The sequence below is a fragment of the Malania oleifera genome, unplaced genomic scaffold, assembly GCF_029873635.1.
Source record: "Malania oleifera isolate guangnan ecotype guangnan unplaced genomic scaffold, ASM2987363v1 ctg136, whole genome shotgun sequence".
Classification (NCBI taxonomy): Eukaryota; Viridiplantae; Streptophyta; class Magnoliopsida; order Santalales; family Ximeniaceae; genus Malania; species Malania oleifera.
The window spans coordinates 1-70,366 of record NW_026651715.1 but is presented as its reverse complement, the minus strand read 5'-3'; the positions used below and the strand labels follow the sequence as shown (position 1 = coordinate 70,366).

The window sequence follows — 70,366 nt, the reverse complement described above, 5'->3', positions numbered from 1 at the left end:
GCTTAATCATTGGCGACCTAAGACAGAAACTAATTGCAACACACACACCCGTCATAACTCATCCCACACTCACTTTGCACATTTGGCGAAACTCATTACACAACTCCTCATGAGTGCTTCAAAAATAGATAATCGTCCACATAACAATTTGACAAGAAGCATCTCCAGCATTCTTGGGACTTGATGAAAATGTAGTGCAAATCTTTCCACGTGTAAACCCATTATTCTCTAGTAGAAAACCAATAACCCTCTTATTACCAGCTCTACACGACTTGTTCCACTCCAGAAAAACTTTAAATAACCAATTAACAAGTCGGATTTTATGATCTCAAAATCGGGTAGTTGTTCTACTTCCCCTCCAGTTGTAGCCATTTAGAAAGCGCTTTTAACATCCATATGAATTTGAACATCAATTTATATTTTAAAGTGGCAAAGGCAAGTAACTAACGAATGACTTTTAATCGAGAAACGGAACATATGTTTCACCATCAAATCCTAATCCCTTCCCCGTGTGGTTAGTACCCTTGGCAACTAGTTTAGCTTTATTCCTAGTTACTATCCCATTCTCCTCTTTCTTATTTCTGTATACCCATTTAGTTCCAATGATGGTGTGCTCATTAGGCCTAGGAACTAAGGTCCACACTTTACTACTTTCAAATTGATTAAGCTCTTCTTACATGGACATTACCCAAGATTCATCTTCTATGGCTTCTTTAATATTTTTAGGTTCTTCAAGGGTAAGAAAGCGGAGTGGTTTACTATATTTCTCAATGATGATCTTGTGGCTACTCCACGGGATGGTTCGCCTATGATTTGATCTATAAGATGACTTCTAATATATTTCCAATCTCTAGGAAACTCCTCATTTCTATTTTCATTATCTTCAAGTGATTTTTCATTTGCTTCTTGATTTTAACTTGCATTGTTTTCAATTGACATTTTCTCTAAGCATTTTCTAATATCAATATCATCTTCATCATCTTTATTAGAAAATGGATTAGACTCATCAAACGTAACATGAATAGATTCAATCACAGTTAAAGTTCTTTTATTGAAAACCCTATATGTTTTACTATTAAGGGCATAGCTTAGGAATGCCTTCATCAGATTTAGAGTCAAATTTTCTTAGATGTTCATTATCTCTAAGCACAAAACATTTAAAACCAAACACATGAAATAGGAAATATTAGGTTTATGGTTGTTCCACAATTCATAAGGGGTTTTATTAATTGATGGTCTACTCAACACCCTATTCATAACATATCATGCAGTATTAATAGTCTTAGCCCAAAAATATTTAGGTAAGTTATGCTCATTCAACATAGTTCTTCCCATTTCTTGCAGTGACCTATTCTTTCTTTCTACTACACCATTTTGTTGAGGTGTCCTAGGTACAGAGAAGTTATGTGATATGCCCTCTAAGTCACAGTATTTTTCTATGCTTTCATTTTTGAATTCTGTCCCTCTATCACTTCTTATGTGAGTGATTTTGTATCCTTTTTCATTTTGAATTTTCCTACAAAGTTTGGTGAATTGTTCACATGATTCATTTTTATGTGCAAGAAGCAACACCCATATGAATCTAGAAAAGTCATCCACAATTACAAAAGTATAAGATTTACCACCAAGACTTTGCACAGAATTAGGTCCAAATATATCTAGGGGAAGCAACTCCAAGGGTCTAGTAGTTGATATGAATTTCTTTTTCTTAAAACTCGATTTTGTTTGCTTACCCATTTGACATGTATCACAAATTTTATCCTTTACAAAAGACATTTTAGGCAAACCTTTAACCAATTCTTTTCTAACAAGTTTAGATAATAAATCCATGCTAGCATGTCCTAAACGCCTATGCCACAACCAACTAGCTTCATTTATAGTAGAGAAACATGTCACTTGTTGTGAAGCTAGATTATCAAGAGAGGTAGTATAGACATTTTCATGTCTATCAGTAGTAAAAAGCACTTTGTGGTCCGTTTTATTTTCTACTATGCATTTGTCATTTTCAAATGATACTTTATATCATATATCACACAATTGACTTATGCTAAGCAAATTATGTTTCAGTCCATCAACCAACAGAACATTATCAATAGTAGGAGAGGAATCCTTACCAACCTTACCTACCCCGATGATGCGTCCTTTGGCATTGTCACCAAATGTCACATAGCCTCCATCCTTGGGAACAATTGTAGTGAATTTTCCCTTGTCGCCGGTCATGTGTCGTGAGCATCCACTATCTAAGTACCATCGATCCTTGGAGGAGGATGATCTTAGGCATACCTAAAAAATAAGATAAGTGACTGATGCTGGTCCCCAAATTTTGTTGGGTCCATGGGGGTTAGTAGCAGGATCTCCTTTAACTACCCATACATTCCTAATTCTAACATGCTTATTCCTAAGTGGACAATCAAATTGAATGTGACCAATCTGTTTACATTTAAAACATTTCAATCTACACATAGGTTCTTTATGAGGAATATTAGATTTTGACTCACGTGTAAAGTGTCCTAAGTAAAGATTAGGTCGTCTAACATTTTCAATACTATTAAAGCCAAGACCCTCTTTACTTAAAGAGTTTCTTTGGGCACCAAGTAATTTTTCAAAATTTTCTTTGCCCTTGGTGAATTTAAAAATGATTTTGGAGCTATCCTTGAATTTCCTCTCAAGCTCAACAATAATAATATCCTTTTCTTTTAAAATAGAAGCGTGAGAGGTTTTTGCCATATTAAACAATTTTGACCAATTTTCACATTTCTTTTTCAAATCTTTATTCTCTTTGGTCATTTTGCCTAACAATTTTGAAACATGAATATATTCAAACTGTAATTCTCTAAATGTAGGCATGCTGTCAGAATCACAATCATCAGATGAATAATAAAAAGATGATGAACAAAAAGACAATACCTCATCCTCGTGTGACATCAAGCACAGATTAGCAACCTTCGTGTCACTATGTTCTGAATCTGAGTCGCTGCTGCTGAATTGGTCCCATGAAGTTCTAGCCTTCATGACTTTCTTCTTTTTCTTAGCCTCCTTTTTCAGCAGTGGGCAGTCAAGTTTGATATGCCCCACCTTGTTGCAGTTGTAGCATGTAGGAGCATTAGATTTTTCTTTTTTTTTGCTAGACTCTCCCTTCTCATTAGTGGAGTCTCTATATTTTTTAAATGACTTCCTATTCTTCCTGAAAAATCTGCTAAACTTTCTAGTTAGCATAGCGATTTCATCATCAGTATCAGACTCACTACACTCACTAGATGTGTTATTAGATGCTTTTAGTGCAGTCACCTTCTTAGCCCTGTTATGCTCATTTAATCTTTCATTTATGGACAATTCATAAGTAATCAAGGATCCTATCAATTCATCTAAGCTCATGGCCTTAAGGTCTCTACCCTCAGCAATGGTCGTAGCCTTGGCTTCCCAAAAAGGAGGTAAGCCTCTAAGGATCTTCCTGATCATCTCATATATGGGATAGATCTTTCCTAATGCATACAGTGAGTTTATGATGTGTGTGAATCTAGTGTACATGCTCTGAATGGACTCACCAACATTCATTCTAAAGGCCTCATACTCACTGGTCAACAAATCTATCCTACTGTCTTTCACATCTCTAGTACCCTTATATGTGACCTCTAACTTATCCCATATTTCTTTTGTAGTAGAGCATGCCATAATCCTGTTAAATTCATTTACATCAAGACTACAGTATAAAATATTCATGGTAGTGGCATTAAGACTAACAGCTTTCATATCATCATCATCAAATTCGTCCTCAGTTTTAGGAACCCTAGCTGCACCCTCAATTTTCATAGGGACATAGTTTCCCTTAGAGGCCATCCTCCACACCTTCCAATCAGTATTCTGAAGGTAGATGTGCATCCTCTGTTTCCAGAAGGTGTAATTTACACCACTGAAAACAGGAGGTCATGTGGAAGATGGTCCCTCAGGGAAAGGGGTCACGGAGCTATGAGCCATATGTGATCTTTTCGCAAAATGACAACTAGTCTATGCTACGTGTTTCTGATACCAATTGTTAGCTTTACCGTGATCCCAAAAAGGGGGGGGGTGAATTGGTATTTTTAAAATTTGTATCCTAGGTATTCCTTCTAACAGCAGTATGTTCACAAGCCTGTGGTCAATCTAGTGCACATAATGTAAATATACCAAAAATTAAATAAAGCAATTTAAACAATCACACAAGCACCAGAAAGCAGTAAAGAGAGGATGACACGCAGATATGTTATCGAGGTTCGGCCAACTGCCTACGTCCCCGCCTTGGCTAACCAGCACAAGGATTATCACAATAACTTGCTCACCTGAATGGGTGGAGCGGCACCTATACAAACCAGGTCAAATTATCACAGGGCTGACCTCAATCTTAACCAATCCTTATCGGGCTAGATTACCGCCCCCTTAGGCTACGCTTGGAATCTCTCAGATATATAATCAAAAGGTACAATGTATGAGTGCTTTCATGAAAAGCAAATTTTTACCACAAATGCGCACAATATCACATACACCACAGATGATTTAATAATGTAAGCTCAGTGTGGTTTAGATGGTTCAACTCTCAAATATATTTTCTATTAGTGCAATATGTACGTGAGAGTGTTAAACAAGTAGTCTGTGTATTTCAAAATATTTCAATCAAATGTATTCACACAGAATATCAAGCAAGCCTCAAGAATATCAATCAGTAGAATATCTCAATCACATGAATATGTATATGTTTGGATTGCAGAATAGATAATCTTTGTTTTCAGCAAATGATATATGCTTGAATAAATATTGCCAAAAAGACTAATATAACAAACACAAATATCTTTTCACAAATAGTTCAGTAAAGATTTCATAAGATATTTGAGTGAGTTTGAAAGTGTTTTTGCAGCCCAAAAACAAGTACAGACCTCCTAAACTATTGCAATGAAAATGCAACACTAGGAAGTTTAACACAAGTCTTTTTATGGTAGGCTTATTAGAAAAGCCTCCTAAGAATACTTAAGTTATGCTCTCAAAGAAAAATCGATTCAAATACACAACAAATGAGAGAGCAAACCTTCTAAGCAATAACACTCAATACACTTACAAATAATGTAGATAGATGAAGAAGGTAAGCTTGAGTGGATTTTGAAAGAGTATGAGCAATAGGAAATATTTAGCTTGAGAGAGAAATTTTGATTTTGGTTTTTGCTAATCTGTACTTAATTCTCCCAAATGAAAGAGTATTTATAGACATACTAGAATTTTTGACCGTTGGGGAACTATTAGGGATTGTTGAAAAAGTTTAATGACATTTTAACCAATTTAACCCGGTTTAAAAAATATTAACTGCGGTAAAAAATCAGGGCAATCCGAGAGGTCCGGTCGACCCGAAATGTTTCGGTCGACCAAGACTCATATGGTTCGGTCGACTAGGGTTTTTTGAACTGAGGTTTCAGTTGACCAGAAGTGGGTGATTTCCTAAATTTTCGAGGTTCCATCGATCGGGCCTTTTTGAACTGCCTGGTTCGGTCGACCAGACCGTTGGAAATTTTCCCAAGGACCCTCTGGTCGACTAGGTAGTTGGAGAACAAAAGTTCTCAGTCGACCAGATGGTTAAAATTTTGACCAGGGAGGGTTTCGGTCGACCGAGGCTTTTTGAACTACCTGGATCGGTCGACCGGGACCTTGGTCAACGGTAGACCTAGGTCTGGTTCGGTCGACTAGGCAAAAAATAAACTGATTTGGTTGGTCGACCGAAAGTGCACCAAGTGTGCATTTCGGTCCCGTCTTGACAGAATCAAACCCTATTCTAGTGCCTAACAAACATATATGCAAATTTGTGTGTCCTAAGATCATTTGGGGTCTAATTTGAAGATACCGAAAAAGGCCGGTGTCGGTCGACCTCATGCTAAGGTCATTTTGCATTATGATTTGGTTTGAACTTACAAATTAAACCATACATGTGATGTGTGTGTTTATTATAAACAGAATACCCTAATTACTATTACGGAAAAATTTCACTACAAAAATTTTACAATCAAGAGTATGGATTTGTTTTCAAGCTTTGATCTTTCACGTGCCATTAATGATCTGTTAATATGGACCTGCACATGAACTAGATATTCATTAAATACAATTGTATTTGTCATTATCAAAACCAGGGCGTGACCTATAAGGTCAACAAGCTAGATGAGTAAAGCATAGAGAGAGACTAGGTGAAATTGGTTTCCTAAAAGTTTTCACCTTCATTAATTTGATACGTGGCAACGAGTTTTATTTTCCCTTGAATAGTTTATTTAAAGTAGCCTTATTTCAATTTCGCATTCTAAAATTATTAATCTTTCTAAATAAAATCAAGATTAGTACAATTTCGGTACTTGGTAAAATTAAGACATTAATCCTCGAGGACGATACTTTTCACATCACTATATTATAAAACTACATTATTGTGCACTTGCAGTTTTGCATTGATCAAGTTTTTTGTGCCGTTGTTGGAGATTGAGTTTTTCTTACTTTTGCCAATACTGATACAAAGTAATCTTGGTTTTAATTTAGATTTTATTTTTTTTATTTTTTTATTTTATTTTATTTCTTTTCTTTTTGTTTTATTTTATTTTTTTATCTTCTTTATTTCGGGTGTATTTTTTTTGTTGGATGCGCCGTGCTAGAACCTGTGACATTACTTCTTTTGATTCAAAGATTGAAAGAACACTCATAGCACTAAGGAAAAAGATGGTGCTAGCCATGGATAATGGACAACAAAATGTGCAGCCACACACCTTGAAAGATTATGAACAGCCAGTTGTGAATGACAACTATTCGGGTATCAAACACCAACCCACTAATTCCAACAATTTTGAGATCAAACCTGCATTAATCAGCATGGTGCAGCAGGCCCAATTCAGTGGATCACCACTTGATGATCCTAATATCCATCTCGCGATATTTCTAGAGATTTGTGACACTGTAATGATCAATGGTGTTACTGAAGACACCATTAGACTGAGATTGTTCCCGTTTTCTTTGAGGGACAAAACAAGAGGTTGGCTATAGTCTCTACAACCGGGAAGTATCACTAGTTGGCAAGACATGGTTGAAAAATTTCTAGCTAAATTCTTTCCACCTGCAAAAATAGCTCAACTCAGGAGTGAGATTGGTCAATTCAAGCAACATGATTTTGAATCACTCTATGAAGCTTGGGAAAGGTATAAGGATTTGATTCGACGTTGCCCACAACATGGATTTCCAGATTGGTTGCAAATTCAAATGTTTTATAATAGGTTAAACGGGCAAACTAAGACTTTAGTTGATGCTACGTCTGGGGGAACTTTGAAGTCAAAGACACCTGAGAGTGCTACTACTCTTTTGGAAGAAATCGTCTCAAATAACTATCAATGGCCAATTGAAAGAACTATGGTTGAGAAAGTTTCTTGAATTCATGAATTGGACCCATTTGTTGCACTTGTAGCTCAAGTTGCTTCTCTATCTCATCAGATTTCAGTTTTAACAACCCAGAGGATACCACAAGGTGCAGAATATGTGGCAGCCACAAATAGGACAGATCCGAGCAATGAAGCGAGTCAATAACAAGTTCAATACATCAACTATCAGAACTATAATTACTGTGGTGATCCTTTGCCACAATATTACCATCCAGGGCTTCGAAATCATGAAAATTTATCTTATGGAAATACAAGGAATATGATGCAACCTCCTCCAGGACTTGATAGTCATCAAGGCGAGAAGAAGATGTCACTTGAGGATGTCATGATATCATTTGGTGTTAGTTCACATTACTGGAAAAAAGCTGCTATGGTGAAACCCTAACCGCCATCGCGAAGGAAGACAACGACGGCCTGGCGTTGTTCCGTGAAGACAGTGTTGCTTAGGTGTCCTTTCTCCATTGTCACTGCTAGCTGATTGAGAACGTAGACGAAGTTGGGAGTTTTGCGACGAGGAGCTGCGAGCCGTCGACGCGACTAGGAAGTCGATGACGGCCTGGAGAGCGTTCTGTGACGATGTCGTTGGGTCCTTCTCCTGCGTCTCTATCGCTGCGAGGTGCTGTCGCTAGCCGATGTTGAAATGACAATGGAGTTGGGAGTTTACGCGATAAGGAAGAGGATGAGCCGCAAGCAGTTTCTTGCCACCGTTGCGAACGACGATGGAGAGTTTCGTTGTCTCCGGATGCACGCGTTGGAGCTGTCACCCAAATGGGGTTTGGGGGTCCTCTCCGACTCTTTTTCTACCCATGAGGTTACTTTGTATCTCTTGTCTCAATCGCGACCCATGACGACAGCATTTGGAGCTCTGCCTGGACTTCGGCGAGGCTACGTTGCCCCTAACGGCGTAGGGAGTTTGTCGGTGTTGTTGGTGGCCAGAGAAGGAGTTCGCCAGCGCCACCATCTCCATCGCTTCAACCGCCTCAGCCGCAGGTTGCAGTGGCAGCGAGCAGCAAAGGCTTCTGGGCTGAGGTAATCTGAGACTGCGACAACGACAAAGTGGTGACAACGAACTTGCGTCGGCAACATACAGTGACAGAAGACGTAGGTACCGCAGGTTTGGTTTTTTATTATTGTTTATTTGTTATTTTGTTTTTTTGGTATTCAACATGGAATAATTTTTAGTCATGACCACGCCGTCTATGGTAGCTGTTACCGGAGGGTTGAGGGGAGGTGTCAACGCTAGCTTACGGGTTGAGGAGAGTGGTTCGGGGGATAATAAGCTCGAAAAGGGGGAAGGTTTCACTGTGGAAAAATCGTTTGTTGAAGCCTTGAAGAGGCCAATCCCATCTTCAAAATTCAAAATCCCATTAAGGAAACCAAAATTAATTAATGGAGAATTAGGTTTTGTTTTCTTGGATGTGGAGATGGAAAAGGCTGCTGAGGATCTGAAGTTTGCGTTGGTTCTTAAGTTTCTTTCTGTAAGGCCGTCTATTGATGTCCTTCGGAGGCATATTATCCAATCATGGGGTCTCTCTAAAGTCCCAATGATAAGTTTTATGGACAACTACCATGTTCTGTTGAATTTGGTAAATGAAAAGGATTACATTTGTGCATGGGCACAAGAAGGAAGATGGGCGGCAGGGTGCCAATTTCGGCTTTTTAACTGGTCTGTGAATTTTGATGTAAACAAGGAGCCATCAATCACACCTCAGTAGATTTTCCTACCAGATTTGCCTTTACATTTATATAGAATGGACTGTTTGCAAAGTTTGGCCACTAGGTTTGGTAGATTCCTGGGGACAGATAATGCCACATTATATAGAACATAAGCCACTGGTGCGAGATTATGTGTTGAAGTGGACTTGCAGAAACATCTTGTGGAGGGTTTTCCATTGGTGGTAGGACAAAAGCAGAATTAGCAAAGGGTAATATATAAGAAAAAAGGTTTCTATTGTAATAAATGTTGTAAATAAGGTCTCACTGAAGTAGTATGCCGATTTGGAGTTATGCCTAAGGATAAAAGAAAGGTAGGTATGAGGAAGGAGGGAGATGAGAGGGTTTGGAAAGAAGTGGTTAAGAAAGAGAATATGTTAGTTGAAGAGGAAGGTCCTATTTTGAAGATTCAGGTTTAGAGGATGGAGGAGAAGAAGGATGGAAACGTGAGTAGGCTGTCGAAGGAGATTGAGAAAAATAAAGAAATTGTGAATGAGGTTAATAATGTGGGCACTCAAAAAGTGGATGAAGTTAATTTGATAGAGAAAAAGAGTGGAGAGAAAGTCAATTATTGTCAAGACCAAAACTCAGAGGTAGTAGGGGTGCAGGTAGAACTGGGAGGTTCCTCTAGGTCTGCCCAGGAAATCGAAGTTCTTGATGAAGGAGAGAGGGGAAAAGTTGAAAAGGACAAGGATGGGGAGGTGATTTTGGTGGAGGAAGTGGATGAGAGAGAGAGTGATGTGGAGGGTGTAGGGTGTAGGGAGAATTATGATGTGTTGTCTGAGGGAGATATGAAGGTTTGCATTGATACTCAAAAAGAATATCATTCTAATCCAGGTAATGTGACAATGGGTGAGTCGGAAGGAAGATATAAAGATGATGGTCAAGTGAGAAAGTCTAAGAGGGCTAAGGCAGTGCCTTAAAAGTTGAACTTATGATGGAAAAAATTATGTTTTGGAATTTAAGAGGGTTGGACACGTCAAAGAGAAGATTGAAACAAATTGTGAAAGATCAGAAAGTTTCGATTTTGGCAATTTCGGAATCTTTTCAAGATATAGAAAAGATAAGAAGGTGGGCGGTGTATTTGCAATTTACTAAATTTTGCTCTAATGTAGAGGAAGGTGGGAAGATTTGGCTGTTCTAGAAAGAGGATGTTCAAGTGGATTGGGTGGGTGCCTTTAATCAATGTGTGACAGTTTTGCTAACAGAGGATAGAGACCCCTTACTTCTTACTTTTGTATATGCCAAATGTTATCATATTGAGAGAAGAAAGTTATGGGATCAGCTTCAGGCGTGGTCAAGTTTTGATGTGCCTTGGGTTGTTATTGGGGATTTTAATGTAATTCGGTCAGATGAGGAAAGAGTTGGAGGTAGACCTCGCTTGGGTTCGTCTATGATTGAATTCAATGGTTGTATTAATGGATGTAGTTTATTGGACCTCAAATTCAAAGGAAGTCAATTTTCATGGTGTAACGGCCAACAAGGTTCGATGAGAAGCTGGGCGAAACTGGATAGGGTGCTGATTAATAATGTTTTTTCTATAAAATATATGGTGAAACTAAGACATTTTTGTTGAAAAGAAATACTTCAGATCATTCTCCTATCATTTTACAACTGTGTGTGAATATGGAGAGGTATGGACCAACGCCTTTTAGATTCCAAATCATGTGAACGTTGCATGGGGATTTTTTGGAAATGGTTGAATCATGTTGGAAAGAATACATTGTGGCAGATTCAGGTTTTTGTAAATTGGCGGGTAAATTGAAAAGGTTAAAACAAAGACTTAGGGTGTGGAACAAATAGACTTTTGGGCGTGTTGGTGGTTTTATTCAAGAGTTGGAGGAAATGGTGGAAAAATATGAGAATTTACTACAGACAGAGTGCTCGGAATCAATTGAAGAAGAGTGCCTTGTTTCTAAGGCTGAATTGGAGGTTTGGTATAAAAGGGAAGATGCTAGGTTGGCTCAGCAAGCAAAATTGAAATGGTTGAATGATGGTGATCAGAATTCAAAGTTTTTTCACGCTGTGATTACGCAAAAAAGGCGTAACTCTTGTGTTAATTCAATGGTGCTCCTTGATGGTTCGATGTTGGAAAATATGCAGATGGTCCACGATGAAGCTGTAGATTATTTTGAACAATTCTTGAGGCAAAATAGTTCTGTGCAAAGGTCAAATCTAGACGGTCTTATCCATTCGGTGGTTTCTAAGGAAGCTATAGGTCAATTGAGGGAAGGACCGACTGAGGAGGAGGTTTATGAAGTTATTTCTTCTATTTCCGTGAATAGTAGCCCAGGACCGGACGGGTTTAGGTCTTCTTTCTATAGTACATATTGGAGGATTATTAAAAATGATGTAATGGATACGGTAAGAGAATTCTTCAGAGGTGATATGTTGCCTCAGTTTTTTTGTTCCTCTTACATAGTGCTGAAAAAATTATTACATAGGCAGGTGAGAGGAGGTAATATAATGCCAAAACTTGATATGAGCAAAGTGTATGTTCGAGTGGAGTGGCAGGTGGTTGATCAGAATTTCCATGCTCTTGGTTTTCCAGACTGATTTTGTAAGTTGATTCAGAATTGTATTTCTACTCATTGGTTTTCTATCATGATGCATGACACGTATAGAGGTTTCTTTAAGTCAAAAAGGGGCTTGAAGCAAGGGGATTTGTTGTCGCCATATATTTACATCATCATGGGAGAAGTTTTTTCTAAATTAGTTCAAAAAAGGATGTCTGAGAAGAGGATTTTACTGTTTGCACATCCGTGTGGTGCACCTATTATATCACAATTAATGTACGCAGATGATGTTGTTATATTTGCTAATGCTGGAAAAAAATCTATTAGACAAATAATGGAGGTGATCAAGGAGTATGAAAGTTGGACTGGCCAAAGGGTGAATAAAGATAAATCAGCTATTTTATTCTCAAAGAAGTTGGGTGTTCTGAGGAAAGGAGAAATTCTTCAAGAAATTGGTTTTAGTGAGGGTAAATTTCCTTTTACATATTTTGGTGTGCTAATAGTGGATGGTAAATTGAAGGGCTATCATTTTGACCCTTTAATTCAAAAAATAAGTAAGAGAGTTGATGGCTGGAAAAGTAGACTGTTGTTGCAAGGAGGTCGTCTTGTTTTGTTGAGACATGTGTTGTCGAGTATGTCGTTGCATTTGTTAGCTGTTCTAAATATCCCAAAACTGGTGTTAAAAAAGATATAAGGTATGTTTGCTTCTTTTTAATGAGATTTTAAGGATGGAAAAGAAAAAATGAAATGGAGGGCTTGGAAGAAATTGTGTGTTCCTGTAGAGGAGGGGGGTATAGGAGTTAGGGACATTTTGGAAATGCAATGGTCCTTGTTCATAAAGTTTGGTTGGCATTTATTAACTCAAAATTCTTTATGGGCTAGATTTTTTAGAGCTAAATATGTGAAGGGAGGACACATTGCTCTTTAGAAACCTCATGGATTGGATTCTTCGTTTTGGAGGAAAGTTCTGCAGGGTATGCCTGAACTTTTAAGTAAATCTAAGTGGAAGGTTAGAGAAAGAGATATAAATTCGTGGTATGATAAGTTTCTAGACTCGGGACCTTTGGTTGCAGAGTGTCCAGATGGTGCACATTCTCATATCAAATTAAAAGACTTGGTTATCAATAATGCGTGGGATATGGAAAATTTACAGAGAATTCTGGGGTTTAATAAAGCGGAAGAAGTGATGGAAAAGGTGGGAAATCTTAGAAACTGTTCAGACATACTACTTTGGCTCCCGGAAAAGGATGGTTGTTTTAATACAAAGTCTGCTTAGGATGTTATCAAAGTTAAATCTCCAAAGTTTGAGTGGGCAAAATGGGTTTGGAATAAATGGTTACAGAAGAAAATTGCTATCTGCATGTGGAAGGCCACTTTTGGGTGTTTAAGTGTTGATGAAAAGGCAAAAAGGGTGGGGGTTTCACTGGCTTCGACATGTAATTGTTGTGAGATGAGGCAGCCAGAAGATATAGAGCATATGTTAAATAGGGGAGACTTTGCTACTGAGGTTTGGAGGAAGGTTTCGGTGGAGGTTGGTGTTCCTTTCCTTAGACAACAAAGTTGGAAATAAAGAGTCCAAATGTGGTTTAATAGGGCTTCCAGATTTTCTCAATTGGGATTGTTGATGGGTTTGATTCCTTGTTTAGTAGTTTGGACGCTATGGAGAAGGAGATGTTTAACTAGAATAGAGGGGAAATTGGAGAATAGTTCAGATGTGTGGCTGTCCATTAAGTATTGGGTGGGGGTTTTGAGCAGGAACATGATAGGATTGACTCAGTTAAAGGAGGCTGATTTTTGGATATTGCAGAATCTAGAAGTGCAAACTGTGAATATAAGAAGTAAAACTATGCAATGTGTGAGATGGCTAAAATCGGGGCAAAGGAGGTTAAAGCAAAATTTGGAAGGAAGCAGTTTGGCGAACCCAGGGCCGACGGGTGGTGGTGGCATCCTTAGAGACCATACAGGTACTTTTGTATTTGGTTTTTCAAAATATTTTAGTTCTTATTCAAATAATGAAGCCGAATTGAGAGTTGTGTTAGAGGAAATAAAGATTTGCAAACATTTGGGTCATACTAGTATTGATATTGAATGTGATTCGAAGATTGTTGTAAATTGGATAAGAACAAGGAGGTGCTCCTTGTGGTATTTATAGGATTTTTGGGAGCAGCTGATTGGTTTATTGGAGGGAGTAGACTTTTCGATAAAGCATTAGTATAGAGAAGGAAATAAAGTGGCAGATGCCTTGGCTTGTTATGGTGCTAGGGGGAGGAATAAGTTATTTACAAATAGTAGTCAACTCCCTAGAGTTATCAACGGGTTATATAAATTGGAGAAGATGGGTACGACTTATTTGAGGTATGTTTAGTTGATTTCCTGTTGGTTTTGGTCTATGCTTTATGTTATTTATCTTTTGTTTGTTTTGTTGCGTGATATTTGGTTTGTAGGTCCTTGTTTTGTTTTGATTTGTTTGGTTTTGTAATCTTTTTTTTTTTTGGCTGGATGTTGGTGTTGTTATTTGAGAGACCTTTAAAGGTTTGTCTTTTGCCTCTCCCTTTAAATATCTTGTAACCACGGTATTCCTCTGCCAAAAGTGAGGGTTTATCAATAAATAAATGGAGGTCCCGCCCTTCTTTAAATAAAAATAAAAAATAAAAAAGAAGATGCCATGATATCATTTTTTGAGGAGACAAAAGCAAGGTTTAAAAAGACTAATTCATGACTGGACAACATTGAGACTCATTGTAGCAACTAGCCACGACCATAAATACCCAACAGAGAAGAACTTTTGCTAGCAACATAAAAGTCAATCCTAAGGAACAATGCAAGGCCATCACACTTAGGAGTGGAAGAGAAATTGAGAAATCACCATCAAAGGAAACCATGTCCACACCTACAACAGAAAATAATAGCCAAGGCAAGAATAAAGTGGAAGAAGACGAGATTGTGGATAACATAACAAGAGAGATAGGCACGCCTCCAACAATTTCATTTCCTAACAATCCTCCTATTCTCTCTACTCCACATCCTTATCCTCAATGCTTTCAAAAACAAAAAGAAGATAAGCAATTTTCTAAATTTTTGGATATTTTTAAGAAAATTCACATAAATATTCCTTTTGTAGATGCCTTGGAACAAATGTCAAACTATGTCAAATTTCTGAAGGACATCATTTCAAAGAAAAGAAGGTTGGAAGAGTTCGAAACAGTGAAGTTTACTGAAGAGTGTAGTGCTATTCTTCAAAAGAAATTGCCTCAAAAATTAAAAGATCCAAGGAGTTTCACTTTACCTTACACTATTGGAAATTCATTTATTGATAAAGTTTTATGTGATCTTGGTGCTAGCATTAATCTTATGCCACTTTATGTTTGCAAAAAATTGAGACTTGGAGAGATGAAACAAACAACCATTTCTTTGCAACTAGCAGACCGATCCATCTAGTATCCACGTGAAATCATAGAAGACGTATTGGTAAAAGTGGATAAATTTATTTTTCCTGTTGATTTTGTGGTGTTAGATATGGAGGAAGACCAAGAAGTTCCACTACTTCTTAGTTGACCATTCTTGGTGACTAAAAAGGCTTTAATTGATGTTCAAATGGGTGAGTTAACATTGAGAGTAGACAAGGAAGAGGTTATGTTCTACATCTACCAAGACATGAGGTTCCTAGAAGATCCAAGCACTTGCTTTCTGGTAGATGTCATCTAGCAAGGTGTAGAAAAAGCTTTTCAAAAAGATGTACCAGTTGATCACCTAGAACGATCCTTGCAGCAAATTAAAACACAACAACATGTGGGAAGGCTAGAACCTATGGTAGCAAAGATGGATTGTAACGCCTTGAACCCTTAAACCTGGGTCCAACACGTTATACCTGATAAAATCTCTGATATTTCATAATTAAACCATACATACGCAGCGGAAAACACAACTATGAACCTCAATCATTCAAATAATATATACTAGAGTTTCCTAGTTCTACCTATAGACCATAATATCCTTCAACACTTGCATTTCCATAATTACATATATCTCTAAAACATTTCAGTATGTTCACAAACATTCTTTTCTCCACAGACTTAAAACATAAGGATGTAAAACATAAACATTTACATTCCCCAAAATTAACATAAAAGTATACCATTTTCTTTTTCTATTTCCCAATAATGCTATAAAAACCTCGAGCTCTCAAAGCTCGATCTCAAGGAAATCCTGAAAAAGATAAATTCATATTCTGGTGAGACACATCTCAGTAAGGGAAGAAATAATATATTAAACACAGCGTGTGGCTAATATGAGGTATATAGATATCATTTTAAATACATTTTCAAATCATTATCATAACATTAAAACCATTTTCTAAACCTAACAATCACATGCAGAGATTTACCCACGAGATTACCCAAGAATATGGGTGATTACCCGCCCATACAAGTAGCACCCCTCTGCTATGATATTTAGGTAACCCTAAGGTCATAATTAAAACATACCAGAGCACTCACCTTACTCAGTAAGCCCTCAAGTGTAAGATTAATCTCGTACTCACACAGTTCAACAATAGTTTACCGGTAAAGGCCCTAAAGATAGGGAAATCTACCCGCCCATACAAGTAGGTTTCCTTTATCCTAATACGTTATGCGGCTACTACCACATCTATAGCTACTAGTGCACTTGCCTTACTCAACAAGCTCTCAGGCGAAAGGTACGCCTTGCCCAATCATAACATGTTCTACGTACATACATATTTCTAATATCATAATACACCATTCTTTCTATCATTATTCAATTATTCACATCCTTTCATGTTCATAACTTAACATTTCATTGTATTTCACTTTAAGTGACTCTTTCCCATTTGTATCATTCACGTTTTACATTTCGTTTCATTACATTGTCATTCCATTATCATTTCATTGCATAACATTTTCATTTCACTCCTTTGTACTACAGCTGCTCTTTAGCCGTCATTTGTTAGTCCACATAGAAATGCGCTAGAATTTGCTACAGTTAGTCCACATAGAAATGCACTAGCATCTACTAACATGACTATCTTTCAGCTGTCTTACGTTTACATGGTTGCATTTAACATACACAGGCAACATTGTCCATCCCACATTTTATTCATAATGTCTTATTTACTTAACCTGCATCTCATACATTTAGCATATATTTGTACAGAATCTCATGTCACACAGTTTAGCAGTAAAATTCATACATTGCCTGTAAAATAAGTCAACCAACATTTAACGTTTATATACTGAAAATACCTTTCATTTCTTACATAATTATCCTGAAAATATTTTTCCACTTTCATTAGTTTATTTTCGCATATACGTATCTAATAAACAACCCTAAACTCGAAAAAATATAATTTAAACAGTTGGCATTTTACCCATACCGAAACATATACACGTATATATAACACAATTTATTTTTCATTAAATTCATAAAAATTCTGGTTTAATATATATTTTTCCCCTCACCTGATTTCTTGAACTACGCCAACAGCGACTTCGAAAAATACCTGCGGCGCTCACCTGGACCTTGAATCAAAAACCCTAGTTTCATTAAATTAATCCTAAATAAAATACTATTTAAATATTTCCTAGGGTAGTTCTCAAATAAATTATAATACCTGCAAATATAACCATTTTTTCCAAATTTCCCAAATTTCACTCTCACTTTGGAGTGGGGTCTAGAAAACCCCAATTGAAAAATTACCTACACCAAAATGACGACGACAACGACAACTAGGACCCCGTGGTGGTTTCTGATCGTCGATTTAAAAGCATATATAAAGAGAAATTGGAAAAATAGAAAAAAGTTACCTTTCCCCAGGAGCAGTGCCTAAGCCGTTCCCACGAAAAATCTGCTCTAATATAAATGTCTACAGCGGAACCAAGAATCCAACGGCACCTTTCGTTTTTCGATCCGCTGCAAATTCGCCGAGAAATTAAGAGAGAGAGAGAGATGGAGACGGAGAGCAAGCGTTGGGGCGTAGAAGGAATTCTCACCGGGGGGGGTGGGCGTGTCTTCTGTACCTTTTCTTCTTCAGTTAACTTTATATATATTATACATATATATATATATATTTAACTTATACTTATTATACATATATATATATATATATATTATAATAACTTACCTATATATGTATATATATATATATATATATATATTTCTCTTATTTAAATTAGTTTTTTTTTAAAATCCTTTGTAAAAATGTTTAATTTAATAACTAATTATTTAATTTCCCTTAATTTAATTTAATTTCTTTAATTTTAATTTTTTGTAATTTTTTTCTTCTTTTTCCCACGCCATTGCTTTTATTTATTTATTTTTTATTTTATCTATTTTTTATTATTTCAATCATTTTAATTTTTTAGGTCTTTACACGGATTCTGTAATCTCTAAAGAAAAGATGCAGCAACCTTTATCTCCAGAGTTGAAGCAATTCCCTGAGCACCTTTGCTATGCTTTCTCATGTGATGCATATGAAAATACAAAAATCTACAAAGAGTGGACAAAGAAGTGGCATGACAAACAGATTCTTAGGCATGAGTTGTCTCCAAGACAACAAGTTCTACACTTCAATTCAAGATTAAAACTATTCCTAGGTAAGTTGAGGTTAAGATAGACAGGTCCTTATACAATTGACAAAGTTTTCCCTTTTGGAGCAATAGACTTGAAGGAAAAGATAGGGAATATATTCAAAGTTAATGATCAGAGATTGAAGCACTACTATAGAGAACAAATGGAGAGGAATGGTGTATTTATTCCTCTTGGAGATCCTAGTTAATGAAGGTCGAAAAGTCTGGCTGCAGATATTAAAACAAGCACTTATGGGAGGCCACCCAAAGAGTTTTTCTTTGGTTTATTTCTTTTATCTTTATTACTTTATATATTTATCTATTCATTTTTGAATAATTTAGATTTTTGATGTAGGTTTATTTGGCACGAGTGCAGAGCTGAAAATTTAATTCCTCGACAGATTCACCAAGAAGCCGGAGAAGTTTCTTTCTTTTCTTCAATCTTTCTAATCTTTGAATAATATTGAAAACAAATGTGAATATGGATGATTAGGCTATGAGTGACACTACTTCTGCCCTTCACATGCTTGCATATAACCTAGGAATACATGTAATGACCTCAAATTCTTAATATAAAATATCGCATAATTAATAGAAAAATCAACCCGAACCTGTGGGTAGCGGGGATAGCCTGACACAAACAGCAAAAACCTAAGCAGCAGTAAAATAATATCTCAATAATCCAACCATAAAACATAATACCAGAGTTTACTACATCATCAAAATACTGTATATATATATATACAATCTCCAAAAAGTCAAAATAACACTAGGATCATACAACAAAAATCTCTTGATCCTAGTTCGACGCTTACCCTTCTAGTAGGGAAGCTAAACCCACTCAACGGCGGCCTTGACCCGCCAGTCCCTCCGGGTTTCCTGAAAATCATTTAATATTCGGGGGTGAGACACTTCTCAGTAAGGGAAAATAAACTAAATACAACTGTGTGACAACATGAATATATATATATATATATATATAATGCAGTTATACATATACAATACATTTCATATATCTGTGAACATACGTCATAACATATTGAATCATCACATACTTTCATATTTTTCTAGTAACTCATGTCATTCATAAATCGTCTGTTATATCTGATAATACTAAAAACATACTCAGGATGAATAGTTCGCTGATGTCATGTATTACCTCCCATGATGGGTTGTACAGCTCGAAGGAGGGACCTGACAATGGTTGGCCGACCACTGCCGAGTCAAAAAGTGTCTGTAACTACGATGGGCCTGCCGCACCCTGGTCCGAACTGCCAGGTGGACGTCTACAACTTTACACTGAAAGCCACATCGACTATCCATCTCCCACCCCCTCGTGGGGTGGGTAGCACAAGTCTGAACATAGATATGTGATCTATATGTAGCTACGGTACCAAACTCCTGAACTGAACTAAACTAACATCCGGGTTCTAATAACATATAATACATGATATTATAGCATCTTTCATAATTTCATAAATACGGCCTCGTGCCGAACATTTCATACTTATAGCCTCGTGCCAAACATTTCATAATTACGGCCTTGTGCCGAGCTTTTCATATATATAACATTCTGAAAATAAATCAATTATCATGCATTTCAAAATCATCATATACTGCATTATTACGTAATTCCTAAAAACATGTTTTTCTCGTAAAATTTCCATATCATAATACGTTCCGGAAAAAATAATATTCATACCACACAAAGCTGAGTGAATCCGTGAATTTCATTCTAAAACCACATTTTCTATATAACAACAGTATTTTCCCAATAACATATATTTTCTCAACAATATTCAAATATAATACATATTCCCTGAAAATTACTTTGCTGATAATAATAATAATACGTGTGGAAAAATAATTACTTTAATTTATTCCCTTACCTGACTACTGAGAAAGCCCCTAAAATATCCTGATCTAACTCCCGTAAGATTTCCTGGTCAATACTCTGAAACTGAAAATTCCCAGTATTAAACCTCAGCGTTTTCGCATGTATATCATTTCCTATAACTACCACAAGACCAAATTTGGCTTAAAAAAGTCTTACCTCAACTCAGGGATGATTTCCAACCAACTTTCACCAATGATCTGGAGAGAACTTTCCCAGGAGCGTCGTGGTGGCTTTAGATTATCAATCCGGCGTAAATTTGGCCCGAAATCGAAGAAAGAAGGAGAGGGAGCCGAAGGGAGAAGAGAGAGGGAAAGAGTTTGTTTAACTTTAAAGTTAAAATTTGGATTTTTAGTATTTATAGGACTGGATTCATCGACGAGCCACGTCATCTCGTCGACGAGTCCTTCAATAATTTCGTCGACGAAATCCACTCCTCATCGACGAATTTCTGTCTGCTCAAAAACCTCTCTCGATATTTTCTCATCGACGAATTCCCTGTATTCGTTGACGAGCCCCTGATATTTCCCTTGGTTATTATTTCCAAAATGCATTGTCGTCGGCGAACGCTATCGACTTCCTCCTTCTGTTGCTGTTTCCATTTCCCTTCCTCTTTATTATTTAAATCCCATTATTATTCGGGTTTTCACAGTACACACTTGGGTCATCTGTGTGTAGTTTCTCTTTATATGGCTAAACTAGGAATTGTAACTCATTGAAGGTTGATTGGTAGTTCAATTGTATTAATCTATCTATATAAACTCTTGTATCTACATGGTATTTCTTGAAGCTAAAAAATACACGTTCACGTGACTTGTAGCACTTAGGGTTCCTTGTGAACACTGAGAGAGCGCCCGTGGCGACTTTGACTGCAAAAATCTAAAATTTCCATCCATTTTTTTTTTCAATTTTATATATTAATAAATGAGCTCTGAAACCTTGCATGAGCATAGCTGACGTCATCACAGCCCGAAGTGGGACTATGATATCTTGTGCATTTCATATAACACCTAAGCAGCAGTAGTATATACATATCCAATGTATACCAAAATGCAATACTGGAGTACTATATACCTAGCTGTACACATATACATAACACTCCCTAAAAATCTCAAAACACTGTGGGCTCCACAAACCAGCCCAAACTCACCCCAAAACTACGCCGACTCTACACCACCTCTACCTTTGAGCTAGCCTTGCTCGCCTCTCTGGATTACCTGAAATGTTTAATAATGTTGGAGCGAGACACCTCTCAGTAAGAAGAAACATGTTATCACTAGTGTGTAGCATATGAGTTAGTTGGAAACATATCATTTAATTAATATTGTATACGATATGCATCAAGAAAAACATCTATATAATAACACATGCTTATATCATATAGAATATGAGAATTTATGAGTTATCTATTCAAAAGTACTTCTATCTATAATGCATAATCTCTGCTTTTTGTGTGTACTATACATAACTATATATTTGTAAACTTCCCCCTAGATGGTTATATGTCATGACTTACCCCCTCATGACTGGGTTGTGTGACTCATAGGTTGGGCTAAACACTGGTTGGCCCTCTAGTGCTAGCCTAATTGTATGCATATCTAGATGCCTATAGCACGAAAGGTTTGCTCCACCTGGGAGCTCACAACTTTGCCTGAGGGCACAATCAGGTGTACCATACTCTATTTGAGACGTATGGTTGCACTGTCTATACAATATCGTAACGGTACCGTGCTCAGTAAACTGTTGTATTCCAACAGGGTCAATACTATATAATAATATTTCTATATAAATCTAATTGTTTTACCATGATTCTGTATTTCTGTAATAACCATAATTCTATATCAACTGTATAGCCATGACACTATAATAATTGTAAATCTGTATATTTTGTTGCTATAATTCTGTATTCTATATGTCATGGCTCTATGCTCTGTATAAACTGTATTTCTGTATATCATGGTTCTATATTCAGTACAATCATGATTCTATAAAATTTTGTATAATCATGGTTATATATATTTTTGTATAATCATGGTAATAAAACACTGTATAGTCAACTCTGTAAAACACTATACAATCTTGTTTTGAAATATACTACGTAATCATAATTCTGAAATATATGTATAAGCATGATTCTGTAAAATATTGTGTATCATATAAACTGTATTTCTGTATAATTATATATAGTCGTAGCTCTATATATAAAACTGTATAAGCTATGCTTCATAACACTGTAGGTTATCTAATCATACTTCTATAAAACTGAATAACATATTTTATAATATTCTAGTATTTCTCATGCCACACAATTCAATAAAACTCTATAAATATGTTCTGTAAAATTGTATAATTTTCATACTCTAATCAAATACTACATTATACTGATAAAATGTCTAATAAGGCCGGTATAACATGTATTCCCCTTATCTGGCTATCTATCTCTAAATACTAATAATTTCACGCTTGCGGCTTTCATAATTTTTAACTCCCTAAAATAACACCCATATAATTTCTAGTCACACAATTGAATTTACCATAATAATTATCACGTTCATATTTTCCCCAACTCCACATATTCAACATTTCTAAACTATAATTTACCCGGACTCCTAGAAATACACCCGCTGGGGTCCTCAACCCATATCTACAAGGTCTTAAAAATACCCTAATCCTGCAAACATAATACCCCAATTTTACTCCACAAAACACTAGTATATTCTCATACAACATAGAACATAAACTCAAATAAGCCTGGTAATACTAAAAATACCCAAATAATCAACTTACCCTGGTTTTGGGATGGTGCCCAAGAGTATGTGTATTTTGAAAATATGATTTTTCGTGGAAAACATGAGTGAAGGAGTCGCCACTAACCTTTTGAAGTGCAGTTAGAACACTTGATTGCTACCCTGTTAGGGATAGAAGCGGTGTGCATCACCAAAGTCGAGCTCGGGAGTACGGTTACGCAAGGGGAAGGTATTAGCACCCCCTACGCGCCCGTTCTTATGAACATTACCAGATTAATAAAAAATTATCCCAAAATAAATTTAATAAGCCTGTGAAAATTACTCCCTTTCAAAAATCAAAAGAATGGAAATACTATATAGGTATTCCCTCAAAATCGGGGCAAATCAATATTCCAAGGAGTTTGTGCCCTTGGTTGCAATCATCGGGAAGGAAAATCAAAAGTAGAATATAAAATACGCTCTTGGGGATTTTGAAATCTGTAGGTTTTTCTAAGTAGGAAAATACTATTCTGGGAGGTTTTTGAAGTTTGTTCAGGATGAAAATGATTTTCTCTGCCTAAAAACATTTTTGTGATTTTTCCTAAGTGTGAAAACATTTTTTGTGATTTTTCCCGAACTTTAAAATAACGTATATAAAATCAATCGAAATCAAAGTATGAAAACATTTTCAGGATTTTCGAGAGTTTTGTGATTTTTGTACATTTTCTGAGTACATAAGTAATAATATACAAGTGAAATGGAGAAAACCGGAGTGAATCGATTCTGGTAATGATGAACCGGTCAAACGTTGACCGGTCTGGGGGAAAACCAGTTTAAGGTCTTGGTCAAGATCATAAGTCAAAACACATTGCCTAACGTGCGGGCTGTGTATGTTCAAGTGTGTGTTAGCATGCATGAATGATGCATAATGCATGTGTGATCACAGGTGCATGATCGTGTGTATGCATGGATAAGCATGTGCGTGAACACGCATGCATGTATGAATGAGCATGTGCATGAATGTGCATGCGTGCATGAATGAGCATGTGCACGAATGTGCGTGCGTGCACAAATAAGCAATGTGCACGAATGTGCGTGCGTGCATGAATAAGCAATGTGCACGAATGTGCATGCGTGCATGAATGAGCATGTGCACAAATGTGTGTGTGTGCATGACATGCATGTGTATGAAGGTGCACGCGCATGAATGTGCACGTATATGCATGAATGTGAATGCATGCATGAATGAGCACGCGCACGAGTGTGTGCGTGTGTGCATGAATGAACAGTGACATCGACGCATGAATATGCGTATGCACATAAGGCACGAGTGAGCATGCACGTGCATGAATGCGCGTGCACGGATGAATGAGAAATGACCCACGTGATGATGTCATGGGTGGTATCAGAATGCCTAAGTGTATGTGTGCATGGATGGGAATGGGCGTGTGACTACGTGCATTGCATGCATGTGCACATGCCTCCGTGCATGTGTGTTCAAGTGTGAGCGCATGCATGCATATACATGAATGTGAATTTGGGTATATATGAATGCATGTGTGCATGTGTATGTGAGAGTGTTATGTCTACGTGTGCATGCGCGTGAATGAGTGACCATGTGAGTGGGTGAATGCGGGTGTATGTATGTGTGTGGGTGTGTGTATGGGGGGTATGAGAGTGTTCGTTAATGAACATGTGTAATGGAATTCCTTTCAGAATGTCTTAAAATATTTATGGAACTTTTCTTATTTTTCTAGATTTTTTTGGCATTTTTTCCTAAATTTTTGGGTTTTTATGGCTTTTATTTGAGATTTTAAAAGAAATAAATAACAAAATAAAATTGAATAAACCGATAAGAACCGGTTCGGGCAAGGGACAAGACTGGTCAAATGTTAACCGGTCCGGGAAGACCTTTTTTTAGGTCCAAGTCAGGACCAGCGGCGCCACGTGGCGGCATTGGACTAATGGGGAAGGCGCCGATAAGATCCACAACGTGGCTTAATGGTGGGGGGAGACCGAGGAGGCCACGTGTCACACGGAAGGACGGGTTGCAGTTAATGCCCCTGACGCAGAAGATCAGGACCATTGGTGCACTGCGGGGATCCGACGATGGGGATTCGGTCCGCACAATCTTCCTTGTCGAGGCGTGATTTGATCCGTCCGATGGAGGATTGATCCGACGATTTGTAGCAATCCACAGGAGGCATTAATTGACTGGGAACAAGGGGCCAAGTGTCATCTAGCGAGCCGAGGAGCATGTCGGCCCTCATAATGACTCCTGTCATAGGCGATATAAACCGTGGACACGTGGCAAAGATCGGACAGTGTTAGTCTGGCATCTCAGAGCTACTGACGAATGAATCGTGGTCGTTCGATGGATTGAAAGGTGAAAACACACCAGAGACACTTGTGTCGACCGGATCGTGGCTATCCAAAGCCAACTCAGATCGGACAGTGATGGGTCAAACGTCAACGTGTCTTCATCTGGCGCATTTAAAATAGACACATAGAGAATGGCCGAAATTCATTCGTGCATGCCTTCAATCGTAGGGTGATGGAAGGTACCTCATGTTCAAATCCCAGGGTGCCATAGCTTGGTATATTTAAGCTCAAAAATTTGTTTTTTCCATTTTCCCACTTTCTCTAAAAACACTTCTCTGTTTCTCTCTTTCCCCTCTGTCTCTTTCCAATGAAACCTTAATTTGAAAACCCCCCCCCTTTTTTTCTGCAACTCTTGTAATGACTCAAAAAATAATGGCATTTAAAAATTATTAAAAGAGTGAAAAAATAAAAACTAAAAAAAAAATAGGGCACAGCAGGCATTCGTCGATGACGTTGCATATTGGGCTCGTCAACGAAGGCGTGCCTCGTCGACGAGAAAAAACAGAGAGGATGATTTGGGCAACTCTGAATTTCTTCGACGAATTGCCTCTTGATCTCGTCGACGAGGTGACTTAACTCATCAACAAATCCCATAATATAAATAGCCTCAAACTAGGAGCAGAAAATTAGAAATTTTCTTACTCTCTCTCTCTCTCTCTCTCTCTCTCTCTCTCTCTCTCTCCTCTACGGTTCCTCTCTCCTCTCTCTTCGATTTCGGCTCCAACATTCGTTGGATTGATAATCTGAGGCCACCACGACGCTCCTGGAGAAGTTTTCTCCAAATCTGCTGAAGCGGATCATTGATGGAAGCGAGTTGAAATTCATCCTTGAGTTGAAATAAGACTTTTTATACCAAATTTGGTCTTACTGTAATTATAGGAAATGATATTCACAAAAAAATACAAAAAATTAGTTATAAAAGTTATTGTTTTCAGGGAGTTGAACAAGGAACCCTGCGAGTGCAGGACCGGTATTTTAGGGAGTTTCTTTTTAGTGTCAAGTAAGGGAATAAACTAAAACAGTTATTTTCCATTAAATTATATTATTATTATGTGTCAGCAAATTTATTTTCAGGAAGCATGTATAATATATATAAAGAGATTGGTAAAAATGCATGTTTGGGAAAATACTGTTATTATGTTGAAATGTATATATATTAGTATGATATGCTAGGAAATGTGATTTTAGAATGAAATGAACGAATTTACTCAGCTTTTTGTGGCGTGAATATTATTTTTCATGAAAAGTATAATGATATGGTAATTTTATGAATAAAATATGTTTTTCAGAGATTATGAAATAATGCAGTACATTATGATGTTAAAATACATGATAAATGGATTACTTAATCAGAATGATATGTATGGAATGTTCGGCAAAATGCCGTGATTGATAGCCGGCGCAAGGTCGTGTACATGTATGATTTTGGCGCAAGGCCACAAATATGAAAGTAAATAGCGCGAGGCCATATGTATATACGTTATTATAGAAAATGCTATCAACTTTTTTATGATAAATTGTATATAGTCATGTATTATGTATTATCAAAACCCAGATGATAGTTTAGTTCAGTTATAGGAGCACGGTACCGTAACTATACAGATCTGATTACTATGTTTAGATTTGTGCTAACTGCCCCATGAGGGGGTGGGAGATGAATAGTCGATGTGGCTTTCAATATAGAGTTGTAGACATCCACCTAACAGTCTGGACCAGTGTGTGGTGGGCCCATCGTACTTACAGATATTTTTCACTTGGCAGTGGTCGGCCAGCCATTTTCGGGTCCCGCCTTCGGGCTGCACAACCTATCATGGGGGTAATATATGACATCAGCTAGCTATACATCGTGGGTAGAATTTGAGTATTAACGGTTATAAAAGATATTTCATGATTAGTATGAGTTATTAGAAATTATGAAAGTATATGATTATTTCGTATGTACTGTATATCTGTATTAGCATTAAGTATTCATGTTGACACACAGCTGTATTTAGTTTATTTTCCCTTACTGAGAAGTGTCTCACCCCCGAACATAAAATAATTTTCAGGAAACCTAGAAAGACGGGCGGATCAAGGTTGTTGAGTTACTGGTGCTACCCCGTTAGGAGGGTAAGTTTTGTCCTAGGGTTAGGAGATTTTTATTGTGGGATCCTAGATGTGTTTTGATATTTTGAGGTTGTATATGAATACAGTATCGCTGTGGATTGTAGTTGGCTCTGGTATTTATATTTTATGGTTATGAATTTTTGATTTTACATTTACTGTTGCCTAGGTTCCGCTGTGTATGACAGGTGTCTCTGTTACCCATGAGTTTCAGGTTGACTATTTTATTAATTATGTTTTAATATATGATAAGATAAGAAAGTCGTAACAACTCTCTTGACCTCTCTCCGTTTCTAAGTCTCAGATTCTAGTTCCCCGTTCTTTCTCGACGAATCTAAAGCTCGAGTTCAGACCGGTAGCCCCTTTTTATTTTCCATTCACACTTAAACTAAAATCTAAGCAGACCTTGCCTTATCTTTCATTTTCGTTGGACCAACACAATATACTCTTTCTCCCTTTCACTCCTTACACTTTCTATAACTCACGTAAACAAACCCTATCTTCTGTCATTGCTTAGACCTCCTCTGAAGCTTCCTCGATTTCAACCTTCTTTTACTTCCTTCGAAGCTACAAACGAAGGCTCGACTTCTTTTGTTGCGGCGAATGGCGACCAATCCAGAGGTGTCTAGACGGGAGATCTACCAAAGGGAGATTTTCAGAGAGATAAGTTTTTTATTTTGCCCTTTTAAAATTTCTTTAAAGTTCGATTGTGCATGTATGATTGTGATAGTGATGTCTTTTGTGACTTGGCAGTCTGAGTACTGGTGGTGCTTCATTAGCTTTAGGGGGCTCTAGTTTGTTGGGGTTAGGGTCTATGTCGATGGTGAAGACGAGTCGACTCGTCTTCACCCAACGAGGGAGCGAGGGAAGGTTGGCTCACAAGAGTCAAACTGCGGGTGCTGTGTACACTCGGAGGTACTCCGGGTGGGTCTGGCACACGTGACAAGACACGTGTGTGGGTTAAGGAGTGAGTGGGGTGGAGCACGTGTGGATGGACACGCGTGAGGTCTAGTGGGCTCAATGAGCTTGGCCTAAGTTTTCGAGTGGGCTTGGGGGTGTTTGGAAAATGGGCTGAGTAGGGTGAATGGGCTTCAGGCTATTTTGGAACAGGCTTGGGGTAAAAGTTTTCAAATGGGCCTTGAGTTGGTTTTAAAATGGGCTTAGGGTGTGTTAAAAGGGTGTGGGCTTGGTTGCTTTAGAAAACGGGTATGGGCTTGGTTGTTTTAGAAAATGGGTATAGGCTTGGTTGTTTTAGAAAATGGGTATAGGCTTGGTTCAGGAACAGAGCTCCGTTTTAGGTAGTCATTGAAGAACTCGAACCCAGACTTGGGTTCGAGTCTAAGCCATAAGCACCCTGAGTTTAAGTTCAAGTGAGGACCTGACTACTAGGGGTACCTGCATTCAAACGCGAACAAGATGGCACAATTCAACTTCTCAGAATTAAGACATGGGGAGAAGAGATTTACGTTATCTTGTGCTCCTCCTATCTTCTTCTCCCTTCGGTATGTGTCTGTCTGTCCTTCTGTCTGAGGTTGTCTTGAATGTGTGGCGATTTTTACTCCTGACTTGCCCTACTTCTGTACACACTTACTGCTCCATACCCTGAATTCTGCAGAATATGTGACTCACTTTCTCTCCTCTCCCAATTTCCTCTATTTTCCCAACATTTTTATGTTATCTCCTTTCTCTTTCTCTTTTTCAAAATAGGCAGAACCTTCCCTTTCTTTCTGATTTCTTTCTCTCCCAACTCCCGCAGGGTTTCTGTGCCCTCTTCTCCCCTACTATAGTGCGCGAGCCTCCCTATTTATAGGGAGGCTTGGGAGGTATTTGGCGCTAATTCCCCTAACCAATTTGGTTAGGGAATAACTTTCCTTGCACGTGTGACTGATTTTCTTTTTGATTCCCAACTAACCAACTCTCCCTTTCTTGTGCGCAGGTGATCCTGAGGGTCTACATGGCCAACAGGGAATGGAGGGCATTTTGAATGTCTCCATGTGGCGGTATCAGATTGATGAGTAAGGTATATCTGGTTTAATTTTATTTTTGCATTCCCTTTCTCTATTACTAACCAATTTTGTCTTTTTGTGTCTTTGTGCGCAAATACTCCAGATGGTGGCACTGGAGTGGAGGGCTTTTGAGAACCTCCAGGTGGCAGCCCGAGATTAGAGAATCAAGCATCTGTCCTTTTTTTTTTATATATATTATTTTTTATTTATTTTCTAATGTATGCACCTGGTGATTTTCCCTATAACATCCCTCCCTACCGTTCATGTAATCTTACATTGCTGCAACCTTATTTGTACCTCCTTCTTTGTGTTTTTCAAATATGACCACTACATGCAATCTCCTTTACTTTTCTGTATGTATATTTTTTATTTTCGTCATCCTTTCACACATGCACACGTGCTCTATGTCATGGGGTGCATTCAGACTTCTAGCTGACCAATTTTGATACAATTGGCACTGAAAATAAAATTATTTCAACATTCTAGCAAAAATATGATTTCAGACTTAAAAACTTAAGATCGAAGACTTGGTTTTGAAAATATTGAACTTGGTTTAAAATCTAAATACTTAAGCTTGAAAGTCCACAAGCTCGAATGACCCTATTTAAGAACATGGGAGATGGAATTCAATTTCGCATTAGAAACCGAGAAAGGAATTGGATTGTTGGAATTTGGATATTCTTGAAAATTCAAGTCCAACTCAGTGGGATTCGATTGAGGTGAAAGAAAGCCTAGACTTGGAATTTAAAAGGACTCAACTAACTAAGTTGGCTCTCGAAAGATTAAAATCATTCCTTACAAGATGAAACCGAATATTGGATACAACAGATGGCCTGGTTTATTATGTCAAATCATGGGATTCCATGCTAGATTTTGGGTCTTTGATTTCAGAATCGGAAACCTAGAACTGGACTTAGGCATAATGTGAAGAACAGTAACTCTAAAATCTGAAAACTCTAAAGACCAATGGCTAGCTCACAAGTCTAGGACATAGGTTGGACCTTTGCAGGACTCAACTCCACATTTTAGGGACTCAATTGAGATCTGGAAGACTTGAGCGAAAGGTCAGGGTTTTAATTTCTCAATTTGGAGTCATTCAGTGGTTTGAAGTCAACTCTTGCTTTGCTAGGCTTTCTTGGGGTAGCCTGGTTAAAATTGGGGTGTCAACACTTTGCACTCTTTCTCTCTCCATTCCATTCTCTTTCTTTCTACTATGGATGCCATGGCCACCACGGTAGGCAGCCTCCATCACCATCCCCACCTAACCTAGGTAACCCCCATTTTCCTATATTCACTCTCTGTCTCCCCTCTCTCTCTTTGATTTCTTTCAGGTCTTGCTAAATCTCTAACCTTTTTTTTCCCCTACTCTTGCAGGTCAAATGAAGGATGGGGGTACAAAGCTTCAAGCTCTTTGCTATGCTTCTCACTCCAAATCTCATAGAGGTAAATCCCTTCACTATTTTTTTTTTCTATTTTCATTTTTTTTTTTTTTTTTTTTTTGAATTTTTTTGGTGTTCTTTGCATTTTATCACAATTTTCTTATAAGTCAAACATGGTTCAAGGGATTGGGTTGGTTGTACATAGGAGATAGCCCATTTTGGGTTGGTTAGGTTGGGTTTAGGTTAAATTGGGGTTCAAGTTAGGGTTAGGTTAGGGGTTTCGTTAGGTTTGTGCTTTGGTTAGATTTAGGGTTAGGTTAAGGGTTTAGTTGGGTTTGGGGTCTTGAGCTTAGGTTAGGATCGGTTATGGGTTAGGCCTTGCTTGAGTCAAGGTGGTCCAGGTTGGGCTCAGTTGTGCTTAGGATTGGGCATAGGAGTTGGGTCAAGTTTATGTTATGGGTCTAGGCTAGATCAGGCTCACTTGAGCCTTATGGGTTTCAGGATTGGGCTAGATTAATGAGTCAGACCCAATTGAACTATAAGTGTTTAGGTTTGGGGTGGTTTTGGGTTGGGGAGTTCTAAGCTTTAAGTTTTGGTCTTGGTGTTGGGCTGTAGTCTTTAGGCTTGATGTTAGGTTCAAGGTTGGGCTAAGGTGAGTTGGGCTTGGGCTTAGATTTTAAGGGGTCAAGGGCCTTAGGTTTAGATAAGTTCATTGGGCTTTAGGCTTTTGAGTCAATAGGCTAGGTTAATGTTGAATGGGTTTACATTAGTTGACACAAGTCAAGGCTGACTTGCATCAAGTAGTCAGATTAGGCCCAAGTCATTGGACTCAGGTTGGGTTGACTTGAATCTAGGTCAAGTTTACCCGAGTTTGAATATTCAATTAGGGTTCTCAGTCAAATTAAGCTGATTCCGAGTAGTTTGACTCGAATTTTCAGGTCAAGATAGGGTATTCGGGTCAAGATGACCTAAATTTTTTTTAGGTGGCTTTTTCGGGTCAACTTGTGGTTTTTGGGAGTTTTAGGCAATTTAAGGGCTCGAGTTATGCACTTTGGTCTTGTTCTTCATTTTTGGTTTTTCCTGAGGCTTTTGATAAGGTTTTGGGGGGGGGGGGGGGAGATTTTGTAGAGTTTTGAGTGCTTTGTTTGGGGATTTTTGACGTAATATTGGGGCTTTGTTGTTTTGAGAGCATTTTTTTAGGGATTGAATGCTTTGCTTGGGGGAGGAATTTGAGTGTTTTTTTTTGGGGGATTAAGTGTTATGTTAGGGGATTTGGGGCTCAAACATATAAAAGAAATCAGGGCAATGAGTGGAGCAGCTCATAATAATCCAACAATTTAGGGAATTAGAGAAACATATGGGAAAGGTTACCCACCTTGGGCCTCTAAATCCTCCTTCTTTCTATTTGATTTTGCCTTCTCCTTCTCTACTTCCTTTCTCTCTTGCTTCTTCTCTTCTTCTTGCTCAAGTGTTCTAAGAGTTCCTCAACCCTAGGAAGCCTCTACTTCTCCTTTTCTACTCTCAACAAAGCTTTACCCTTTCTATTCTCTCTCTTTCTTCTCGAGCAACTCTCTTGAGGTCTTCATAGCCTCCCAATTATCCCAAAAGTTTTTTTTCTCTCTCTACTAAACACCTTCTATTTATAGACTAAATGGAGAGGGTAGGGACCTAATTAGCTTTGGATTTTCCTGGGGGCTAGTAAGAGGTGGTGCTAGGGAAGCAGACTCTAGGGAGTTTGCTCTGTTTTGTGGCTATAGAGTGGAGTAAGTGAGGAAAAAATTGTCGCTTGTTGGGGATTTCCTAGGGGCTAGGCAAGGTTGGGCAACACACCCTTCTTTTTTTAAGAAATAAAACTTCCCAAGTTAGGCTTTAAACCAAACCCAAGCCCATTATTGGCCTGAAATTAAAAACCAGCCCATCTGGGGCCTCAAAATTAGCACAAGCACACAATGGGCCTTAGTTTCAAAAAAAGTCCAGGTTGGGCTTCAAATCTAGCACAAGCCATAGTGGGCCTCAAATTTAAAAGTCAGACCCAATATTTAGGCCTAGGCTTTTACAAACTTCAGTTTGATCTTTGTGTGTGCAGGTGTAGGAGCTCTAAGGGCAGTCAGGAGCCTTTTTTTTTTTTTTATTAGACTTTTCTTTTCTTTTTTGTTTTTGAATGTATTTATCATTTTGGTTATATTCTAAGAAAATGCAAATGCAATATTGTATAACTTTCCCAGTGCAAGACTATTCAAAATAGGGTGGTGAGGTTGAGTGAATAAGAGACCCATCTAGAGCGTGACTGCTTAGGCAAAGACATCAGATGACACTCTTTGTAACCTCAAAAACTAAATTACAAAAACAATCTAAAAATGCCTTAAACTAAAAAATCCCTAAATTTTGCTATATAATGATTGGGCCAAATATGGTGTTTACAAATCTTATTCCTAATTAATGATTAAAGTAAGCTAATTAAGCAAATAGCTACAAATTTAATTTATTCGCTACAATAAATATCATTAGATTTCAAATTTTTGAATAGGATTAATTTATTGAATCAAAAAAGAAATAACGTTGCGTTTGTGAGCATAGATTTCCAACTTTAAATTTGGATTTGGGGTGGGTTTGAATAAGTTTTAATATAATTTTGTATGATATTTTATTCAATTCCAATGCAACTCCAAATTCGAATCCTATCCAAACATGGCGTTATTGTATTTCCAAATTAATTTGCATTCAAATTCCAACTTTCAGTTGAGAATATATGCGAACTTTGATGTATATGTATAGAACTAAATTTTAGTTAATCAATATGTTATAATATGCATGTGCCAAAATTGACATGTATTCTCAACCAAACTTTGAGTTTGGTGCAAACTAATTTGGATATGGAATTTATTTTTTAGAAAATCTAATAAGACTTATCGAAAACAAAGTAATAAGCTTGTCCAAATAAGCATGTATATGTCTACTCAAACACAATGAATAGTAATATTAACTGGTTTGTAGCCCAAGTCATGCAAAAATATTAAAACTTTTTAAATATATTTAAGCAAAAGTAGGTGCACACAAATTACTTATAGAAGGACAAGGTGGGTGTCATCCTGAGCACTAGCATCCATTTCAACCCAATTTGTTTTCACCGGAACAATCGCAATTAAAACATTTGAATACTTTTAAGAAATGAAAAGAATAAAAGATTGAAAAAAATATAGTGACCATGTGAAGGAGTTCTAGAAGAAAATCACTATTAGTATTTAGGTTTATTTGCAAAAATCTTTTTCCTCACATACACATATATTCTCAACCAGACTTTGAGATTGGTGCAAACTAGTTTAGACATGGAATTTATTTTTTACAAAATCTAATAGGACTTTTCAAAAACAAAGTAATAATTTTGTCCAAATAAGCATGTATATGTCTACTCAAGCACAATGAATAGTGATATTAACTGGTCCATAGCCCAAGCCATGCAAAAATATTAAAAACTTTTTAAATATATTTAAGCAAAAGTAGGTGCACACAAATTACTTATAGAAAGACAAGGTGGGCGTCATCCTGAGCACTAGCATCCATTTCAACCCAATTTGTTTTCACCGGAACAATTGCAATTAAAACATTTGAATACTTTTAAGGAATGAAAAGAATAAAAGATTGAAAAAAATATAGTGACCATGTGAAGGAGTTCTAGAAGAAAATCACTATTAGTATTTAGGTTTATTTGCAAAAATCTTTTTCCTCACATTCATATATATATATTTTAAGAAGGGCGACACCTCCATTTATTTATTGATAAATCCTAATTTTTTGCGAAAGAATACCGTGGTTACAAGACAATCAAAGGGAGAAATAAAAGACAACTTTAAAGGTCTCCCAAAAAACAATACCAACATCCGGCCAAAACAGGATTACAAGTCCAAATAAAACAAAACAAAACAAGGGCCTACAAAACAAATCTTGCGCAACAAAACAAGCAAAAGATAAATAACATAAAGCATAAACCAAAACTAACAGGAAATCAGTTAAACATATCTCATATAAGTCGTACCCATCTTTTCCAGTTTATACAACTCATTGATAACTCAACCAAATTTTGAGTTTGGTGCAAACTAATTTGGACATGGAATTTATTTTTTAGAAAATCTAATAGGACTTTTCGAAAACAAAGTAATAAGCTTGTCCAAATAAGCATGTATATGTCTACTCAAACACAATGAATACTAATATTAACTTTTTTGTAGCCCACGTCATGCAAAAATATTAAAAACTTTTTAAATATATTTAATCAAAAGTACGTGCACACAAATTACTTATAGAAGGACAAGGTGGGTGGCATCCCGAGGACTAGCATCCATTGCAACCCAATTTGTTTCCACCGGAACAATCGCAATTAAAACATTTGAATACTTTTAAGGAATGAAAAGAATAAAAGTTGGAAAAAAATATAGTGACCATGTGAAGGAGTCCTAGAAGAAAAACACTTTTAGAAAATTTAGTAGTACTTTTTGGGAACAAAATAATAAAAGTATGTGCACACAAATTACTTGTTTAATTTAATGGAGTAACATTCCTTGCATCAATTTGTGAATAACAAAGAATGAAATTTTGCAAAGAGAATCGACAGTAGAAGATGGACTTGCAAACGACAAGGTGGGCGGCATCCCGAGGACCTGCAGACCCAATTTGTTTTCATTGGAACAATTCATTGCAATTAAGAGGTTTGAATACTTTTAAGGAATGAAAAGAATAAAAGTTCCAAAAAAAAAATATAGCAACCACGTGTAGGAGTTTTAGAAGAAAAATACTATTAGTATTTAGGTTTATCAGCAAAAACATTTTTTCCTCACAAACTGCTTATACTTAAAATAGTACTTATTTTTCTTAAACTTTTAATTTTTATTTCTTTTTATACATTTTCTCTATATATTGAAAATTTTAAAATTTTAATCCCTTTTTCTTTCTATAGAGTTCTGAAAATTTTTAATGAATATATTTATAAAGAAAAATATTGAACTTCTATTTTTCAAATTATTGAAGCCAATCACTTGGCTTGCACATCTATGAGAATAAAAATTAAATCTTTCCGCTTTTTTTTTTTTTCAAAGGCTAGACTTTATTTTTAATTAAAAAAGTGAGGATATGGCGCAAGGAAGCCTTCTCGAATTGTAAATGCAATATAAAATAATTCATTTTCCCCGATTTCTCATCCTTGTGATGCTACTCAAGTCTTATATGTGATTTTACCTATTTATTGTATCGAATCTTTCACAAAGAATTACTTTTTACTTTTCACAGAGCTTGATCTTGAAACACATAGATATTTACAAGTGAAGCACTGAATATTGCTCTATTGTGAAATTAAAAAAAGTAATTTTTTACCAAAAGATAACTTTACATGTTTTCATGATTTGCATTATACGCCAATCCATTTTATCAACTTTTTGAAAACACGTGTGCTCATATTTTGTGTTGACAAAATTATTTTTTTATTACAATAAATGTCCTTATATTTCAAAATAATTAAAAAAAAAACTCAATAATGAAACTAATTTAAGAAGATTGATGAAAAGATTTAGAAAAATAGAGGGGCTTGCCCCCTATCAGCCCAAGCATATCTTAACCAAGTTAGCATTTTGTTCCCCCTCCCTAGCCTATAAATAGACTACAAAGAACAGAAGGGGGCACTCAAGAACACAAGAGAAAGCACCCAGATGAGAACTACTCGAGTAGCAAAGAAATAGAAAGAAAGAAAGAGTGAGGGTAGAAGGATTGAGAAGGGGGGCAGTGCCTGAAAAACATTCATAGGCTGGGAGATCCCTAGAGTCTCTGAGAAGGGAGAACAATAAGTAGAGGAGAAGAAAGAAATAGAAACAAAGGCAGATCAGGAGGAGGAGTTAAAGACCTAAAAGGTTAGTACCACTTCCCCTCACCTTATCCTATTCAATTCATGAATTGTTTGGGTTGAATTATTGATTTAGTTTAAAGAACGAAACAAATTTAACATAAATGGTTGACATCATACGTTTTTTATTTGCCTAACATTTGTTCGAGTTCTAAGTCCAAAAATTTGAACCAAAATTCACCAGCCAAGATTTCAAAACGCCCCATCAAAACCCTACAAAAACCCTTGCCTAAATTCCTGAACAAACCCGAATAATTGACCCAAATACCATCCATGACCTAGGTCTAGCGACCAAAATCCTAGTCAAACCAAACCCCGCCTGAGTCAACTACCCTACATCCTAGACCTGCTGACTCTGGCCCATTGACCTAAGACCTAAAACCTAGTCCCAAGCCTAGCCTAACTCGACCCAATCCAAATTAGCCCAGCCTAACTCTACCCAATCCAACTTATCCTAGGCCAAACCAAAACTCATTCTACAATAGCCCAAAACCAAAATCAACCTGGTCCTAATAACTAAAGCCCAATCTGCTTATCTAGCACAAGCAAATTACCCGAAGCCCAAAAAACTAACTCATCCCCAACTAGCCTAAGCCCAATCTCATACTAACCCAACCTAACCTAGCCTAGACTAGCCTAGGCCCAATTCCTAAACCCAAGACCCTTGGCCCACAAATCCTAAACCCAACTAAACCTTAACTCGAGCTTAACCCTTACCCATACCCTAGGTTAACCTAACCTTAACCCTAGTCACACCTAAACCCTAGGATCCCACTTGGCTTATAGGAAAACACAAGAAAACATCAACAAAAGAAAGGAAAATGTGAAAGAAAGAAATTGAGATAAAGAGAGATTTGATTAAGGAAAAAAATAAAGTAAATATTTAAGAGGGTTCACCTTTGGGATTCAGCTTAAGCTTAGGATTTAGGATCAAATCGTAGAGAGCTCGAGGCTCTCTATCTTGATTTGAATCGAGACCTACAAAAAAAGAGAAAAGAGTGAGATCTGAGAGAGAATCAAGACAACAAATAGAGATTTGAGAGAGGTGGAGGAGAGATATGAGAAAGATAAGAGAATGAGAGAAAAAAGTTAGAGAAAAAGGGAGAGCCTACCCTAGCTCCACCAAAGGTGGGCTTGGTCACCAATAGCCATAACTGCTAGAGAGAGAGAGAGAGAGAGACTTGTTGCGAGGTCCCGGGAGCGCGTGTGCCCCAGGCGGCGAAATCAAAAATCATTTTAATATTTTCATGGAAAAACATGGAATGTCGGAGTCGCCACTAACCTTTAGTGCGGTTAGAACACATGATTACTACCCCGTTAGGGGTAGAATCGGTCTACCTTACCAGAGTTGGGGTCGAGAGTTCAGTTACGCGAGGGGAAGGTACGAGCACCCCCTACGCGCCCGTTCTTACGAACGGTACCTAATTAATTTGAAATTATCCCTAAGTTAATCTAATAAGTCTTTAAATTACTCCTTTTTTATGAATTTACAAATACATGTGAAAAATAAATAAATAAATAAAGATAATATATATACATATATATATTCCGTCAGAGCTTAGGGTACGTAATGCCCGAAGGCTCATACCCCTGCAATAAAATCATAGGGATAAAAAAAATCAAGAAAATATTTTATGAAAATAACTCCCAGATTTTAAAAGAAAAAATTATTCTAAATATTAAATTATACTTTCAAAGCTTTCTGGGGTTTTTTCTTTAAAGATAATAAACGTAAAAGATAAAATAATAATAATAATGGGCTAAAGCATAGATGTAATACTAAAATACCACAATATTCAAAATAATAAATATCTACCTAAATATTACAACTACTATAATAAGTAAAGAAAATCCTCATAATACTATATATATTAAGTTACCAAAAACACTATTAAAAAAAAATACCATATATAAACATAATAAATACCCTAATAATATAATATAATAACATAATATCAAAATACTAAAGTTACCAAAATAAATGATACTATGTATATTAAAATACTAAAAAATATCATAATAATAAATATATAATATAATAATAAACATAAGTACCATAATAATATAACAATAACATAAAATAAAATTAAAAAAAATATATATATTTATCTCAACCTAATAATAAACATAAACGATATAATATAAACACAACAATAAATTAGAAATCCTAATAATGATATCAATGTGATGATAAATATAAACCTAAAAATGACATAATAATAAATAAAACATGATAATATAAACATCAAAATAAATATAAACACAAAGTCCTAATATCATAACAAAGATCATAATAAACATAAACAATATAATATAAACATCACTATAAACTAAACATAACAGAAAAATGATAAATGAAATAAAAATAATAATAAAGAGCAGCAGTCATGTACTCCCTGGAGTGCTCTAGAAGTGATGAACTTAGGAAGAGGGAGACCCCTGTGGTGAAGAAGTTCCTCATCAAATTCCCGAATAGCAAAAATCAGTTCCTCCAACCATAAAACACAATTTCACCAGCACCTATAATCAATCGGCCTCAAAAAAACGTTTCCTTGGCCTGAAACTCAAAAGCAAACAACCAACATATAATAAGCATGAGAAGAGGGCAAAGCAAACTCATGAAATCATCAATAAATTACGTGAGATTCTGAAGATGGAAATTTTAACATTAACAGTGCGTCACAAGGAGGAAGGGAAAGTAGAAAGAGTGAAGGAGAGTGGAGGCTGGTGTGTTTTTTGTGTGTGTGACTGTGCGTTTTGAGGGGCAGAGCCTCTGCTGCAGCGGAGGAGGAACGGCGACGGCTGCTGGTGCTGGGGAGCTTCTCTCGGTTTCCAGCAGGGCCAGCAACTGGAGAAGTGCTCGGGGCACTGGTGGTGTCGTCGTGGAGAGTTGCAAGGGCTAGACTAGATCCGCGGGGAGCAACGGCGCTGCTGCTGCTGTGTGGACGGAGGTTGATCAGAGGGCCGTGAAGAAAAAGAATTCTGCAGGAGGGTGGCCGGAAACCTGGAGATGCTGCAGGGCGGTGACGGTGACGGTGGTCACTGAAGTCTGGTACGACGTCGTGCTGGGATGACGACGGAGATGGTGTCTTCGACTGGGAGAGCTGGGTGCTGGCCAAGGACGAACTTTGCCGGAGAAGAGACCGGCTGAGGAAACCCGCTGCTGGGATGGTTCGGAGTCGCTGTTGTGCTTCGGTGGGCGATTGTGCAGGAACAGTGGGAGTTGGGAATGATGGCAGCGAGGGAGGGAGATGACTAGGGGGTTGTGAACGTGGGGGCGATGGTATCGTGAGGTGGTGCGGGTGGATGCCAGAATGGGAACTTGTGGAGAGGTGGCCGTGAACAGTGCTCACGGCTGTTTGCAGGTTAGGCAGTGTGCAGGTTTTTTTTTTTTTTGAATGGCTGTGCGCTGTGCCCCTGGCTGTGTTGTGAAGAAGGATGATGGGAGAGATGGAGGCCGCGAGGGGACTGAAGGGTGAGAGATCCGGCCCTGAGTGTAGCGCGCCCCCCCCCCTTTTTATAAAATAATCAACCCTAAAAAATCCTTCTTTTCTTTTCCTTTTTCATTTTTATTCTCTTCATACTTTTATGGTAACAATATATACAATAATAATGATAATAATAATGAAAATAAAATAAATAATAATAATAATAATATTAAATATGATAATAGTAAAATGGTAATAAAATAATAATAAATAAAATTTAAAATAATAATAATAATAATAATAATAATAATAACAAAGATAATAAAATAATAATAATAGTAATATAATAATAATAACAATAGCAAGATAATAAAGTGATAATAATAATATTTTAAAAATAATAATAACAATAATAATAAAAATAATAATAAAATCAAAATAATAATAATAATAATAATAATAATAATAATAAATATAATAATAATAACATAATAAAATAAAGATAATAAAAACACTAATAATAATAATAATAATACTAATGAAAATTAATAATAATAATAATAATAAATAAAATAATAATAATAATAATAATAATAAGACTAATGAAAATTAATAAGAATAAATAAAAATACTAATAATAAAAGTTAAAAATAATATTAATAATAATGAAAATAATAAATAATAATAATAATAAATAATATAAATAGAAGTAAAAATAAAGATAAAAGTAATAATAAAAATACTAATAATAATAATAATAAGAATAAATAAAATAATAAAAATACTAATAAAATAATAATAATAATGATAATAAATATATTGAGCCTGGGTAAAAATGGGGTGTCTACAAGACTAATAGTGGAGAGGCAGAGGAAGAGAGAGCATCAAGAGAGTTCGGGAGGAAGAGAGAAAGGGAAAAGAAAAGAAAAGAAAATGGATATATATATATATATATATATATATATTTCTTTAAAAAAATTATTTCTTGTAGGGGTCAAGTGTCACTTTTCGGGTGATGACACATGGCACGTCCTTGTTCGCATATTCTGGGTGATGTAGGCATGACGTCGCCCAATGACATGGCGCAATCTAGGATGCCGGTGGTACATTTTTGTTGATGAACAAATTTCTTCCATTTTAGTAATCTGCATCTTCATCTCAGTGCAAGTAGCATAGTGCCACGTGGAAGGTGACGTCATGATGACATCACCTTGCCATCTATTAGTCTCCCATTTTCAAAAGACAAAAAAGAAGAAAGACGAAAAAATGTCATTCATAAGCTACCATGTGTCACCCATCTAGTAGCTTCCCACCTATTTCCCTGAACTGCATCAACCCAATTTGACTCAATCCTAACTTGGGTTCTCCTTGTTGACTTAGTCAAATTGGTTGACCCAACTTGACCTAGTTCAGCCTCCCTAAACCGTTTTTTTTCAAAAAAAAAAAATAATAATGATAATAATAATTTTAAATTTTATTTTTAAACTCAAAAGAATTGAGAAAAAATGAGGAAAAATAGGAAAAAATTAGGAAAAATTAAGAAATATTCTAGAAGCCCTTTGAACTCAAGAAAATTAAAAAAAGTAAAATTTTAAAATTTGAAAAAAATAAATAAAAATTTTGAGAATTTCTCTAAAATCTTTAAAAATCACAGAAAACTTTGAAAAAAAAAAGAGGAAAAATCTAGAAACTTCTTAAGACCCTTTTTGCTTAATTTTGGGTCATTTCTTATTAGTTTATCTTGTGTGGCTTGCCTATTGCATGACTTTGCATCAATGTGTGTCTGCCCTTTCTTTTATGTTTGTGTGTGTGTGTGTGCATGCGCACACCCCTGTGAGGAGGAATTTGATGAATTGGAATTATATAATCCTTGGTTATCACCTGAAGGATGAGGATTCTAACAAAATCATGTTAGGCTTGCTCGATGGTGATTCTATTATAGACTCTTTTAGGTAAGTGCAGGCCTTACATAAATGTCTTATAGCTTGCATGCCTTGAATATTGATTGCATGTGTTATTGAAATGAATTATCCATAGTAAACCTTCCCTAAGTTTGGGGATTATATTTTTGCATACCCTTGAGAAATTGGAAGTAAGGGGGGTTTTTATTTTTTACAAAGCCTCCTAATATTTAAGGTCAGGTAAAGAAACCCTTAACTTGGAATAAATTTAATAAACAATTAATGCTCAAAGGGATCACTAGGATTTGTGTCTTCGCACGCCTTCGGGAATCCTGAGGTAAGGGTAGTTTCTGTCTTTTGCAAGACTGCCCAATGTAATGTGGACTGATAATTGAAATAAAAAGGAAGAATTTGATTCTTGATAAGTTAATTTCGAAGGAAATCCTAGGTTAATTAGGTATCATCCATTGGATAGATATAAAGGGGTGCTAATACATTTCCTTTACAAAACTGTACTACCAAATTTGATCTAGCAACACAAACCATTTACTATTGGTTTCCTTGGACCTAGGAATAGCTTAAAGACTAATGAACTAGGAGCATATTAAATAGGTGCTCTAACCACACCTAGAGTTAAATAGGTTAGTGTTGACTCCCTTGGAATATATTTTGATCCATTTCTCACCACATGCATTACCCTTTCATATGATTTAGAGTCTGCCATTCGGTCGCAATAATACGAAAATGCGACCACCATATTTCGAGAGTTAACCATTCAAGGACATTGCGACACTCTATTAAAAATTATTTAAGAAGAATAATGAAAATATTTAGAAAAAAAGGGACTTGCTATTTCAGAACCTTTTGCGACTGAGGAGCGGATGGTAATGCTGGGTAATTTTTTGAATTATTACCATTTTATATCTAATAAAAATCAGGACGGTAAATTGTGGCTATTTTGGAAGGATATAAATGTCTTTGAGGTGATTTCAATCACGATTCAAAAGATTTCCAGGTGGTTTTTTAATGACGGACAAAGAATTTTGGTGAGTTTTGTCTATGCCAAATGTTCTTATGTTGAAACAAGAGAGTTATGGCGGCAACTAGATGAGTGCCAATCAGATTTTCCTTAGTGGATCCTAGGTGATTTTAATGTTATTTGAATGGATACCGAAAGAATTGGTGGAAATCCAAGACCTCTGTTACCTATGATGGAGTTTAATGACTGCTTACATCATTATGGTCTTTTTGATTTATCAAACACAGGCTCACGAATGTCGTGGTGCAATGGCCATGAAGGGGTGGCTCGTAGTTGGGCTCAGCTTGATCGTGTTCTTATTAATAATGATTTTTCCAACCTATATGGTTCAGCTTAATTCAAATATCTGAGTTGGAAATCCTCAGATCATAGCCCTATGGTGGTGTATACAAATACGTATTTCTCTCGGTATGTCCCTATCCTATTTCGGTTCTTGAATATGTGGAGTTCACATTATATGTTTTTGTCGTGCGTTAAAGATGCCTGGATCAGGAATGACTCGGCCTTGGGTCTTTTGAAACTTGCTATTTGCCTTAAGAGAACTAAAGTTGCATTACGTGCACAGAATAAAAATGTCTTTGGGAGAGTGGGAGAAAATTTAAAAGATCTTAAGGAAAGGATGGAATATTTAGAAAATCAACTGTAAGCAGGTTTTTCTGAGGACGTTGAAGCTGATTACTTGACTACTAAGTTGGAGATTGAGGTGTGGGAGAATAGGGAAGCATCTCGCCTAGGAAAAATTGCGAAAAAAAAAATGGTTGATTGAGGGGGATCAAAACTCTAAATTCTTCCATTCAGTTATCAGTTAGAAGCAGAGTAAGAGTCATATAGACCATATGATTCTGAATGACAGGAGGATATTGGAGGGTGCATAAGTAATTCATAATAAAGCAGATGTTTTTTTCTAGAATTTTCTTTTGGAGTCTTCAGTGGTTGAACCATGCAAACTCTATGAGTTAATTCAAAGGCAAATTTCAGATGCTAATAATAATTTCCTCTGCACTGAACCAATAGAAGAAGAAGTTAAAAGAGTGGTGTTCTCTTTTCCCAAAGAAAGCAGTCGGGGACCAGATGGATTTGGCTCTGAATTTTATAAATCTCGCTGGGACATTGTAAAAAAAGACCTCTTGGATGCAGCAATGGATCTTTTTCAGGGCACTACTCTTTCCAAGTTTTTTTCCTCTTCGTTTAATGTTTTAATTCCGAAGGTGGATAATCCTTCTAAATTTGATAAATTCCAGCCTATTAGTTTATGTTCCGTGGCTTATAAAATTCTTTCCAAGATTATTGTTTTTAGAGTAACCGAGGTTGTTGATAAGTTGGTCTCGCATGAACAAGGCATTTTTATTCTTGAGCGTAGTATTTTTGAAAATATTATACTTGCTCAAGCAATGGTTCACTCTTTGCACAAGAAAATGGTTGGTGGCAATGTGATGGTAAAACTCGATATGGCTAAGGCTTATGATAAAGTGAATTAATGGAATTTTCTTCTGGAGATTCTTAAGGCTTTTGATTTCTCTGAGAGGTTTTGCAAGCTCATAAAAAATAGTGTGGAGTCCCCATGGTTTTTTGTTTTGATGAGCTGAACCTTTAAAGGGTTTTTTCAATCTACGAGAGGCTTGTGGCAAGGGGATCCACTCTTTCCTTATTTATTCATCATAATGGAGGAGACTTTGACAAGGTTGCTTAGGAAAAAACTATGAGACTGGTCGGATTGGTCAATTTAATCATCCGATTAGGACCTCATTGGTTTCGCATTTGTTATATACGGATGATATTTTTATTTTTGCGAATGGTGGGAAGAGGTCTATTAGAAATTTAGTTTATGCTCTGGAAATGTATGAGAAGTGGTCGGGTCAAAAAATCAGTAAGACAAAGTCAGCGTTATTCATTTCGAAATAAATCACTTCTGCTCGGAAGCGTGGTTTATTGAGAATCACGGATTTCATGGAAGGTAAATTCCCAGTTACATATTTGAGTGCATCTTTGGTGGCTAGAAAATTGTCTTCCAAGACATTGGAGCCTCTTGTGGAGAAGATTATAAAGAAAATTCCAAGGTGAAAATCTAAGTTGCTCTCGCAAGGTACAAGATTGATTTTATTAAGACATGTGTTGTCTAGCATGCCTATTCATTTTATGTCTATTATTAAAGTTTCGTAGGTCACATATTCTTGCATTAACTCTCTTCTTTCCAATTTTTATGGGGAGAGGTAAAAGGTAAAAGAAAGATTCATTGGCACTCTGGGGGGGGGGGGGGAATTTGTAAACCTACCTCGGAAGGGGGTCTGGGCCTGAGAGGTATTAAAGAAATTCAGAAATCTCTTCTCATGAAATTTGCCTTCAGATTGCTCACCTCTAACAATTTGTGGGCAGGTTTTTTTAAGGCTAAATATTGCAGAAATGATCATTTATTAATAAGGAAAGGGAGACCAAATGACTCTCGGTTCTGGAAATCAATTATGACCATCATTCCAGAAGTTATTAATAATGTTAAAATTTTGATGAGAGGTGGGAACCCTTCTTTTTGGTTTGACAGGTGGTTGTCATCAGGCCCATTATCTGTGAGCACTGAGGATATTTTGAACAAGAAACTGTGTATTAAAGATTGTTGGCTAAATAATAATTTGAACTCTGATTTAGTACTGGAATTAGTTGGTGCCGATAAAACAAGGAAAATTTTGCACCATGTTTTGGTGGGTAAAAGTGGGCAGGATATTTTTGTCTGGAAGCCTTCCTATGATGGTAATTTCTCTAAAAAAATGGCTTGGGAGGCAGTAAGGAGCAAAAGTGATAATTTTATGTGGAATGACTAGTTTTGGCATTCTTTATTGCCCAAAAGAATCTTAATGTGTTTTTGGAGAGCCTGGTTTAGATGCTTGGTTGTAGATGATAGAATTCAAGCCAAAGGAATATTGATGGCTTTGGCTTGTGATTGCTGCTTTCAGAGAAGTTAGGAAAACATTGATCATATTCTTTCTTTAGGTGAGGTGGCTTCAGAGGTTTGGTGTCGGGCTAGTGTGGTGTTGGGGATTCCTTTCCAACTATCCCTTCACTGGAAAAACAAAATGGAAAATTGGTTCCACTATGCTCAAAAATCGTCTATTAAAGGTATTTTAATCGGGCTAATTCCGTGTTTGATTACGTGGTGCCTCTGGAATCGAAGATGTAAAGCGAGAATGGAAGGAATTTATCAAAGTGCAGATCAGATGTGGAAAAATGTTCGATTCTGGGTTAATTTTATTACTGAGAGCACCAATTCTTTTCAAAAATTGAAGAAGTCGGACATTAAGATTTTGAATGAGTTTCAAATTAAGCATAAAGGAGTTTGCGACAGGCCTGAAAAAATTATTTCATAGGTTAAACCTCCAATAGGATGAATAAAACTTAATTGTGATGAAAGTTGTAGGGGCAATCCGGGTACTTCAGGAAGTGGAAGAATTATTCAGGATTGTCAAGGTATGATAAAAGCAGTTTTTTCAAGTTTTTTTGGCAATGGTACGAATAATAGTGCAGAATTAAAAGTAATCAGGGAAGGAATTCGTTTGTGCAAACGTTTGCATTATTTTAATGTGATTATTGAAAGTGACTCGCGAATTGTAGTTGATTGACTTCGGAAAGGTAGATGTACTTTATGGTATCTTTGGGAATTTTGAGAGGAGCTCGTGGTGGAGTTAGAAGGAGTAAACGTCATGGTGATGCATCAATATAGGGAAGGTAATAATGCGACTAATTTTCTTGCTAAAGAAGGAGAAATGAGAAACAATGTAATTTACGAAAAACAACACCTTCTACCACGGTATCTGAAAGGTATTTTTCAGATGGATAGATAGGATCTCGTTTCCGTTAGTCGTTAGTTCAACTCTAGAGTTTCGTTTGGTGAATTTTGTTTTGATTTTGGTTGTGTTTATGTTTTTATCTTCTTTGTTAGTTATGTTTAGTTTTGTTGTCCTAGTTTGGTTGGTTGTTGGTGTTGGTTTTTTTTTTTTTTTTTTTTGGAGGGTTTTTTTGTACTCTCTCTTTTGTTTTATTTTGTAACCATAGTATTCCTCTGTCAAAAAAAAGGGTACATATAAATAAATGGAGGTGTCGCCCTCTTTTAGTAATATATATAGCATTCCTGCACCTGATAAATTGGTTGCATGAACAAACCAAGGTTTGCAATGTGGATTAATTATATTTTGTCCAAAAAGGACAATGTGAATACTCAATAATAAATTCCATGTTTGATTCCAAAACAGCAATTTAGGTTCAAATTTTAAAATATGATATATATATATATAGATTCTATGCTAGTTAAATAAGTTGTCAATTTGAGGGAAAATGTTTAAAATCCACTTTTAGTGAACCTAACATTTTGATTAAGTGAAGGGAAGATTTTCTATACTATTCTATGTCCAAGAAAAAGAAACTTTATGTCGTTGTATTTTCTTTTACACTCTTTTGATAAGCAACAACTAGGGATTATATTTTGCATTTTTTTTTTTTTTAACTAAAAGAGGGCGGCACCTCCATTTATTTATATTTTGCTTATTTGATGAAAAGCTTTGCATCATTATTGATTCCTTGATTAAAGGTAGAAAATTACAGCTGGCCTATGGAATGGTTAAAATTTTCACATAAAATCATAGTTTGAAAGAATTTAAAGAACATTGATGAGAGTTCTTGTAAAAACGTGACTATATGTCTTCCAAATTAATCCATGGCCCACTGGATGGCAAATTGGTCATTAACAATGCTTAAGCAACAAGTTACTATCTACTCATTATATATGTGCGTGTGTGGAGTTTAATGGATATGAATGATAACATTCTCTCTTTTTATTTTTAGGTTTATCATGAACATGTCTTCTTCAAAGATACTCCACATCAATATTCTCATCCTTATCTTGCAACAAATTTTTGTTCTTATCACTCAATCAAAAGATGTGAGTTCTATTCTTCTAAATACGAGGCTTAACGATAACTTGTTTTGAATATTTGTAATTTTTCTTACTTATACAGGTTTACATTGTGTATATGGGAAACATAATCCATCAGACATCTAAACATGTTGAAGCCTCTCACCATGAGATTCTCACAAATTTGCTTGGAAGGTTTTATGTTTTGGTCCTCTATATTTATGCACATCCATCCTTCTATGCAAGCATGCATATAATAAATGCATATTTTTTAGGGAGAACATAATTGAATTCCTAGAAATTTGTATCTCAAGATTTGCAAGATAGAAAAAAGGCATTCTCGGCATAAAACTCCCTTGAAGGCTAATAATACACTTTTTTTCAAATTTATCTAAAAAAACTAATGGGTGGAGAGGAACGCTCAATCACTGGTTGTGACTGAAACTCAGTGAGAATCAAATGCACACGAATATAAAATGTTTGATTTCAACTTGAAAAATTATACAGAGGAATTCAAAAACAAAATCTCTCTCTCACTGGCTATTATTCTCTTAACACACCACACACTTCATTGCACACACGCACATCTATTTATAGTAAATCATACAACAATATAATCAACAATGGTGGGAATTAAACTTCAACGATTATGGCTGGTTTGGTGAGGTTGGTGGCCGAATCTTGCCCAATTTCAACGGAGGTGAGCTACCGGTTGATGAAGCTGCTGCAGTCAAATTTTTGCTGCCACCGTCCCACTATTCAAGTCTAATCTTTAACATCCCCCCTTAAACTTGACTCTCCTAACTTTGTCATTCCGAGCATTATCTTCAGTTTTGCAAAAATATCATGCCTGAGTGGTTTCGTGAAAATATCAGCAATCTGATCATATGTTCTGTAAGATATCAATTTCACTTCTTTATTCATGACATGCTCCCTGATAAAATGATACCGAGTATCAATATGTTTGCTTCTTTCATGGTAAACTGGATTTTTCACAGCAATCGCTGATTGGTTGTCGATGTAGACTTCTATGGGGTTATCTTGAAGAAATCTCAGATACTTCAGTACATTCCTAATCCATATACCATGACAAACAGCTGAGCTGGTAGCAACATACTCAGCTTCATATGATGACAACGTTACGATGGGTTGTTTCTTCGAAGACCATGTAAACGCTATATCTCCCATAAAAAATTTGAATCCCGTCGTGCTTTTTCTTTCATCAAGATCTCTTTCCCAATCGCTATCTGAATAGCCGATAAGTTTGCAATCACCTCTTAATGAATAGAACATACCATCGATTATGGTACCCTTGACATATTGGAGTATCCTTTTCGCTGCATTCAGGTGGGACTGGTTAGGAGTCTCCATATACCTGTTGACAAGTCCAACTCCATAGAGTATGTCTAGTCTAGTGCACGTCAAATACCTCAAGCTTCCAACCAGAATCTTGAAATATGTGGGGTCAACATCTCCTTCCTCATTCTTTCTCAATTCCAATCCAGTTTCAACCGAAGTTGTCACTGGGTTGCATTTGTCCATCCCAAACTTCTTCAGTACTTCTTTTGCATAGTGGCTCTGGGAGATGAAGATTTCTCTTCTCGCTTTGCACGACTTCTATGCCAAGGAAGTGAGCCATATGTCCAATATCAGTCATTTCAAATTCTTTGACCATGCTCCTCTTGAAAGCGGCAAACATCTCTGGATTGTTGCCGGTGAAGATCAGATCATAAACATATAGGTAGGCTATCAGCATGCTTCCATCTATCTCCATCTTTATGTATAGCGCATGCTCGTAGGGACACTTCTCAAATCCATTCTTCTGGAAGTAGTCATCAATCCTCATGTTCCACACACGAGGTGCCTGCTTCAAGCCATAGAGTACTTTTTTCAACTTGTACACTCTATCTTCTTTGCCCTTCTTCATATATCTAGGTGGTTGATCGATATTAATCTCTTCTTCTAGAAAACCATTCAAGAAATTCCGATTTCACATCCAGCTGGTAAATCTTCCATCCATTTTGTGCTAATAGTGAAATTAGTAATCTAATGGTTTCAAGTTTGGCAATCGGGGCAAAGATTTCACCATAATCAATCCCTTCTTTCTGCTTGTAGCCTTTGGCGACAAGTCTTGCTTTGTATCTCTGAACTTCTCCTTAAGCGTTCTTCTTGGTCTTGTAGACCCATTTCACACCAATGGTTTTGCGGCCCTTCGAGAGATTTGTCAACTCCCAAGTCTTGTTCTTCTCGATGGATTGAATCTCCTCATCCATCGTTTTTCTCCATTTTTCTTATTCGTTAGCTTCCTCAAAGCTAACCGGGTCGCTGGTCAACAACAGACAGTATAAAGTAACATACTTTTCTATTGGTTCTGTAGTTTCATACGGATCAGCTAGATTTCGAGCTCTTCTAGGTCTCATGTCTGAGATTTCACGCTTTATTGGTGATGGAGCTTCATTCCTCTGTGGTGAACCATGTGGAGGTGTCTGTAGCTCGGGAACTTGTGGTTTGATAGCCACTTCTCTTGTCTGTGTAGGTTCTTCTCCTTCAAGTGTTAGTTCCACATCTTTGGAACATTCAGCTTGGTCCCATTTCCAGGATTCATTTTCTTAAAAAATGACATCCCGACTGTGAAATAATTTCTTATTTATGGGATTGTAGAGTCGATATCCAATCATGTATTGCTGTATCCAACAAGGATACACTTCTCTCCTTTATCATCCAGCTTTGTCCTTCTTGCTTCTGGGATCTTGGCGTAAGCTATAGAGCAAAACACCCTAAGATGACTTACACTGGGCTTGTGAGTACTCCAGGATTCATATGGTTTCCTTGTATCAAGACTCTTCGTAGGACACCGATTGAATAGATAGACTACACATAACACTGCTTTTGCCCAAAAACTCTTAGGCACATTCTTATCCTTTAACATGCTTTTAGCTATGTTAAGGATTGTGCGGTTCTTCCTTTCAACTACACCATTCAACTGGGGAGTGTAGGTCGGTGTGAACTGTGTTTGAATCCCTTGATGCCTAAGGAATTCAAGAAAATTTTCATCTCTGTATTCTCCTCCTTGGTCTGACTGGAGTGACTTGATGCGGTAGCTACTCTATTTCTCCACAAGAGTTTTGAACTCTTTGAACTTGTCGAACACCTCTGACTTCCTTTTCAGGAAGTAGACCAAGGTCTTCCTACTGTAGTCATCGATGAAGGTTAGGAAGTATCGATCATGTCCATTCGAAAATGGTCTTAGTGGACCACACACGTCTGTGTGTATTAGTTGGAGCGGCATGGTTGATCTCTAGTCGGCTTGCTTTCCAAAGCTGTTTTTGTGTTGCTTGCTTAGAATACAGCTTTCTCATATCATATTTGGATGGTGGATATTGGGTAAGCCTTTCACCATCTTCTTTCTTCCCAATTGTTTCAAAATTTCAAAATTAGTTGCCCATACCTTAGATGCCATAGCCAGTCTTTGTCGCTAATGATAGCGCTCAAACACCTTGGCGTATCATGTTGGATGGCGAACGAAAACATTCAATTCTTTGTCATTTGAACTCGAGTAACAAGCTTTCCTTGAGCATCTATTATCACCATCTACTTATCACTGAGGCTAATTCGATAGCCTCTCTCCACGAGCTGTCCGAGACTAAGTATGTTAGTCTTCATATATGGCATGTAATAGACGTTGGAGATGTAACCATGATCTCCAGACTTCTGTTTGATCAAAACATCTCCTCTCCCTCGGACTAGGGATTTAGAATTATCGCCGAAAGAGATCTCCCCCTGAACTTTCTCATTAAGTTCAAAAAATAGGTTCTTTCTGCCAGTCATATGGTTGCTGGCTCTAGAATCAAGGTACCAAACACTTTGGTTATGAGGAGTTGCATTGTGTGCCATCAGCATCAACGACTCTCCATCTGCATGATTAGTTTCGGCAAGGTTAACCTCTTCACTAACCTTTTCTTGTTGTCGCCCCCAACATTCATTGCTATAGTGTCCGTACTTGTGACAATTGTAGCACTGAACACTTCTTTTGTCTACGTTCGGGCGGTTATTGTATCCTCCTCTTCTTCCTTGTCCTCTGCCTCGTGGGACATAATTCTGTTGATTGCCTCCTCCTCTAATGGGACCTCTTCCGCCTCTGCTACCTCCTCTGGAGTCAAAGTTTCTGAAATTTCTTTCCCGAGATCCTTGACCTCATCCTCTTCCTTGCTGTGACGTCCCCCCTTTGTCATATCTATCTGTAGTGAGGGACATCTTTGTTTGGAGGGCTTGCTCCAGTGCTTTATCATCACTCTTTCTGTTGACTTTCTGCTCATAGGCGTGGAGTGAGCCTACAAGTTTTTCTACGGACATTGTTTCCAGGATCACAACAATATAATCAAATTTTGGATCTAGAGATCACAAAATTTTCTCACAAATTCTCTCTTCATTGAGAGTCTCTCCATTTCTTCTCAATTGATTTGATACTACCATCACTCGTGTATAGTAGTCAGCAATAGATTCAGTAGACTTTATTTTGAGAGATTCGAACTCACCTCGTAATGTTCGAAGACGAATCTTTTTCACTTTATCTGCACCTTTGTATGTTCGATGGAGAGAGTCCCAAACTTCTTTGGATGTCTTGCGGATGCGATGATTTCGAATGTGGCCTCATCAAGGCCTTGGTAGATTATGGACTTCGCCTTGCAATCTTTCTTTCCATTGGCTCGCAAGGTCATTCTTTGAGCATCCGACATAGTTGTTTTGGCTTCTTTTGATGGGCTATCTCTGTACCCATCTTCAACGATGTCCATGACATCCTGAGCACCTAGAAAGGCTCTCATTTGAATCGACCAATTGTCATAATTCTCCTGAGTCAATTTTGGAATGACCCCTTGGGCAGCACCTTTCGCCATTTAATATACAAAAATAGAGATATAGGTACTGATTTTGGTAAATCTGATGCCACCAATGTATTCAAAAGATTGAAAAACCTTAGGAACCGGTTTTGGGTTGCAAAGAATCGGTCTAAAAATCACTAAACCGGCTACAGGAAATTCTAGTGAATTTTTAAACTAACCGGTTTAACTTAATGGCCGTTTAACGGCGTTAATGTTCCTGTTATGCCACGTGGCGTGCTTTGCGCATGCCGCGTGTTAGCTGCTATGCGCGAGTCGGAAGCCGGTCAGGTCGCGAGTCGGTGGACGAGTCGGATTTCTCCAATCGGATGAAAAAGACGCATGCGGGTGCTTGGGGCCTGTGTTGCCATCCTCCGGAGTCTTCGTCGGCGTGTGCGGATCGTGGAAAGGGCGCTATCTTCGTGGGATGCGCGTGTAGAGTCTCCCAGTGTCCATTTGAGATGTGGTTTTCACCGTTGGAGTTGTCTAGAGTCTAATTTTACAACGGTAGGCTCAATTTTGAATTTTGAGCAACTTCAAAACTGGGAGAAAATCGAATTTTTTCTTTGTTTGCCTCTGTTTGGCGAATTACGGCGTACCTGGATGCTCTGATACCACTTATGGGTGGAGAGGAATGCTTAATCACTGGTTGTGACTGAAACTTAGTGAGAATCAAATGCACACGAATATAAAATGTTTGATTTCAACCTGAAAAATACAGAGAACTTCAAAAACAGAACTCTCTCTCTCTCTTGCTCACTGGCTTAACACTCTCAACACACCACACACTTCATTGCATACACACATATCTATTTATAGTAAATCATACAACAATATAATCAACAATGGTGGGAATTAAACTTCAACGATTGTAGCTGGTTTGGTGAGGTTGGTGGCCGAATCTTGCCTAATTTCAATGGAGGTAGGCTGCTGGTTGATAAAGCTGCTGCAGTCAAATTTTTGCTGCCACCGTCCCACTATTCAAGTTTAATCTTCAACAAAAATGTTAGAACCTTTTATCATTTATTTTTAATAACTAGTTAGCTATATACCCATTTAATCTATGGTTTAAAGGGAAAGTAAAAGTGTATCCAAATTATTATTGTGATCTAATTGAAATATAAGTGACAACAGATCTTCAAAACAAGTACTATAATTATAAACGCCAAAATTGAATTTAATCATCAACATAATATGAGATTTTCAGGTAAAGGTTAGAATGAAGAAATTAGAGTCACATGATCAAACTAATCAATCCATATATGTGTTTGTTTACCAATTTGTTCGTATACATACCCAAACACATGTATTAACAACAAAAGTATCCTAAAAGGCTAAAATAATAAATAAACTACCTGTGTTATTATAATAGTGACCTACCAAATAGATGATAGATAAAGAAATAACGGAAAAATTTGCTAGGTTTAAAAAAGTTAGAGGTAATTGCAATAGATCAAATTAGCAGTAACTTAAAAAAAAAAGTGAACAATTAGAGAAAGTAAAGACGTTTCATTTTTTTTGTTGAATCGATGAAGGGATATTTAAAATATAAATAATATAATAAAAAGAGTTGAAAAACAAGATAGTTAAAAGGTGAATAACTAAAAAAATGCATAAATTAAGGGATGGGTACAATGCTCATAGAAAATAATATATCTATTTACATTTTTTTATTACATCTTTAAAAAGACTATAATTAAGAAAGCCTAACTAGTTTCACTAAAGAAATATGCTTCCAAGAATCATGAAAATAGTGTTGTAAAATTCGGGTATAAGAAAAACACACAGCAGAAGATGTAAACTTGCAACAAATAAACCAAGTCTCAATAACACTCCACCAATATGAATGAGAAGACAACAACCAATAACACAAGAATAAAAGCAAATGGCATTCAATATTGACTACAATGTGAAACACCACAATACACAAGTTTTACAATGATCTTCTACTTCTCATACACTCAAAAATACAATATATAAAAATTATTCGGAGGTTTCCCTCCAAATGTCCAACCACCATAACGTCCAAATTCAAATTTCAAAAATCTGCTCGCAACCCATAACTGCTCATCGACGAGAAGAGGGATTTGTCGACGAGATCAAAAAGACAATTCGTCGACGATTCTAACCACTCGTGACAAACCTTTAAAACAGCTCTCGGTATCTTAGGATCTCTGAACTTTTGGGCCTCTCGGGATCTTCTCGTCGACGAACACAGGACACTCGTCGACGAGGCCTTGCTGTCTTCATCAACGAACACAGGGCATTGGTCAACGATCTCCTACTGTGTTGTCCCTTCAGTTTTTCCTTTTTCCTTCTTTACTTAAGAAAAATAAAGTATAAGAGCCACAAACAACAAATAGTGTATTGATTGAAATCGTCGTAACCTTTGGAAACGAAAGTTATAACAATTATATTTTAAAATTTGTTAAAATTAGATAATAAAAAAAAAGCTTAAAAATAGTAGCTAGGATAATGTTTAGGGAATTTCACAATAAATGGACGGGAGTAAAAATTCTTTTTTCTTCTAGTTTTGTTTGCATTAAATAATAAAAACTATTCTTTACTCTCCAATTAATCCATTATGCTTTCTCTCATTAAAATTCATTAGGAAAAATTCTTTTTCCTTATTATGCTTTGCTTAGAATAATTGCACAAAAGCATCAAATACATTGCATCTATATATGTGTGGGCACGCGCATGTGTGTATATATTTATATACTTTTAAATAGAATTTCATAGAATTCATTGAAAAGGTAACCGTGAAAAGAAACCCACCGCTTGCTGTTTTCAATCTAATAGCAAAGAAGTTGCGGAAGAATCAATTTTATATAGCTACAAGCATGGATTTTCAGGGTTTTCAGCAGTTTTGACCGAATCTCAAGCCAAGAAAATTGCAGGTGTCGTAATCTTATGAACTTAGAACGTTGTTTGCAAAATACAAATTGACATTACCCTTTTGTAAATTATTGTACTTTATGTGATAAACAAAAATTGTAGGTTTCCCCGAAGTTATTTCTGTATTTCCTAATAGAATGCTTAAGCTACACACAACTAGAAGTTGGGACTTTCTATATGTAAAATCCCAATTTACAAATGGAATACTTCGTAAGGGTAATTTTGGTGCTGGAGTAATTATCGGCTTCCTTGATACTGGTTCGTGCCAAAACTATTGAGTATACATTTATTTCACATGCATTTGATTTGTAAATAAATATTTAATAGCTTACACATGGTTTAGGAATATGGCCCGAGTCTGAAAGTTTCATAGATAACTATATGAAAGAGGTTCCTTCGACGCGTTGGAATGGCACATGTCAAGAAGGGGAAAAGTTCAACAGATCCAGCTGTAATAGGTTAATTATAGTGTATTATTTGCATTTCAATTGGTCTTTACTTTCTCTGCCTCTCTATGCTTTGCCATTTTCTTTCATGCTTGATTGAATTAAATGATTAAGATGCAAACAAAAATTTAATCTGCTTTTTGTTATGCAAAAAATACCTAAGTTCAAATTTTTTTTTTTTTTTTTATGCATCCTAAATTGAATATGTTAATTGGCATTCAATGTTTGTTTACATATCCTAAATTGAATATGGACACCCCCCCCCCCTTTTTTTTTTAAGAAGAAGAAGAAGAATGATCATTCCATCCTAAAGATATATTGTCTTTCAGCAATGGTAATATTTTTCAATTTCACGAGCTGATTTCATCCTGCTAGTAGACTATTGGAATAAAATGAGCTCTGTGCATTTTTTGCCCCATACATACATAATTTTTTGTGGGGGGTTTATGAACTTGTGTGGGAAATTCCCATTGATGCCCCATCTGGCTAGGGAAATATTTTCTTAGAAAATAATTTTCTATTTTTCATTCTAAAATATTTTCCCACCCAACAAAACCGAGGCTAAGTTTTTTTTTTTTTTGGCCATCTCTTGTGATTCACAAAAGTTGGGAGAGATTTCCTTTCCTTGATTTATGATCAACTTTCTTCTTTAAATTGTGATTAACATATCCATCTTTAGACAATTAGCTAGGAACTATTTAAGTCATAAAAAAATGAATAATTATTTTTGGGTCAACTTTATTTTGTGTTGCAAAGTACTTTGTGATCATTTCCGCAATAGACCTTTATAACTATCTTTTCGTAGTACCCTATAATGTTGAAAGATGTAATAAGGGATTGCAAGCTAGTTTTGTGAAATGTTCTCTTATGACTCTTGAAACTGTTTCGTTGCTTGTTTATTTTTTAGCTCTTGTAACTTGGCATTATGTACTTGTAATTCTCATTTATCTTCATGATTGTTGAAGTGTAGCAACTAATTGTTTGGATATCACGAGTAGGAAAATTATTGGTGCAAGATGGTACATTAAAGGATATGAAGCTGAGAACGGAAAGTTTGATCCAAACAAGTTTGGCGACTTCTTATCTGCACGAGATACACAGGGCCATGGTACTCATACTGCTTCTACTGCAGCCGGGACACCTACACAAAATGTAAGTTTTAGGGGACTAGCTGGAGGATTTGCAAGAGGAGGTGCTCCATTGGCATGGATATCTAGTTATAAAACATGTTGGGGTGCCGGTGAATGTGCCTCAGCAGACGTTCTTGCTGCCTTCGATGGCGCTATTTTTGATGGAGTGGATGTGCTTTCATTATCACTGGGCGATGAATTACCGCCTTTTCCTACTTATGTTGAGGATGTTTTGGCGATTGGTTCCTTCCATGCAAATGCAAAAGGAATTTCTGTAGTTTGCAGTGCTGGGAATTCTGGTCCATTGCCTCACACAGTAGCAAATACCTTTCCATGGGTCTTAACCACTGCTGCCAGTACTATTGATAGAGTTTTTCCAACATCTATTACCATGGGCAACAACAAGACTGTTTTGGTACTACTAAAACTTTTTCTTAAGCTGTTAAAACTTATAATTTATAGTGGCAATGCATACACCTACATGCACACATGCACGAAGGAATGTTAGCTTACAAAATTTTTGAATAGTTTAGTGTAGTACCTGTTTTAGATTTAGAAAGAGCATAACCTTGCTTTCTCTTTATGATGGAGGAGAATTTGTCTAACTTCAATTACTTTGTTAGCAATGTATGAGTGAGTCATAAAAATCTCAAGATCTTTACCAAGCAACTTTTCCTTAAAAAATTCACTCACTATCTTGTGCGAAGATATTGAATGTAATGAAAATATGATGAGATGTGAATATTATGAGGTTGCCTGTATTTTAGCTTCTCCAAAAATTGCAAGTTTTGTTGGGGTTTGTCCCACATCGGTTGTGGAAGCAGATTGGTGGTCAATTATTAAGTGTGAGGGAAAGTCTAATCCCATAAGCTTGTTTTTGGGGTTGAGAAGGCCCAAGACCACCCAATACTGATATCAGAGCTTATGGTTTCTCCCTGGGATGCTGGGCATGTGGTGCTGCCAATTTGGTGAGCCCAATTCGTGTGGAGTTTCGAGCCCAATCCCAATTCGTGAGGGGTTTGGAGCCTGATGTGTAAAGGGGAGATTGTTAGGGTTTGTCCCACATCGGTTATGGAAGGAGCTTGGTGGTCAGTTATTAAGTGTGAGGGAAAGTCTCACGCCATAAATTAACTTTTGGGGTTGAGAATGCCTATGACCACCCAACACGTTTTTGAGTTTGTTATTTAAAAATAAAAATAGTTTAGCATTTAGGCTATAACATTTAGCAACAGAAAGATCTTTGACCCAATAAGTACTCAGCAACCAATCTGAGCTTTATTTCTTATTGTTTCAACCGGATGTCAAAACCATAAGGTATATATCACTTATATAACTAAATTAATTTTATTTTCTTGTATAGGGTCAAGCTTTAAATATAAGGAATATCACGAGCAAGTTCTACCCTCTTATGTATGGGGCAGATATCAAACGCAATGATACAAGTTTTATAGATGGAAGGTAGTATATGTAACTCAATATTTATTAATTATTCTCAATTGGAAATATATATACATACTGCATGCTTGGAAAGACCTTAATTTGGAGTTGGAGTTGTATTGGGTTTGGATAAGGTGATGTATATAACTATATTGAAATTTATTCAAATCCATTCAAATCTAAATTTAAGGTCTGAAATCCATGTTCTCAAATCCTACCGCTGCATGTCCAACCCACAAAAAATCGACTAATGGAAATAGGTGGAACGGAAATGAATTTACCATTTGGTTCCTTCATTTTTCAAATTTTCATTCTATTCCATTTCACAAGAAATATGTATAATCTTTGCTTTTCATATTTTTTTTCCCTCTATGTATAAGAAATCCATGCATATGCTTGGGATTTTTTTGATTTGAACAGAAGTTGTCAATTGGGGAGCCTGAATGCCACACTGGTTAGGAAATATAATTCTATGTTTTCAATCCGGCAATGACCTACAAAGATCAGCTGCCACAGCTTTCATAAGTGTGAGGAGTGCAAATGGAGCTGGTGTCATCTTTGCTCGAGCACCGACAGATCGTACGATAGAGTTCCTTCGCAATTTTATTCAAGTGGACTTTGGAACTGGATCAATTTTGCAACAATATTCAAGGATGCCAAGGTTATTAGCTATTTTATGTGGCATAAAATTTTATACTTTAATATTTAGAGTTGATTTGGGAGCATGGATTTTATGCTTGAATTTGAATTTCATACTATTTTTTTTTAAAAAAATCTATATTATATTCGTTGATCATTCGCACAAATATAAATTCAAAACCGGAAATCGATGCTCCTAAACCGGAGGTTTTTAAGTTTATGCAATGCATAGTTATAATATAAATTTTTTATTTGATAAATACTGTAGTCCTATGGTACAAATTAGCTATCCAAAAACAACTGTGGGGAAAAAGACTTCCCCAAAAGTAGCAATCTTCTCATCTCGAGGACCCAATTCAGTAGCCCCCTACGCTTTAAAGGTACCAACATTCTTTTGCAACAATTTTTTTTAGTGTCATTTTTATATTGACGTGGTGATTGAAAATTTAGCCGGACATTGCCGCTCCGGGAGTCAATATATTGGCTGCCTGGTCTCCTGCCGCTGGAGGCAATCTGTTCAACGTGGAGTCTGGAACATCCATGTCAACTCCTCATGTAGCAGGCATTGTTGCCCTTTTAAAAGCTATCCATCCTAGTTGGAGCCCTGCAGCCATTAAGTCTGCACTAGTCACAACTGGTAATTTTTAAACAAGTACTGTTTTAGTTGATCAAATAATATGCACATCATTGATTCTCTCTCTCTCTCTCTCTCTCTCTCATGCATGTGTGTATGTGTATAATATCACAGCTTCAAACAAGGATATATATGGTCAAAGACCCATTTCTGAGGGTTTTCCGAATAAATTGGCCGACTTATTTGATTATGGTGGCGGTTTTATTAATGCTAATCAAGCCATGGATCCTGGTCTTATATACGAAATTGAAGCTTCAGACTACGCCAAGTTTCTTTGTTCTATGGGCTACAGTGAAATTGAGATCGGCAAGATGACCAATATAAAAAATCCATGCAATAATGAAACCAACTTCCTCATAAATCTTAATTTACCTTCTATTTCAATTCCTGACCTAAGGAATAGTATAACAATATCAAGAACCGTAACGAAGGTGGGTCCGGTAAATTCAATATACATTGCTCGAGTTCAAGCTCCATCTGGCATATTTGTGAAAGTTCAGCCATCAATCTTATTTTTCAACTCTGAGAAGAAGCAGCAGGAGTTCAAGGTGACATTAAATCCCCTACAAAATATTCAAGGAGATTATGTTTTTGGATATCTATTTTGGGAGGATTTTATACATCAAGTCAAGACACCATTAGTCATTCGACAAATAATTGATTATTGATGTGGTCATGTAATGCTTGTAGCAGACGCTTCTTCTCAAATAACCACTATTAATTGTTGGGGCTTTGTTATGTTATCTAATGCTAAGCTTATCTTCAGTTTTCTTTCTTCATATTGTAACTTTATGAACCATGTTTTGGATATCAAACTTTCTCTACTTCTTCTTCTTCTTCTTTTATTATTTTTTCTATTTCAAGGTTGTCCTTCTCTACCACCTTCTTCGCTTTTTTAATTCCACTATTCTATTATGTTGAGTTGTGGCTCCATTTATAGGGCATACATGCACTTAAAGACGGTTATAAATTGAGGGACTCATGCAAGCCCCTAAGCCCTCCACGCACAAGACCTCCATGTCTGCTTAAATTAGTTAAGTGGGGTGTGTTGGGAGGTGCGAGGGAGCGAAGCACCCTGTAGTATGATACAATGTATTTATGTGTAGATTCAATGTAATTGTATATTATATAAGAGTATTTTGGGTTTTTGTTGTCGTCCACAAGCTACTGTGGCTTCTCATCTTCGCCCTAGCCTTAAAAACTCTCTTGACTCCCCTTTTATTTCTCCAACCCCAAGGACCCTAGTGCACGGCTGCTCTGGCCTTTTCTTTACATGACCCATGCATGAATTTAAAACCCTCACATGCTGTTGTGGCCTTCCTTTTTGTATGGACCATGCACAACCCTTTCCCTTATGCTATATGTTAGGGGTTGACAGTGTGACCTCCATTAAATGGAGAGGAGAGATCTCTTCATTTGCCCTCGCCGGGAATTTTTATACTAGATGCTAAATTACTCGGATGAAGACTTATGTGATTGTCTTGTTGATTGAATATAACAACTAGTTCTATATGTCATTCATGAATTCATTACTGTTGGAACTGATATTTCATACCTACAATGGCTTTCGAAAATCTTTTCGAGTGTTCATGACACCCGAATTGAATATGTAGTTGTTGGCTGTCACTGTCGAGGGAAAGCCTCGACGAGTGTCGTGCGGCCCGGTTTAAATTCCTGGTCCGTGACACTATGCATATGGCCAATTTAATTTGCTGCGCATGGCCTACAAAATGCATGGCCCATGCATTTTGTTTTGCTTTCATGTGTTGTTTTTTATTCCAATGTTGCCTCTCCTTTTGCATTTCAATTGCATGGCTTTAAATTGCATGGACCTTCACCTTCTTTTTATTTTTGTTTTACCTTTAATTCCCAAAAATTGTCTGCGCTAATTAAACACAAGTGCTCGTAAATTTTATACACAAATTTAGAATAAAAATCTTACTGTTATAAATTGAGCTCCATTTAAAATATTGTGTATAGTTTGGGCACTAATCAGGGGGGACAATCGAAAGAGTTCAAAAATTAATTCATAATGGGTCACATGTCGCCCTTTCGGTGCTAACACATAGAACACCACGTCCGCACGTTTAGGTGGGTGACGTGGCGCGATCCCAACTGGTCATTTTTTTTTCCCCTCTAGATGACTAGATCGATGCCACGCCAACAATTCGTGCCTTATTCCCCGAGCCAATGCGTGCCCTGCTACCACATGAAGGGTGATGCCGTGATGATGTCACCCTCCCACGCATCATATCCTGATTTTTCAAAAAAAAAAAAAAAGAAATCAAAATCACCCTGTACTACCACGTGCCTCTTCAGATGGATGACACATAATAGCCCATATATACTTCCAGCCTATTCTCCTTCCCCTAAATCAAGTCAATCCAGTCTGGCCTAGCTCAATTTGAGTCTAACCTATTGACTTAGTCAAGTCGGTCAAGCTAGTTTGACCCGATACAGCTTCCTTGAACTGCCCATTTTTTTTATTAATAATTCATTTTTAATTCAGAAAATTTGGACAAAAAAATAGTAAAATAAAATTAGAAAAATCGGTGGTGAAAATTAGAAAAAAAAATTATCTGAGTTTTTTTGTTTGACTCGGGAAACGCCAACAAAGGTAATTCTAAAATCATAAAACTTAAGAAAATTCCTTAAAATCTTGAAAAAAATTGCAGAAAAATTCTAAAAAATAAAGAAAGTTTCTAAAAAAAATTGGGGAACTTTTATGCTCATTTTTTTAAATCACTTTCCAGTGGCCCTTTTCCTTATATTTTTTGCCTTATCGTGTGCCATGTTTGTCACATGAATGCATGTGTTTCCGTACCATTTTATGTGCGCGCGCTATGTACATGCATGCTTGTGTGCATGTGTGCATCATCCCTATGCGGAATATTAAAAAAAATAATTTGTGGTTCTTTGGTCCTAATTATTCCTAAGAGAGCGGAAGATTCTACACAGAATCACTTTCTCTTTCTCATAATTAGTGGTTCTATTAGAATCTTTGAATATTGCTGCCACATCTTGCGCTTGTATTTTATTTTTATTTTATTATTTTTTTTTTGCCTAATGGTGATTTTGATTTGATTGTATATTGTTGAATTATTATCCTTGCCTATCTTGTTGTACTTGAATGAAAACCTTAAAGAAAAAGTCACCTTTAAATCTCAAGGGTTATGTCTTTGCATTGTCTTTGAAGTTTGAACGGCCAGGCAAGAAGGTCTTATCTTATACAATGTCCTCCAAATAGTTAAAGGTCAATAAGGAGCACTTTTAAAGTAAAGTATCAAGTAAATAATCGTTGAAAAGGACTACTGGGAGTTTGTATTCTTATCACGAATTTTGAGGCAGTCCTAAGGTGGATAGTGTCTATCCTTCGAAGGGTTTCCAATATTTAAATGTTAGGTCATAAAATAAACAAGGGAATTAAAGTCTTGATTGGCTAATTTTGAAAGTAATCTTAGGAGGGTAATTAGGTATCGCCCGCCTGAACACGAGATGTGTAAAGAAAGAGTGTGCTAATACCTCCTTTTGCATAATCGTATTCTCCAAAATTCCAAACCTGGTGATGCAGACCATTGACCATTGCGTTTTCTTGGGCCTTAGGGGACCAATGAATTCTATGGTGGTGTATACATAGGTTTTTAATTGTAGTTAGAATAAATAGTTTAGTGGCGACTTCGTTGATTTTTTTTTCAATAACTCATTTCTCAATCCCATGAATTACATCAGACTTAATATGATCGAGTTCACCACTCCATCAAGTGATTCAGAGATTCGTCCCACTGTTTCCTAGGATCGGCCCTTTAGGGGCATTGCAACCGACAATTTTGTAAATAAGTATTATCCTATTTCGTCGATACTCCTTAAGTTCCAATGGGTTCATTTTGACATATGCAATATTTTCCTAGTTATAATATAAAATACTCATATGATAATGTCTACAACATAATATTTTATTTTTAAAAAAAATTAATTACTGTCTATAGTATGAAAAATGAGCTTCTTTCTTTGAATAAAAAGTAATTTTTTAATTTTTTTTAATCACAGCACATATCTCTAATATGCATTATGTCTTTGTTAGTAAGCATAATAATGATGCTCACATACATGTTTGTGTATGTAATATGCCCATACATTTTAATTTAATTGAATTTTTATTATATATAATAGTCTTCAAATAATGGTAATTTCTTAATTTTTAAAATTTATATGTTGATATTCATAGGGGTGAGGGATCTCATCTAAGACAGCGGATTCATCTTTATAAATGCACTAGCCACGAGCACATGTGATTTGTGTGCTCTGCCACTTTTGAGCTAATAATAACAACAAAATAATTCTTTAAAAAATAATAAATAAATATTTTGTAAAAAAAAATATCAGTTGAGGAAAGTTAGTGGCATTTAAAAGGTATTTTTGGAATATTTATGAGTAATTATAAGAATATTTGTAGTTATAAAGACTTTTTCAAATTTTAATGAAATTATTATAATTATAGGGACATTTTTGGAATATTTTATGCGATAGTTTTATAGGGATATTTTTTAAAAATATTCATGGATAGTTATAAAAACTTTTTTAAAAATTTTATGGACGCTAGTTTATAGATACATTTTAGAGATGTTAAAAATCATACTAAAAAAAGAAAAATTCTCTTTCGAAATAGTACAATAAGCATACCACAGGATTTAACACTTTTGAAAAATATTAAATTTTTTTTTTTAAATAAAATATATGCTAATTTCATCCTAAAAAATAAAAATTACTCACTGCAACGTATGCCCGTGAGAAGAAGAAATTAAACAAAACAACATGAACCTCACCTATCAAGTTCAACTCTCTTCACCTCAATGTGAACACGGTAATAAAATCATGGGCCTGTAACGATAGACCATTACAAGCTATACCTACCAAAGGCCTATCACACAATTACCTATATGGATCTTGGTCATATGAGCAGGGGTGGTAAATCAGGTCAAACTCGATGACATGTTTATAAATAGGGTTTGGATTTAATACAAGATGACATATTATAAGCCAGGATCAATCTGAACCCGACCTGTTTATTAAAACAGATTAACGCGCGGGTTTAGGTCTGTTTAAAACTTATTTCTATATATATATCTATGTGCAATCAAACCCAATTCGAAAGCGTGTGGGCCCCAAACCCGATCGATCTACGCTCGCGTTCGCTTGTCTTCTCAAGTGTTTCCGGCTAACGTCGATTCTTCACTTTCTGCTTCTGGAAATCAAAATTTGCTCCTGCCCGCTTTTCATGCTTGCGGGATCAAATTTCCATTTTGGATTCGAATTTCGGAGTTCAGTTGCCATCTGCTTTTGATCTATTTGATTCTCTTCGACACCGACTCAATTACGAAGATTGACCACGGCGATTGTGCGCGATCTCTGTGATGGCTTTGTGCTTGTTAGTGATTCTTTTGCAGGGTCGGCTCGATCAGTGGTTTTTTTAATTAAGATTTAATTAAACATGGTAAGGTCTTGTGCTCGTAGCTGAAGGAAAACCATGTTTACCCTAGCACCCTAACCTACATGATAATTACCCATCTGCCATCTCCGATTCTCTTGCTGATTGCTAGCTGCTGCCTGCTGATTCTCTGCCTGCTGCTGCTCTGATCTGATCTCTCACGCACGGCCGCAAGGCCACTGGGCACGACCTCACACTCACAAGAAAGCAAGCCTCACCCAGTCACCCTCACTGTCTCTGCACTCAGGACCCTGCTTAACGGTGCTACCCACCCAGACAGCAACCTCACGGCCCCTCACCCCCGTCCAGCTCCTCTCCCTGCCACGGTGGTCTACCCAGACGGCAGTCGTCCTCTGACAGATGGCAGAAGCCTTACGTGTAAATATGAGAAGTGTATATTAACAACGCTTCTGAAAGAAGCAGTGAAAGAAAAACAGAATGAAAATATTTCTTTTCTTGAAAGATTGATTACAGTGCTGGGTATAATTGCGTTAAACTTATATAGGAATAGTGACCAATTACATCTTAATTTTTGGGACACTAGTGATAATGAAGAAATAAACTACATGTCATAAAACAGATTTATTTTTTTATTTGTAAAACTCTAACACCCCCCCCCCCCCCCTCTCAAGATGGAATGGAATATTAATCATCCCATATGTGAATAAGTGATGACGAAAAGTTTAATGAACCAAGGAGGCTTGGTTAATATGCCAGCCTAATTTATGCTTTGAAGGAAAATTAAGCCTTCTTGCTACTTTTCTCGAACCAAATGACAATCTAGTTGAAAGTTGAATATGCTAGTCCTCTCATGATGCCACACAGGTTAGAAGTAAATTTCAGAGGGTCTGGTTTGCCCCTGTCCGTTGTATAAACAGGCCAGCTTGAGAATGTTGAAATTTACAATCAGCTAGAGAAAGAAGAAGAAAGAGAAATAGAGCCATAGAATATCATAGGTGTTGTAGCTAAAGCTTGTATTCAGATTCAGCAGATTGATCTGCCTAACAGTAGCCTGTTTCTTTGATTCATGAAATAAGAGAATTTACAATGAAACCATGTGAACCAGTTACACTCTTCTAGTATCCAAGCACCACCCCAATCAACTATCTGATAAGACTTTCAGCATGAAGAGAAGAATTGCAGACAATAAATTCCCTGACAGTGTAGCACATTAATATATCTGAGTATACTTTCAGACCACCAGCTCGAAGATGTATCATGCTGGGATTAGCCATAAACTAGCTTGTGCTTGGAACAGAGTATGTTATGTCTGGACGAGGAGTGATAGTCAAGTTGAACATTTCCAATTTTTGCGACTCTATCAATCATCTATATGATGCAGCGATCATTAGAGATGAAGAAGAATCTGTTGCACTGAGTTTCAGATTTGCATTCCCATAGGAAAGGATTGCTGGTTTTTACAACCAAAAAACCACTATCTTGTAAAAGATCAATGCTATTTAGATTGAGAAGAGTAATCCTTTAGTGATCTAGACAATTTCCAAACCCAGAATGTTTTTAGATCACCAAGATCCTTGATGGTAAAAGAATCATGAAGGAAATTTCTTGACTTAATTAATTTGATTAAGGCTATCAGAAGCCAAGTAAGTATTACATCATCAACATAAAATGAGCAAAACAATAAAAGCCCTGATTGAGGGGGTTATGTTTGATGAAATAAAAGAAGAAATGATTTGTGAGGAAAACCAAGTGTAGTAAAGAATGAGAAAGTTTGGCTTTCTTTTCTTGTTCCTTTTACGCTCCACCCCACGCTCTCTTACCTAAAACCATTGTTGTGATACTTGATTTCAGTCCATTATAAACTATTTTTTAGCTTGAGCGACCACGAGGTTAGTAGCCTGAAGAATAGCTAGGTGGTAATCGCCATATAAATTTCTTCATTAAGATCTCCATGCAAGGGAAAGCAGTTATTAACATCTAATTGCTTGTAAATGCCATATTTGATAGCAACAACAGCAAGAAGTAAAACTCTCAAGCTGTATCTTAGCAACAGGAGAATAAGTATCAAAAAAATATCTAAACCCTCTTATTGAGTGTAGCTTTTTCCACAAGTCTTGATTTATACCTCGCCCAATTGTGCCATCATGTGTAAAGACCCGAAAAAATAATGACCATTTAAATATTAAAGAGCGAGGGAAATGGAAACAGAACCGGAAGGAGGCAGTAGGATTTGTCGACGACCGCAAGTGCATTTCAACGACGAACATTAACATTTTGGATGGAATACTCAAAAATTTTACACAGAGCATCATCGACGAACACAAGGGCGAGGAGATCGTTGTGCACTCATAGGAGGCCTCGTCGATGACGCTCAAGCCAGTGATTTGAAGCCAAGCTCGTTGACGAGAAGATGACCGAGAGGGGTGTTTGGGATAGTCGGAAATTCGTCGAGTCGATGAGGGAGGAAGTTCGTCGACAGGGTGACGTGCCTCGTCGACGACATCCGGATCTATAATAGTGAAACCCGATTTTAGATAAAGTTCAGTGCAGGAAATCCTCTTCTCTCTCGTACGTCCCTCTCTCCTTATCTGTTCGATTTTTTTAGAGCCTGTTCTCACTGCGATCGAAGATCTAAAGCCCCCCACCACGATGCTCCTGCCCGAAGTTCTCGGCCAAGTTTACTGAAGCTCATCATTGGTGGAGTGTTGGCTTGATTCATCCCATTTCAAGGTAAGGCCCATTTTATTCAGTATTTATCGTCCCTCAGTTATAAGAAATACAATACACGAAGAAATACTAATGTTTTGTTTTGGGGAATGATTTTTAGGGTGTTAAGCGAGAACTCTGTGGGTATAGCGGCCAGAAGGAGGAGGGCGGGGCGAGGGAGAAGGGCGGGAAAGAGGAGAGGGAGGCATAGAGGCGGGGGGAAGAAGCGGAACAGAGGGGGCAGAGAGAGAGAGAGAGAGAGAGAGAGAGAGAGAGAGATATATATATATACCGATTTTATTATGCAGTATCTACAGAACGAATGTTTTACTGTTGTGTGGCCTTGAGTAGATATTTCCTGATGAAAATTTATACAGTACGTAGCATAGATGTTATATAGCATGTAAATACAGTTATTCACGAAGATGATTAAAGACAAAATTTATATAGATTTTATCAGACTTCAATATATCATAATTTTTACATAAAGTGCCTATATTTCCTGAACAACATAACACCACAGTTTATAAAGGACAAATTATACAACATTATAGCATCGAGATGCTAGCAGTTACTAAGATTTGACCAATCACAGAATCATAGCATTATGGTTTATTTTAGCAAAAAGAAGGAAAAGAGAAAATGGCGAGAGAGAGAGAGAGAGGAGAGAGAGAGAGAGAGAGAGGGATTGTCCCGGGGTTTTTGTCGTTCTCTTTTTTCTTCCTTCCTTTTCTTTTCTTCCGTCTACTTCTAGCGGCTATGATCCGTGTTTCGGTACGTGTGATGGTACTTATATAGTATCAGATTCCTGTGGAGTTATTACAGACAGATTACAGCTACGCCAAAGCACGGTATACCGTTGCTAATATACAGATAGAGTGCAAACCACATATCTCAGAGTTAGTGTGTGCCGCGTACAGATCTAACCGTGCTCAGAGAGGATGAGCCCTCCCTAGGAAGCGGTGGGTCGCGGAGCCAGTATTGGGGAGAGGGGGGCCAAGTGGTATTAGCACCGCACCTGCGCTTTCCGGTATTCCTTTTCACTGTTTCCGTTTGATTGAGCCGCTTTTGCTTTTATATCACTTCCCTTATCCGGGTTTAGGTAGCTAGCCAGTAGTCCTGCGCTTAGGAGCGGATGCAGTTTGGCCGGGGCTGAGTTAGTGTAGAGTGCTATGATGACTCTTACCTGGAGAGGCTGACTAGGTTTAAGTGCCCGCCTAGGGATCCGCACACAACCCTGTCTTTAGGGGTTCAATCAGGAATATAGAGTCCTAGGGAAGAACACAGGCTATATATATGTATACAGTTTAATAGTTTTTTATTGATGTAGTATGTTATTGCCAGTATGAATGATAGAAAGCTCAGATGATACCAATGCTTTTTAATTTTTTAAAGCCTTTATACATGGTTTTTTAGATTTTCAAATCATGCAGTTGTAAATTATTATATTATAATTTTATGAATCGGTCGCCACGCACTAGTTAATAGCATATTTTCACTTACTGAGCGTTTAGAACTCACCCCATTACTTAACATTTTTCAGGGTGAGCCAGCTAGGCGAGTTTAAGAGTTTGGTTGTAGGCTTTTGTATTTATTTTTGGGGTGTGGACATGGAGAGAGAGAGATGTACTTACGTAGCTAGGGTGAAAAATACTAAAATTTGGTATTGTATATACATGTATATTGTGGTTATGTGGTTTAGGTTTTTCCGCATGCCATAGGGGGCCCCCATACATGCAAGTATTGGAGTAAGTAATTTATTATTATAAAAAATGGCCGAAAATTTTGAGGATGTTACAGTTTTGGTATCAAAGCCTAGGTTGCCCTAGTAGCCTATAGATCTAGAATGCAGCGAAAAACAATACCAGAATTATAGGAAAAAGATTTGAGATTTTATTCTATGATCTTGATACAGGATTTCGTGGTAGTGGTAGTTGCTGTGTTTTTCCTGCAGGTGACGATTTGAGGGAAAATCATCTAGCTAAATTGTGATGAGTCATGTGTTTTGGCGTTGCTAGGAGTGAACTTTTGGAGGTGGTTAGGATCAGGAGGGATGGCTTATAGAGAAAATTTGACCGAGAGTTTAGTTTTGAATTAAGTTGGGTTTTAGGGAAATAGAATTCTGAACGGTTGTTCTATTGTGTTTACAGGATTGGACCCATGGAGGCGAATAGCGCCTTATGATAGTGGGAATGATGGTGTGGTCCTTCTGACGCGGGCAGGTGGGGATCCAGAGGTTGTGCTACGTAGCGTGACTCCCTTCTACCATTTTCC

General features: G+C 36.8%; 1 protein-coding gene and 1 non-coding gene across 2 annotated transcripts; one reads left to right on the top strand and one right to left on the bottom strand.

The window, feature by feature from the left end:
• Positions 1 to 7,119: 7,119 nt before the first annotated feature.
• On the bottom strand, positions 7,120 to 7,226 carry LOC131147122 (small nucleolar RNA R71). Its single transcript, XR_009134626.1, has one exon. It is a non-coding gene; the product is annotated as a small nucleolar RNA R71 (small nucleolar RNA).
• Positions 7,227 to 40,012: 32,786 nt separating this feature from the next.
• LOC131147121 (subtilisin-like protease SBT3.6) lies at positions 40,013 to 60,608 on the top strand. Its single transcript, XM_058096913.1, has 11 exons — positions 40,013 to 40,089; positions 47,810 to 47,906; positions 47,983 to 48,074; positions 55,559 to 55,656; positions 55,757 to 55,912; positions 55,998 to 56,112; positions 57,099 to 57,645; positions 58,122 to 58,198; positions 59,575 to 59,686; positions 59,757 to 59,943; positions 60,055 to 60,608. The coding sequence occupies exons 1-11, from the start codon at positions 40,013 to 40,015 to the stop codon at positions 60,606 to 60,608; spliced, it is 2,112 nt and encodes a 703-aa protein (XP_057952896.1).
• The last annotated feature ends 9,758 nt before the right edge of the window (positions 60,609 to 70,366 follow it).

Excerpts from the sequence above, each read along its gene's own strand:
- LOC131147121 (XM_058096913.1), top strand. The coding sequence starts at position 40,013 with ATGGCTGTGCGCTGTGCCCCTGGCTGTGTTGTGAAGAAGGATGATGGG. Across the intron at positions 59,687-59,756 it reads TAGCCCCCTACGCTTTAAAG|CCGGACATTGCCGCTCCGGG; the intron begins GTACCAACATTC and ends TTGAAAATTTAG. Across the intron at positions 59,944-60,054 it reads GTCTGCACTAGTCACAACTG|CTTCAAACAAGGATATATAT; the intron begins GTAATTTTTAAA and ends ATAATATCACAG.